This window comes from Balaenoptera acutorostrata, chromosome 11, assembly GCF_949987535.1.
Source record: "Balaenoptera acutorostrata chromosome 11, mBalAcu1.1, whole genome shotgun sequence".
NCBI classification, from domain to species: domain Eukaryota; kingdom Metazoa; phylum Chordata; class Mammalia; order Artiodactyla; family Balaenopteridae; genus Balaenoptera; species Balaenoptera acutorostrata.
Genome location: NC_080074.1, coordinates 63,191,314 through 63,255,695, shown reverse-complemented (window position 1 = coordinate 63,255,695; position 64,382 = coordinate 63,191,314). Strand labels below are relative to the sequence as shown.

General features: G+C 51.4%; 3 protein-coding genes across 4 annotated transcripts; 1 reads left to right on the top strand and 2 right to left on the bottom strand.

The window, feature by feature from the left end:
- The first annotated feature begins 7,719 nt into the window (after positions 1-7,719).
- On the top strand, positions 7,720-14,621 carry LOC102999373 (keratin, type II cuticular Hb6). The gene is made up of 9 exons (XM_007179401.2): positions 7,720-8,088; positions 8,832-9,040; positions 9,844-9,904; positions 10,681-10,776; positions 11,001-11,165; positions 11,431-11,556; positions 11,809-12,029; positions 14,273-14,304; positions 14,440-14,621. Exons 1-9 carry the CDS (start codon positions 7,720-7,722, stop codon positions 14,619-14,621), a joined length of 1,461 nt encoding a protein of 486 aa, XP_007179463.2.
- Positions 14,622-34,333: 19,712 nt separating this feature from the next.
- KRT85 (keratin 85) lies at positions 34,334-40,945 on the bottom strand. The gene is given in 11 exon segments (XM_057557158.1): positions 34,334-34,417; positions 34,419-34,498; positions 34,501-34,527; positions 35,168-35,199; positions 35,956-36,176; positions 36,582-36,707; positions 36,974-37,138; positions 37,794-37,889; positions 38,030-38,090; positions 38,649-38,857; positions 40,526-40,945. Coding segments are annotated over 11 exon segments (1,521 nt in total).
- An 8,777-nt stretch (positions 40,946-49,722) lies between these two features.
- On the bottom strand, positions 49,723-57,154 carry KRT84 (keratin 84). 2 transcript variants are annotated; one of them, XM_057556640.1, is made up of 10 exons: positions 56,952-57,154; positions 56,633-56,846; positions 55,173-55,381; positions 54,498-54,558; positions 53,924-54,019; positions 52,834-52,998; positions 52,580-52,705; positions 51,856-52,076; positions 51,345-51,376; positions 49,723-50,042 (listed from the first exon to the last, which is right to left on the bottom strand). In XM_057556640.1, exons 1-10 carry the CDS (start codon positions 57,152-57,154, stop codon positions 49,723-49,725), a joined length of 1,647 nt encoding a protein of 548 aa, XP_057412623.1. The 2 variants fall into 2 exon arrangements, with proteins under 2 accessions (XP_057412623.1, XP_057412622.1); XM_057556639.1 differs by having other exon boundaries at positions 56,633-57,154.
- Between the last annotated feature and the right edge of the window lie 7,228 nt (positions 57,155-64,382).

The window sequence follows — 64,382 nt, the reverse complement described above, 5'->3', positions numbered from 1 at the left end:
CTTTATAACTCTTACCGTATCACCCCAGGAAGCACAAAATGTCAGGTTGTCCTGTTACTGGTGACGCTAAATCGGATCACTTGAGTACATTTTCCCCTTTACAATTAGAAAGAACTCCATAGGGCAACATAGGTCCTATTTTCTTTTTATTGGCCACCTACTATGTGACCATCATTATATGCCATAAATGATCTCTAATTCTCACATCAACCATATGAAGTATGTATCATTATCCCCATTTTACAGATGAGGAAACTGAGGTTCAGAGAGGTTAAATAACTCAACCAAAGTCTCCCATCTATTTTTTTTTAAATATTTTTTTATGTGGACCATTTTTAAAGTCGTTATTGAATTTGTTACAATATTGCTTCTGTTTTTTAAAAAAATATATTTATCTATTTATTTATTTATCTATTTTTGGCTGTGTTGGGTCCTCGTTGCTGTGCACGGGCTTTCTCTAGTTGCGGCGGGTGGGGGCTACTCTTCGTTGTGGTGCTCGGGCTTCTCATTGCGGTGGCTTCTCTTGTTGCAGAGCACGGGCTCTAGGCACGGGGGCTTCAGTAGTTGTGGCACGCGGGCTCAGTAGTTGTGGCTCGTGGGCTCTAGAGCGCAGGCTCAGTAGTTGCGGCACACGGGCTTAGTTGCTCTGCGGCATGTGGGATCTTCCCGGACCACCCCAAATCGAATCACATCAAAAGGATACAACTCCTGCTAGTGTTAGAGGGTCTTCTGCAGAGGCGGGGAGTGGCTGTGGCTCACCGTGGGAACAAGGACGCTGGCAGCAGAAGTTCTGGGAAGTACTCCATGGCGTGAGCCCTCCCAGAGTCTGCCATTAGCCCCACCAAAGAGCCGGGTAGGCTCCAGTCTCCCATCTATTAAGTAATGAAGCTCAGGAGATGCAATGCCTTCTCACCTATAGGCTATGGCAACCCCTGGATTTTCTAATCCCTGCAAACTTTCAAGAGGGTGGAGAAGTTGTTAGAGAGAGGATATCTGTGGATATAGGATTGGGGAGAGTCAGTCTAAGGAAGGTGGGCAGAGTCAGAGGAGGCTGGAACGGTTGGAACCAGGAGGGCCAGTGGGCATGCATGTGGCACAGGGCAATGAGAGGCTGGGGGGCGGGGTGGAGAGCTGCAGGACCGTGTGGCCGCGAACTGAAGGAAGGGGATGGAGAGCAGCAGTTTTAGTTATTCGTTTACCTCTGGTATATTGTTAAGTACCTAGATAGGTTATACTGTGTTCTATGTACCCGTGAAGCACCCCATTCCAATAGAGCAGGTCTAGAAAAATGATACCATTAAGTACAGGGGTTTGCATTAAATGGAAGAGAAGAAAAGAGAAGTGAAACGCTGCAGCTGGCAGTCTTCCCCCGCCCCCCCGCCCCGCCCCCATAGCTGCTGTGTCTTAGGGGCAAAGGCAGGCAAATCAGCTTAGGGCAGGAGGGAGGGAGGGTTGGTGGGAAAAGAGAATAGTGTGTCTGTGCAAAACATTCAGGAGTGAGGCTTGTGACAGGACTGACATGGGGTCACGGACTGTGTCAGCCATTTTGCCATCCCAGAGGAGGGCGTGGCTCCTGATACTTGATGTGTTTGGGGAGCTGGGCCAGGTCTTCTGAGGTCATTCATGCCCTCATCCGCCACTGTGAGCACTGCCCACAGGGAGCTGTGGTGCTGCCAGCCAGCCAGCCAGCTGGCCGGGTGTCCTGAGGAGAAGCCCTGTGAGTCAGGGTGCAGCTCACACACGCTTTGCCTTTTCTAGCAGTGTAACTCCCTGTAAAAATGACCGCGTAAACATGAGCTAATTACTAATGGCTGTTCTTTGCTAAGCAATTTGAAAGGAGCAGCAAGCAATTTAAAGCAAGATATTAAAAAAAAATTCAAACGTGGCACCATTTCATTTAACTTCAGGTATTATTAATGGCTGCTAATTTTGAAGACCTAAAAAGACATTCAATCTGTAGGTTTTCTTGGAGTAAAAAAGCTTGCGGTGGGGGGTGGGGGGGGGGAAGGGAAGAGGGGAGGGGGGAAGAGTTGGCAGAATGACCACTCCGTGGTCTTGGCTCTGGCAATGGGAGCTTTATGGAAGTTAAAATTGCTTTTATGGTGAAATATACCACCCCCAAAAAAGAAAGTATAGGTGGTGTGCCTACCACCTGTAGGAAGAAATAGAACATATGTGTAACTTAGGAGCTTCCTGTGAGCCTCATTTGCACTGTACCCCTTTCCTTCCTGACCCAGGGATGCCTCCTCTCTGGGATTTTGTGTTGAATCATTCCCTTGCTTTTCTTTACAGTTTAAGGACCAAGGAATGCATCCCTAAACCATGTATGATTTAGTTTTCCAGTTTTTGAACTTCATATAAATGGAATCATATTGTGTGTATTCCATTGTTCAATGTTGCTTCCTGTAGCTGTATTGTGTTCATTTTCACTGTGGACTGTACTCTGTATGAATATGTCACAGTTTATTCATCTTTCCACCCTGGTAGCCTCATGGTTGTCCCCAGAGTTTGTATTATGAACAGAGCTGCCATGAACTTTCTTTTCCATGTCTTCTGGTGTATTTGTGCAAGAGTTTTTCTAGGGTATATGGTTATTTTTAAAAAAAAATTATTCAGGTAGCATATGCTTAGTGTAGAAAACTATTTTATGAATATTCTTCCAAACTTATAACAACATCTTTTGATGTTCATCTTACTTCATAGTAGATGCTATACTGATTGCCCAACTTTCGTTAATGCATTTAATTTTTACAATTACCCTCTGAGGCAGGTGTTATTATTCTAGTTTTACAGATGAGGACACTGAGGCCTAGAGGGTTAAGAGATTGCTCAGGTTGTGTAGTTAGAGGCAGAGCTGGCACTCAGAGCTTGGTGTGTTTGATCCCAGTGGAAGGGATGAGTTTATCTCACTGCACTCCTATCCATCCACCATCTGTCATCACTAAAGTATCACATGGTAGATGGTGTTTGTATAGGACACATTCATACGCACTCACTAATCTCTCCCTCCAGTACCTCTTCAGGGTCCTTCAGTGTGCTCCCAGGGTTCAGGGCCAGAGGATGAACTCACCCTTATTTGATGTGAGCTTCCAGTTCTAAGAGAAAAGCTGGACATATACCTAGATCATGAACAAAAATGCAAACCCTGCAGCACACCAATGGGTACAAATGTTTGGTTCATGGCTATATTCCAAGGGCTTGGCACATAGTAGGTGCTCAATAAATATTTGTCAAGTGAATGAAATGAATACCAGCTACATATTAAGTGCTGAGTAATGGAGCCATCAAAGCTTGATGGTTAATTATGCAAAGCTTTTTGGTAAGATGGGGTGGGGACCAGATGAAGCAGACCAGAGGGCAGCGATTCCTGGGGCTAGGGATGGGGTGGGGAGAGATCCTAGCTGGGGCCTGAAGGAAAGACACAGTCAGTAGATGTGTTCTTTACCTGAGTCCTTGACCTGAGTGATGATGGGGTGGTAGGGAAAAGCAACCAACAAGGGTAAGAATTCTGAATGCCATGGGTCAGAGTAGAGATGGGGTAGGGTTGGGGAAAGAAAGAGAGAAGTGGATGGAAGGTAGATTTCTAGATAAAAGGAGGAAGAAGATGCTTGGTGTTAGACTATTACTCTCCAGGGCCACTTGGAAGAAGGATGGAGACTGGCTGGGGGGTGAGGAGAATGGGAGGGAGGGGAGATTGGGGGAGACAGAGAGGAGAGGAGGGAAGTGGAGGACAGTGGAGGAAAAGAGGGAGAAGACCCATGGGAGAAAGATGGGGCGACACTCCAGGGGTGGAAGAGCAGAGGAGGAGGAGGTTGATGGGGGAAGGGACACAGCACTGAGGAAAAGGTGTAGACCTACCTGAAGGGGTGGGCAACCTCATCTCCAGCTCTAAAGAAATGAACCCTCATGGGACAGGGACGTGGGCTGCGGGAGGTTCAGGGGCTCAGCCTGGTTAGTGGGAATGGACCTCACCAAGGGTGGAGCTCCTCAGTCAGTCTTCATCCACTGCCAGACTCTCCAGGATGGCCTTTGACCCTCCCTCCTCTGGTGAGTTCTCATGGATAATTGGCCACTGTCTCAGGCTGTCTTGGTGAGGAGACAGAGCTCTGGCACGACCTCTTGGATACCTGCAAGCCTAGAGTGCAGTTTTGGTATCTTCCAGATGTAGAGTCCACAGCCTGCTTCCCAGCCTCTAGCCGTGGAGCAGAATGACATGGGCCCTGCTTCTGAGGTCTCTGTCTCAACTGGCTCTCTACTGTCACAGCATCTCATGATCCCTTCCTCTTCTGCAAGGGCCCTCAGGTGCCCCTACCGTCCACTCTCTGAAATATCTCCATGTACATCTTTTGAGCAACACTGTCCCTCCTGCTGCCTTACTGAAGCCTGTCCTCACCCTTTCCAGGGAGCCTTTCTTGCCTTTCTCATCAGATCAGCTGTATTTCACATTGCCTCAGAATGGGCACTATCAGTAGGCATTGTGTTCCTGAGCATCTGATTGTATAGCCAGAAACCAGCCCTCTTCAGACTTCTGGACTTTCTCATGAACTTCTGAACTTCTGGGTCTGTCTTCCTCATCAGATCAGGAGCTCCAGAATCCCTGTCTCCTTCCTCTTCTTAGTGTTTTCCTCCCTCCCTCCAAAATTAAGACAGGGTTCAGCATATTGCAGGGACACATCAATCGCAGAATCCCTGAATCCCACAACAAGATGTTATCTTGTTTAACCCGTCATCCATTTTGGGGAATCTGCCTTATAACATCCTCCAGAGGAGCAGGATGGACTGAAGGGAGTCTTGAACAAGAACTTCTCAATGTCAAAACCACCTGATTTACCCCTTCTTTCCAGGCAACCCTTGAAACAAGATCTACTTGGGCTAAAAGAAGAGGCTGTGAGCTCCAGATAAGAAGGTCTTTTGGTTTGCCCTGTCTCCACAAACATGACAGCCACTCCAGAATAAACAGTGTTTCTCTTTTACATAAAGCTTCCCTAAATGGGAGACATAATGCCAGCTCCTTAGGAAACCATGACTACTTGACCTCCTCTGGCAAATTTTTCCTCAAATCCAACTTCTATCTTTCCAGTCGCAGTGAAAGCCTGACTTCTCTTGCTCTCTTTGGAGTTCCATTATACTTGGATGGATTATCAATGGCAAATCCCCCACTCTCAACCCCATGGTATCCCTGGGCTACTGACCAATCAGGAGTTTTCAGAATCAGGCAAAAAAGCAAGATGAATGAGCATGTCATTGATTTATGGCTGAGGACTTCCAATAAGGCCAAATAAGACATACAAATTGATCAGTTACTACAGAGAACAGACTTTCTGGACTGTCCAAGCTTTTATTTTCATTCAGTAGTGTGGTTGCCCAAGGATTGGTGACATTTTCCCTTTGCCTAAGAGGAGAGATTCTCATTGGGCCTTCCCTGGGGCAGTTGGGCTTGAGGATGGACATTTGATTTTGGGTTCTTTTCCAGGATAAAGGAAGTGATGACGGTCAAAGGTCTCCAGTCCTCCCTGCCCCTTGGACTGACCTCCATGGTAGAATAATAGTTGATAACATTTATTGAGCACTTGCTATGTGCCAGGTGTTGAGTTAAGCATTGTCCATGTATTTTTAAATTTAATCCTTCTATTAGTCCTTTCAGATAGGTACCATTAGTGGGAATTTTACATAGGTGGTTTAGGAATGTGGGTAGGTATATTCCATCAAACCTGCTGATACATCCACAGCAGCAGCAACAATAACACGTATCTCTAGCTCCCCATCCAACCTGCCACTATAACTACAGCAGCACTGATACCTACCACTAATATGATTACATACTTAGAGTGTGTCAGGCTCTGTTCTAAGTGCTTGACATTGATTAATTCTTTTAATCCTTATAAAAACTTTATGAGGTGGGCACGATTATCCCTATTTTACAAATCATGAAATGAGATATGGAGAGGTTAAGTAATTGCCTGAGGTTACACAGCTAGAAAGTGGCAGAGCTGGACTTTGAAACTAGGCAGTTTGGAATCTGGGTCTGTGTTCTTAACTGATAGACCATGTACTTAAACTTTTTAGTTTCAATTATATTAAGAAATAACTTTGCATAATGACTAAGTACACACATACATACATATCACATGCTATTGAAACAAAAGATCCTGAAATGTTACTTTTACTACATATGTTACACTTTAATATTTTCTACTATAGTCTACTCTACTTGATTTTGCCCTAATCTGTCTCATTGAAATTCTGGTTGTTCCTATTGGTGGGTCACAATGTGAACGCTGAAAAAAAAATGCAGTCCCAGAGCCTGCTGTTTCTTAATGATTACAGTAAAGCACATCTGCACTGTGCTCTGGAGTTTACTGAGCATATGCGCATTTCTGTAATACTCCAAGGCAGCACTAGGAAGAAGAGGCTTAATCCATTTCCCAGAGGAGTGAGCTGCTTTGCCCGTAGATCACACAGAGCTATTCCTGGCAGAGCCTTGGTTCCTACCCAGCCTTTTACGGTTCAAGGCCCAACCTATCCACACTGGATGGATGGCACGCACCAGAATGGATGTGTTCTGACATCTTCCAAGGCTACTGACAAACTGCTGTAAAGGGAAGGGGGTTGCAGGTTTGGTAGAGCATGGAAAGCAGTACGGGCTAAGGGGGGTGATGGCAGCAGGCTGGATGCTCTCCTTATACGTCCCTATCTAGAATGACTCTCTGGTATTCTGAGCCAAATGCTATAAAGATTTATAACAGCTGTGTCTACTCCAGTCCTTCTGGGCCCTGGAGAAAACATGGAGACTGGAGATGAACTCTAGACAGGCTATCCTTGGTTGGGGCCTTGTTGGAAATGTCTGGGCATTCCTGAGGCCACTGAGCCCGTGTGTGCCCCCTTAGGCCTCATGGAAGACTCTGAGGGAGGGATTGCCTTCTCTCAGCATAGGTTGACAAGGAAGGTCTAATAAGTGGCCTAGGGACTGGTCTGTGTGCAACTGAAGGTAGGCGAGTGTGTATGTGAGCACGTGTGAGTATGTGTGAGATGGTGTATGGGAAGGCCAGCATGTGAGTGCACAGTGTGTACGTGTGTGTGTGAGAGAGAGAGAATATGTTGATGGGTGTAGGTGAGGGATTTGGGAGCAGGTGTGCTTGTGTGTGTGATTAAGTGAGAGATTGTGTAAGTGCGGGGCTTTGGTGGTGCAGAAAGAGGCCGTCAGTGTGAGGGAAATCACCAAGCGCGCCTCAAGTTCCACACCTTCTGTTGATCTCACACTTCCCCAGTGTTCCGGGGCACCACGGACAGCGGCATGATTCCATCAAATGGGGCGGGACAGGAGGAACCGCAGCCCCGCCTCTCCCCGCCCTCCATTCTAACCTGAGTCACTGCTCCCCCATCCTCCAAACCCTGAGCTTTGCCAACTGTGTATAGGGAGGTTGGGGGTGGGTGGGGGAGGTGAGCTGGCTCTTTGAAGTCAAAATTGTGCATTTTAGGGTAAAGGCCAGAAACATCTGGTCGCATCTGGCCCCCAATTAAGCACATCAAGGAAGAAGCAACAGCAGCTAAACAGCCCAAGCCTATAAACGCCTCTAACTGCTCGTAACCCGTGGATGCGTCAGGTTCCCCACATATATAAAAGGTCCAACGATGTCCAAGAAGTAAACACCTTCTTCCACTGTGCCCTCCGTTAGGACGTCTTCCTCCTCAGAGCCTCCCGTGCCCCAAAGAAGCATCATGACCTGCGGATCAGGATTCGGCGGCCGCTCCTTCAGCTGCGCCTCAGCCTGCGGGCCCCGGCCCGGCCGCTGCTGCGTCACGGCCGCCCCCTACCGCGGCATCTCCTGCTACCGCGGCATCACCGGGGGCTTCGGCAGCCGCAGCCTCTGCGGGGGCTTCCGCGCCGGCTCCTGCGGCCGCAGCTTCGGGTACCGCTCTGGCGGCGTGTGTGGCCCCAGCCCGCCCTGCATCACCACCGTGTCGGTCAACGAGAGCCTCCTCGCGCCCCTCAACCTGGAGATCGACACCAACGCGCAGTGTGTGAAGCACGAGGAGAAGGAGCAGATCAAGTGTCTCAACAGCAGGTTCGCTGCCTTCATCGACAAGGTGGGTGTCCTTGATCACACCCTTCCTGAACCTTCCCTTCCTGGGTAGGCACTGAAGGGGTAGTCGGGGGGCAGGAGAGATGTGGTGCCCATGAGCTCCCAGTCTAATGGAGGAGGTGGACACATATCCAGGGCACAGAAAGATCAGAGAGATGAGTCTAGAGCAGGGGCTCCTGATTAGGCAATTGTTATTATATACAACCTCTGTCCAGACAGGCAGGGTCCCCACAGACAGACAAGGACAAGGTTTGGAACCGCATGTCAGAGGAAGAAGGCCATACATGCAAACAAGACACAAGAAATGCACATAAGATATAGGAAGAGGACCACAGGTCAGGTCAGCCTTTGGGTGGGTGTCCTTGATCACACCTTTCCTGAACCCACCCATGCTCAGTTCAGGCTGGGCACTGATGGGGGAGTCGGAGGCAAAAAGACCTCTACTTGGCTCCTGACCACATGCCACCTAGGCTCAGCACGTCAGGATAACTCAGTCCACCTGAGCAGGGACTGATCTTTCCCAGCCCCTTGCTCTCACCACTAAGTTGGAAAATCCAAACATAGATCCCAATCCCGAAATCCAGAAGTTGGCTTGTCTTCCACAGCGCCCTCTGTGTAATCTCTGCTGAGCTCCTGGTTTGGGAGTTTACCTTAAAGCAATTGGCGCCCTCCCCCATCCCCCCATGCCCCAAGTAGGCTTTGGGGCAGTGGGAGCCATCTGACCCGTCCTCCCACCCCAAATGGCAGGTGCGCTTCCTGGAGCAGCAGAACAAGCTGCTGGAGACCAAGTGGCAGTTCTACCAGAACCGCCAGTGCTGCGAGAGCAACCTGGAGCCCCTGTTCAACGGCTACATCGAGACGCTGAGGCGGGAGGCTGAGCGTGTGGAGGCCGACAATGGAAGGCTGGCCTCCGAGCTCAACCACGTGCAGGAGGTGCTGGAGGGCTACAAGAAGAAGTGAGTGCGGTCAGGGATGATATTGGGCACAGGAATGGACTTGAGTTAAAGCCTATTGGATGAGACTGGAGAAGAATTTCCGAGAAGGGGCAGTGACCTTGCAAGGCAGGTGGGCAGTGTGCAGCAGGATCTTCACATCAGGCAGTCATTGATCAGACGCCTAAGAGTAGGGCCGTGATTCCCCAGGAGGTCTCTCTCTGCTCCTTCAGCCTTCTCTTCTTGGAGCCTGATCACCCAGCAGCTATGCCCTGCGGGCTGTGGGGAGGGGGCTTCTGCAGTCTCCCAAGCCATCTCCTCCCGGTCTCTCAGGCTCCCGCCTGTAGCACCTGGATGTGATATGAGTCCCAGTGTCGCTCAGGGCTGCCAGGTCCTGGGGCTGCTGGTGTCCCATCGTCTAGGGTGCGGAGTGCTGAGGGCCTCTGGGACTCATAGGCCCCCCCACAGGTGAGCTAGGATGGACACCCAGGTGAGGGGAGGCTGCAGTGCCCCACAGGTGCTGCCGTCCACTCCTAGCATGGGGCTGGTGCTGAGTCCTTATTCTCCTCCAGATGTGACCTCAGAGCAGCTTTGGGAACAGGGCTGTGAGGTCCCAGAAGAGTAGCCCCCTGGACCCCTCAATTCAAAGTGGAGAGAGAATCACAAACACATCCCAAATCCAACCACAGGGTACCCCAGTAGGGCTGGCAGGGGGCGGGCTGTGTTGGCAGGTCCCTAACATTGCCTCCTTCACTGGTATGAAGTGGAGGGGGTTCTGGGGAGACCTGCCCTGCCATGACCTCCCTTTCTGCCCTCTTCTGCCTCAGGTATGAGGGGGAAGTCGCTCTGAGAGCGACAGCAGAGAATGAGTTTGTGGCTCTGAAGAAGGTGAGTAACATGGGATCAGGAAGCAGAGACACGAGGGATCTCAGGATGTCAGGCTCTTGTTGGGGAGACCCATGGTCTCAACCTCAGTGCGGGGTGCAGTGACCTTGCCAAGTCAGGATGGGAAATTCCCAGAGATTAGGTCATGAAAGGCACATGTAGGGCTTTGAGAAGGGCAATAACTTTGGAATATCCACTAGCACCCTGCCCTGAAGCAGGGGGATGGCTGAGTTGACCTCTGGATGCTCTGTGCTGCTTCAGAGCTGGTGGTCTGTGGCTGGGGTGCCATGGAGGCGTGGCAGCTTCGGTCTCTCTGTTGAGGGACGGTGTCCTGTCTAGTGCTGCAGGAAGTCTGGTTAAGCAGAGGGGCACAGTCTCAGGATCCGGGGGAGGATGGAGCAGAGCCAGGAGAGGCCAGGTGGAGTGTTGGAGGACTGCTGGGGGACAGGGAAGTGTCACGGTGGCTGAGTGAGGGAGCCAGTCTGGCAGGCTTCCTGGTACAGGGGAGGGTAAGAAGGAGAGCTGGGAGGGAAGGGGTCTGAAGTGGGAGGAGTGAAAGGCTGGTGACCCATCTCCAAGGCACGAGGGGTTTGCTCTTAGAAGGGGAGGAGGTTGTGAGGTGCCTCTGGGGAAGGGCAGAGGGTATGGAGATGGGACGGGAATAGGAGCTCTGGGAATACTTTTCGCCTCACCTCCATGTAATGGGTGGAGAGAGAGGGGAATTTGGGGGTGGTGATCACCAGAGGTCCTCTGAACTCAAAGACTCCCCACCTTCCCAGGATGTGGACTGCGCCTACCTCTGCAAGTCAGACCTGGAGGCCAACTCAGAGGCCCTGATTCAGGAGATCGACTTCCTGCGGCAACTGTATGAGGAGGTGAGGGGTTGTGGTCCAGGCAGAAAACCAGCAGCGGGCCTGGAGGAGAGGGCGTTGGTCTGGGATCAGAGTGGGACAGGGATTTGGGCAGGAGCTGCAGTCCGTGAGGCTGTCAGGGAGGGCAGGGGCTAGACACCAAGGAGGGCTGAGAAGGTTGGGTACACACTGTGGTGGCGGAGGGGGTGGTGTAAACCACACGCATCCTCCCGCCCCACCATCTGCAGGAGATCCGAGTTCTCCACGCCCACATCTCAGACACCTCGGTCATCGTCAAGATGGACAACAGCCGGGACCTGAACATGGACAGCATTGTGGCCGAGATCAAGGCGAACTATGACGACGTTGCCAGCCGCAGTCGGGCTGAGGCCGAGAGCTGGTACCGCAGCAAGGTGAGTGTGTCAGGGCACCTGCCTCCTAGACATGGTGGCACGGATGTGTGGTATATATTAACAAGGCTTCTTTTGTCTGGGGATTCTGATTCCTAGAGGTGGTGAAAGAAGTGCAGACCCCTCTCAGGTTGTAGTAGTAGTAGGACATGGCTGCCACGTATGGTTGCACAGGCTGAGTACTGTACAATTTGAAAATCATCTGTGGTGTCCTGAGTGGGTGGGATGTCCCATCCTGAGTTTCATGAGCCTCCCTGCTTCCCTCCAGTGTGAGGAGATCAAGGCCACGGTGATCCAGCATGGGGAGACCCTGCGCCGCACCAAGGAGGAGATCAACGAGCTGAACCGCATGATCCAGAGGTTGACGGCCGAGGTCGAGAATGCCAAGTGCCAGGTAGGGGTCGTTTGAGGCCCACCCGGGGTCCCACAGGCAGTGTGTGCACCCAACTGGATCTCACCATTCATTCTCCAGCCCATTTCCATGACTCAAGTCCCAGGTTGTGGCCACTCAGGGAGACCCAGGTGATGAAGAGCAGAGACCTGTTCCTGGGGTGATCCCAGCTGGGTGGAGAGACTGGACACATCCAGGAATTGGACACAGTGACCCAGGGACCATAACCCACCTTGTTCTCTTCTGGGCCCTTAGAACTCCAAACTGGAGGCCGCAGTGACCCAGGCTGAGCAGCAGGGCGAGGCGGCCCTCAACGACGCCAAGTGCAAGCTGGCCGGGCTGGAGGAGGCCCTGCAGAAGGCCAAGCAGGACATGGCCTGCCTGCTCAAGGAGTACCAGGAGGTGATGAACTCCAAGCTGGGCCTGGACATTGAGATCGCCACCTACAGGCGCCTGCTGGAGGGCGAGGAGCACAGGTGGGTACTGCAGCCATATTTCTCTCTCAGCCCTGCCTGGGTGCTCAGTGTGCTGTCCTTCACATTCCTACTTGACTTCTGTTTCCAAACCTCCCCATCCTGCAACGGGACAGGTAATTTGAGTTATTCATTAGGTATGTTTCTAGCCCCATTTGAGTCTCTCATGCCCACTTAGGTGCTGATCTGGGATAGGTGCCTTTTGCAAATCTGTTTCTCAGAGCCCGGAGTCAAGGCCTTAGTAATTGCTGTTCCTGAGAAGCCCTGTCTGGGCTGGGCCACCTTCCCTCTATAGTGCTTCTTCCCTCCCGGGCCCTCATTGCACATGCCCCTTGGAGTTCCAGCTCTCTTTTCAAGCCTGGTCCTGGCCCCAGCCCTGGGAGTTCAGATTTCTCCCCAAATGACAGCTTCAATAGGGTTTTGTCTTTTTAAAAAATTAATTTATTTTATTTATTTATTTTTGGCTGCGTTGGGTCTTCGTTGCTTCGTGTGGGCTTCTCTAGTTGCGGCGAGCGGGGGCTACTCTTCGTTGTGCTGCGTGGGCTTCTCATTGCAGTGGCTTCTCTTGTTGCGGAGCACGGGCTCTAGGCACATGGGATTCAGTAGTTGTGGCACGTGGGCTCAGTACTTGTGGCGCACGGGTTTAGTTACTCTGCGGCATGTGGGATCTTCCCGAACCAGGGCTTGAACAGGGAAGAATCCGCCTGCCGTGTTGGCAGGTGGGTTCTTAACCACTGCGCCACCAGGGAAGGCCTACCTGTGCCAATAGGGGGTTTTATCAACACACACTTATATATTCTAACTACAGTGAGCATCCCTAAGTGGTCGTCCATTGCAGCAAGTGGGACTAAGGATAGACAGACAGCAGGGACTGGTCCCTTGAAGCAGTTGCCCTGGTCTGGGCATTTTTGCTTGTTGCTTGTTTTGAGGGCGTGGGGAGACCCATTGGTCATCAGCCTTCTATGTTCAGCTGGAGGGGGGCGGCTGAACAGCTCCTATGAGGACAACAGCCCCGGGCTGTTGCCCTTTGGTTCTTTCCCTAGGTTAGTCAGGTGCTCTTACCCTGAGCCTTCCTCTTCTCGTGTCCAGCCCGGCCCTTGGCCCTGGGCAGAGCAGAGTGAGGATGCAGAGGGAGCACCCTGTGTATTGGGGAAATGGGGACAAAGGTTTGGTAGCTGGAATCAAAGTGATCACATGTGAGACTCACAACAAACTCAAGTAATTGCATTGGAGAGTTCAGAGGCACTGGGGCTCTCTGGGCCTGGGTAGTTTCATTGGGGCAGAATTCTGGGAGAGAGACTTTTTCAAGACTGAGTTTGAACGCTGGAGAGACACAGAGGTAGCACTGGAAACAGAGAGGTCCACCCCTTTGCCACAAAGCGCTCTTGGAATGAACTCCGAAGCTTTGGTGTGGGTTCCCTAGGAAACCTGGGCATGGGACGGTAGATGGTAGGCTGCGGATTCTCCACATTTCTGAAGCTGATTTTGACAACCCTTTGCCACCGTCTCTCAGAGGGACTCTGTGTGTTTTCCTTAAGGAGAGAGCGTTGTGTGGGAAGGAAACACGGGCTGGGTGGAGTTAGGTGGCAGGAGTGATATCCCTGCCTCCGGCACTGGTTATTTCCTCTCTCTGGGCCTCAGTTTCTCCATCTGTTAAGTGAGGGAATTGGTGTAGCTAGTCTCTGAGCCTGCTCTCAATGGGTTCTAACATCCCATTCATTCATGCAAGTTATTTACTGAGCCAGGCATCGTTTGGGGCACTGTCTGCAATGGGGAAAAGAATAGACAAAAAATTCTGTCCTCCCGAAACTCACATTTTAGTGACACCAATCAGACCAGATTCAGGAATTTAAATCTGCTGCGCCTCAGTTGCATTTACAAGTCCATAAGAACCGAAGTAAATAGTAGCAGCTACCATTTTTGAAGTGCTTACTGTGTGGCAGGCATTATGCACTTGTAGGCGTATTCTGAGTTCATTCTCACAACAGATCAGGGAGTAGATTTTCCCCAGGAAGAGGCAGGCTGAGGGAGGGCATTTCTGAGGTTGCTCAGCTAAGAAGGGGTGGAGAGCCGGCGCACCAGGTGATCTGTCTCCAGAACCCATACAGTGACCCGGCTACCACTAAATCGCCCCTTCCCCTGGGCAAGTGCGCAGAAGGAAGGTGGGGGGACCTCACCATTCACCTTGGCTGTGTGGTCCAGCGGCTTTTCAGGGCACTGACCTTTCTCTTTTCCTTTCCCCGCAGGCTGTGCGAGGGCGTCGGGGCTGTGAATGTCTGTAAGTAGCCCGCCCCGCCCCCTTCTCCAGCTGGGTGGTCACAGTGCCTTTGGGGAGGGGCCATTTTCGCTGCCCCAAGCCGCCTGGCTGTGGCAGTGCCTGACCCGAGTCTCTGCCTGTTCTCCCCCCATCCAGGCGTCAGCAGCTGCCGCGGTGGCGTCGTCTGTGGCGATCTCTGCGCCTCCGGCGCTGCCCCTGCTGTCACCACCAGCGTCTGCAGCGCCCCCTGCAGCGGCAACGTGGTGGTGGGCACCGCCGACGCCTGCGGCCCCTGCTCCGGGCTGGGCTACAGCATCGTGGGCTCTAAGAGGTGCTAGGGTCGCCCTCCGCCCAGCCAGGACCTCTCGTAACCGGAACGCCCCTTCCGTTGCCCCACGCACCGCTGGCTGCTGGCCTCCCGAGAACAGTCTCCAGATGTGTACCTTTTGCCCATCCTGCTCCCTACCTACTACTCCCTCTGTGCGCCATCCCCCAGCACCTGAGCCCCAGTGAGGCTGGGGCGCACCTTGGCTTCTTTCTGTAGCCTTTCCTAGTAGTCGTTTTGTTGTTCTGAGGATTCATCCTTTCTTCCGCCTTCTGTTTTTTGCTGGATTCATTGGTCTTGCCTGATCCCTTCACCTAAGCTTGGAGGAACAGGACAGGCCCCAGAATCTCCCCATCTGCGCATACTGGGGAATCTGCCAGTGTGCTTGTACCTATGGAATGGAGATAAAAAACACTGATGGTGGTTTTCCTGTAACTCTGTGAGGGATGTGACCCATTGGAGGGGAGACCATCACCTTCCAGGGATGCCTGCAGAGGCTTCTATAAAAGCCATGAGTCAACTGCCTGCAAGTTTGTTTGCCTTTATTTCACTCTTTGTTTCCAATAAACTAATTGTAGCTAATCCAACCTGGTGCCTCAGAGTCTTGCAAATGCCAGGGCCCTCCTGTGATAGGTGCTCCCTGCCGGAGATTTCCTCAGGACCTCTCATGCACTTAGTTATTTTTCAGTAGGTGAAAATGACTGCAGTAGAAGCTGCCCATCTGGCCTTGAGCGACCTGAAGCTTGGAAAAACAAGAGAAGACCCATGGAGGCAGGGAATCCCTCCCTGCCTTGTGTGGTTATGGGTTTCTCTAGACCAAGGTTTCTCAACTTCAACACTATTGACATTCTGGGCTGGAGACTTCTTTGTTGGGGGGTGAATGTCCTGTGCATTGTAGGATGTTTAGCAGTAGCTCTGGCCTCTACCCACTAGATGCCAGAAGTACTCCTCACCTCCAATTGTGACAACCAAAGATGTCCCTAGACATGGCCAGATGTGCCCTAGGGCTTCTCAACCAGGGTGATCGTCCCCTCCACCCTGCTGGGGACATTCCTGGAGGGGGAAAGTACATGAGGAAATGGGTGAAGGAAGGCATGTGGGATGACAGTGTGAGGGAGAGGAAGAGCTTTGGGTCAGGAGAACCAGGCTTCTAATTCAGAGTCCCGATTCTGCCATTTCTTAAGTGGGTGACTTTGGGCAAATTGCTTCCACCTTCTGAGCTTCAGTTTCTTTGGCTATAAAATGAGGGATGTTGGACATTATTCCTAAGGTCCCTTCTGGCTCCCTAAGTGAGATTATGTATTAAAAAGAGTTTGGTTAATACAAACCTATGTTTGAATGTTGGTTCAGCCATTTACTATTTCTGTAATTGTGGGCAAGTCATTAATCCTCACTGAGCTTTACCTTCTTCATCTGTAAAATAGAATAATGATACCTCCTGGGTTGTAGGGAGGTTTCAGATATCTACTGCACATAAAGAATCACTCCAAAATTTAGAGGCTTGAAACAATAATGCTTTATTATTTCTCATGATTTGATGGGCTTACTGGGCAGTTCTTCTACTTTATGTGATGTTGTTTGGGACGCTAGGATGTCTGGAAGGTCCAAAATGACCTCATTCTATGTGGCTGGATTTGGTACTAACCACCAGCTATGAGTTCAGTTGGAGCTATTGGCCAGGACGTGTCAGTCAGGGCATAATCAGGAGACAATAATTTGAACAGATGAAGTTTAATATAAAGAATTATTAACTATAACAGGGGATTGAGTAATGAGAGATTGGCTAGTAAGAAGCAAAAATCTAAAGCATACAGGAGCTGCTGGACTTCCCTGATGGTGCAGTGGTTAAGAATCCGCCTGCCAATGCAGGGGACACGGGTTCGAGCCCTGGTCTGGCAAGATCCCACATGCCGCGGAGCAACTAAGCCCGTGTGCCACAACTACTGAGCCTGCGCTCTAGAGCCCGCGAGCCATAACTACTGAAGCCCGCGTGCCTAGAGCCCGTGCTCCGCAACAAGAGAAGCCACAGCAATGAGAAGCCTGCGCACTGCAACGAAGAGTAGCCCCCGCTCACCACAACTAGAGAAAGCCCGCGCACAGCAACAAAGACCCAACGCAGCCAAAAATAAATAGATAAAATAAATAAATTTATTAAAAAAAAATAAAGCATACAAGAGCTGCAGATATAAGGAGCAGCCCCTACCCCTAGGCCTGAGAGAATGCACCCAAGGAAGTGGACCCCCTGTGGCCAAGATCTGGACCTCAGATGCAGGGAAAGCTAGGGAAACCTGTTCAAGAAGACATGTCTCCACCTCAAAACCACCTGAGAAGGATATTGGAAGCTGCTGGCCACACGATACTGCTGACTACCGTGCACTGCAGCAGTGAAGTTACTGCACGGCAGGAGCAGTTCTGGAGAAACTGTGGGTGCTGCCAGAGTCTGCCAGGAGGAACCTGGAACCAGGAAGGAAAGCCCCTTCCTCTTGCAATATCTCTCCAGCATCCTCTACTGACAAAGCTTAATATTGTGCCAGCAAACAAAGGAAAATATTTAAAGAGCCCCTCTAAATTTTCACAGAGCAGACAATGATGGGTGAATCTGGAGCTGAGAGAAAATACATTGATAATTGGCATCCAGGGACTTGGTTCTCCTCCATATGAGCCTTTCTCATGTAGCTGCTTGGGCTTCCTCACAGCCTGGTGGCTGGGTTCCAAGAAGAAGGAAGGTAGGAAGCAGAAGCAGCCAGTCCTCTTTAGGCCTGAGCTCAGAAGTTCACTTCCACCATATTCTATTGGGCAGAGCAGTCACAGGGCCAGCTCAGATTCAAGGGGAGAGGAAATAGGCTCCTCCTTGTGATGGCTTATATGTGCAGAGAGGGAAGGAATTGTTGGGGCCACTTGTGGAGACTAGATCCCACAGTGCACTCTCTGGTCACAACAATTCATGTCCCTCCCACAAACAACATATGCTCACCTCTCCAGAGATCCCCCCATATTTCTCCCCATTATTATACCAGCTTGAATTTCAGGATCTTGCTATTTGGATTCAATCCAGTTACATGTGAAGCTCTTGGGATATGGTTCTTTTGTGGCAGCTCCCCCATTATGGTCTACCTCAGTCTGAAGTCCTGTGAATTAAATGGCAATTATTTATGTCCACCACACCTATCATGCAATGGTGAGATGGGATAGGATAGCCATAGTCTGCACTCTCATTTATTTTTGTAATTTTTACTTTTATTTTGGCTGCGCCACATGGCTTGTGGGATCTTAGTTCCCTGACCAGGGATTGAACCCCGACCCACGGCAGTGAAAGTGCTGAGTCCTAACCACTGGACAGCCAGGGAATTCCCGCACTCCCATTTAGAAAGAGGAAAAGCTGGAGGCACTTGGAAGTCCCTGATTCATAACAACTCTAAGTACAGTCGGGGACCCATTGCAAACTCCTCCTGTTGTAGTGGCAGGGAGTAAGTATATCTGATTCATGCCTAGTTTTGCTCCCTGGAAGTGGTTCTCTGCTCTTGGCTCTATCCTTTGGGATCTTGGCTCCGCCTTCTGTATCATCCTTTTTTTTCCATGATAAACAGCCCATGTGTTCTTAGCCTGCTTCCTGTCTGTAGGAGGTTAGGAGCCCAGAGGCCTCTTTTCATTTTGAATGGTCTCTGTTCCTTGTAGTTAGAACTGCTATAATTCTTTAAAAATTTTTGTAAGGTGTGAGGTAGGGCTCAGGGACTCAGGACAGGAGGTTCTAACAGAAGGCGAGTATGCAAAGTCAGTCCTGCTTGGTCCCTTGAGTTGGTAGGTGAAAGGCAGGTGCATCACCTCCAGAAATGTGGAGCCTCCCTGGGCTTCCCCAGGTGGCACCTGGATGACCTCCCAAGGCTGGCAGTTATTACAGAATCCTCCTTAAGTCCCTGGGAAGGAGGTGTTACAATCCCAGAGCAGAGCTCAGAGTCACTTCCCCAGAAGGTCAGAACTGAAAAAGCCCTTGTAGGGCCCCTGTCCAGCCCTCATGTGACAAGTGTTCAGGGCCCCTGAGTCAGAGCAGGGGAGGAAGGAGCGGGGCAGTGGGGAGTGATGAGAGACACTGAGAGATGGGTCACAGCCAGATACACAGGACTGGCATGCCATGGTGAAGAGTCTGGACTTCATCCACTGAAAGGTCAGATCTGTGTTTTGTAAAGATCTCTCTGGCTGCTGCGTAGTGTGAATTGGAAGGGGAGATGAGCAGGACTCCAACCAAGGTGGTGGTGGCTGGAATGTGGGTGGTAGCAGCAGAGAGAGAGGAAAGGGATGGATGAGAGGGGTACTTAGGAGGTAGAAAAGGAAAGCACTTGGGGGTTAATTGATTTTGAGGGTGAGGGTGAAGGCCTGGATAGATCATCTAGGTTCAGGTTTGGGCAACTGTGTTGATGATCTTGACAGGGGAGAGGCAGCAGGAGACACCGGTGGAGAGAGTGGGAAATAGTGAGTACAGCTTGAAGGTCTGCTGTGTTGGAAGAGTCTCCAGGACAGCCAAGTGGAGAGGTCTTGGAGGAACTGGCGCAAGTGGGTCTGAAGCTGAGGAGTGAGGTCAGGGCAGCAGGAGAGCCATTGGGACTTGAGCACAGCTGAAGGATTTGAACCAGGGAGGACGTTAACCATGGTGGGAACTGAAGGCAAGAGGCCGATGTGATTGCCCAGGGAGTGTGTGTGGAGGAGCGGGAGAAGGACGCCGAGGCACTTTCTTGCTTGAGGGTGAGGTTGTCTGGGTGAGGAAAGTGAGTCAGGGAAGAACTGAGAGCCTGGCCTGCAGAACAAGGAAGCGAAAGGCTGGAGACTCAGGGCTCCAGAGGGGGAGGGAGCAAGGGCAATGGGGAGCAGAGAGGGCTTGGATGAGGAGTTGAGGGGACCCTAGAGACACCAGGAGGGAGTGAGGGAAGATGCTGGGTCCTCCTGGGACAGTGTGGTGAGATGCGTAGAAAGTTCAGGGTCTGAGGAGGGACCAGCACTGGGGCTGGGGTGGGGCTGGGTGAAGGGAGACAAGGAGAGGGCCAGTGAGAAGGAAATGACAGCACAGGAGTGGGGCTATTCCAGGCCTGGTGCTTCCAGAATGGGGTTAAGGGCTCCTCAAGGTCTTCCTCCCGAGACCTCCCAGACTCTCCCTGAACAGAGGACAGGTGAGGTCAGGCCATGTTGGAGGCAGAGGAGCCAGCTTAGCCTCGGAATTGAAGCTCTGACGTACCTGGGGCTGAGGGCAGTGAGTGGGGCGAGAGAGCGAGTAGACGGTCTCCCCTCACCGGCTACAGGGCTTTGGGGGGAGGCTGCTCCAGGTGCCGAAGAGGCGTGTATGGGCGGAGGGGTGGGTGTCAAGGGTCTCATCTCCCCTTGATTGATGGGCAGCAGTGGGAATGGGTGGGGTGGGGTCCAGACTGACACAGGTAGCCCCCTGGTGGTGGTTGCTGTGGTGCGTGTGTGTGGCGGTGATGGCGGGGGAGCAGAGTGAATGTGTGCCCAGAAAGGCAGGTGGCGTGCCCAGAAAGCGCACACACGCACATGCGCCCACTTGCACGTGCGCGCACTTGCACGCGCGCGCACACACAGCCTTCCAGCAGATCCCATGCCCTCCTCTGGTTCCCTTCAAAACCAGTCAGAAGAATAAGTCCCTAACTACCCCAGACCCAGAGGCGTGACGGAGGTGGCAGGTTGGCACTGCCTGTCCAGGGGAGGCTGGAACCGTTTGGGGACATGCCCTGCAGGTGCACAGGTTGAGAGCAGGCCAGAAGCACCCCAGTCCTCAGGCCATCTCCATGGGCTGAGGTGCTCACCCGTCGGTGGACAGGGGCTCACTCCCAGAAAGCAACACATCACAGCACAGAAAGTGGGGCCCTCAGTTTATTGGAAAAACGGGGGACAAGAGGCCAGAGAGCTGGGGGAGGCGGTCCAGCAGTGCTCCTTCCTGGGAAGGAGAGCCCTTCTTCCTGGGCAGGGCCAGAGGCCCGGACAGTGGAAGGGAGGGGTCCCTTCCCATGCAGAATCCCCTTCCAGTGGGAAAAGAGGATCAGAGAAGTGGCTGATGGGAAGGAGAGTGTGGTGTATTCTCAGAACGAGGGGGACAGCTACCGAGGCGCCGCTGTTCTCAGCTGGCAGTGGGGGCAGTGGAACGTCTGGCAGGCAGAAGGGGCCTCTCTGGCTCTCCCTGGGGGCCACCTAGCACCTCCCCAGGTCGAAGGAACCCCCTCCGCAGGTGTTGCTGAGCTGGCCGCAGGGTGCTCACAGGTCGGTGCTCACTGCCAGGTTCCCGCTGTAGGGGCGCTGCAGGTGTTGCCCGTCACCGGCCGGGAGCCCGACATGGAGAGGTCCCCGCAGACGACCCCGCCCCGGGAGCTGCTGACACCTGCGGGGACAAGGGCAGCGTCAGGAGGCCTGGCTGGTGGCCACCCCATCTGGCCACCTTCCTTTGGCCTCTCTGATCTGTCCAACCCTCCGGGGAAGGACACAAGGGCCTTCAGTTCTAGTTCTGAAGGTGTGGAAGGAACCTTAGTCTAGGAGTCAGGAGCCCTGGGTCCTGGTCCTGGTCCTCGCGCTCTGTGGGCAGGCCAGCTCAGAGCTGGAGGCAAGGAGCACGGTGGCCTGGGAAATCCACAGCTGAGAGCGAAACTGAAGGAAGGTGGCCAGCCCTCGAAGCTGGAACTGGTGAGCATCTGGACGGTTCTCAATGCACATGCAATGGTTATGTGAGATTAGGTCTCGGTCAGATGCCAAGGGATGCAAGATGGCGGGTCTTCCACGAAGCATTTCTCTATCACCACGTTGGTAATTGTGCCTCTGTCCTCTGATCCTGCACATCTGCCCCAACCCAGCAAGCTCAGTATCAGATTGGACCCTTCACTGAGGGTCTTTGTGTAGACACACCCACCTCTTTGGGTTGGGGGAGCTGTGAGCATACCCAGGCCCCTGTCCTGATGGGAGATGACGGTAGCACGGACTCCAGAGATAACAAGCATGGTTGGAAGCTCAGCTCTGCCACTTACTAGCTTTGTGACCCGTGACAAGTGATGTTTCCCCAGGTTCCTTACCTGTAAACTATGAACGGCAATCCAGGCCTCGCTGGGATGCTGGGAGGATGAGGCGAGCGCTGAGAGGCAGGAGGTGCTCCCCCACCCTGAGTACTTCAACACGGTGACTGGTCTGGGTTGCACGCGGCCAGCAGGACCTTGCAAAGGGACGGTGAGCATCGGCCGTGAAGTGTCATCCTTGCGTGAGCAGAAAACAGCCCACAGCCCTGCAGCTCTACGAGGCAATCATGGCCACCTTAGAGAGCTTGAATTAGAGCACCTATTTGTAAATGGCCTGGAACAGAGAGAATTGAGACAGGGTGAGCCCCTTGAAAACAGCCGTAGACAGGAAGCTGACAAGGGGACAGCAGCAGCCTGACAGGCTGCTCTCTTCCACCTGGGCTCCAGGCTGGATCGGGTCCCGCCCTCACCACGGGCTATAAAGGCTCTGGCCGAATCCCAGGCTGGTTCAGTCGCCAAGGCCTGTGCCTGCCCTTCACACGGCTGGCCTGAGTTGGCCTGGGGGCTGACCTGGCCCCGCTGCCTGGAATGACAGCTTGCCCTGTAGCTCTGGTCCTCTGATGCCTGCCTACCTCCCTGGGTTTGCGAGCACCACCGGGCCTTATTCATAACTGTGTGGCTTTCTGGTGGTAACCTGCCTGTCTGCCTGGCTTGTGACCTGTGGATGCCCTGACTTTTGTCATTTCTTCTTGTCTTAATATCCATGAGCCTTTTACTTTTTGGTCCCTTCTTCATGGGTTTTTGATAAACAACTCTGTGATGAGCATTCACAGATATATCTTTGTGCACATCTCTAATAATTTCTTTAAAATAAATTACTGGAGGTAGAATCACTGGGCTCAAGAGGACTATCCTGGCCCTGGCTGTTCCTGTCTGCTGTCTGGCCGTGGAAGCGAGGAGGCTGCTGCAGTGAAGTAGAGGACTTGAGAGTCAGGAGGTGTGGATGCAAATCCCATTTCTGACTCTGACTAGCTGCGTGACAAGCTAGTCCCTCTCTGTGTGCCTTGCTTCTTCGTCTGAAAAGTGAGGATTGGAAGATTGGCCTCCTGGGCCTCAATAAGGATGAAACGAGATGGTCTTTGTGAAAGCACCCGAGGCTGAGCCTGCATCGCCTGTGACCCAGGATGGGGACTGCCTCCCCTTTGCCTGCTTTGTTCTCCAATCTTGCCGCCTCCAGTTTTGCCTTCTTGACCTTGAACTTGCAACACACTGAGGCCTATGGCCTGGAGCTGATAAATCGTGGCACCTTCACATACTCCACCACTGTTTATTCTGTCCTCCAGGAGCTGACTGCTTAGTCGGGTAGATTCAGAAATAGGTACAAGTTAAACGGGTAATAGACACCTATTTTTCAAGGCAGTTTGTGATTGATTGTCAATTACCTGACAAAGTGCCTCTCTCGTCTGTTTCAGGGGCTGAGCTCACCTTGAGCTGGTGTAATCAGGGAGGCTCTGTGGGAAAGGTCAGGCTTGGGCTGGGTTTTGAAGGGTGGAAAAGGCTTGGAAAAGTCGGAAGGGTGGAGGCACGGCCAGGCGAAGAAAGGCAGAAAAGCACAGAACTATTCAAAGGGCAGTAGATGAGCACTGGTGGAGCTGAGAGGGTGTCAGACCTAAAGGATGAACTTCGGGCTCATTCCAATGAAGACTGGGAGCAAGACAAGGACATCCTCTCAATGCCATGCTTGACATACTGGCCAAGTGCCTGGCCAAGAAAATAAATATGCGCAAGTATTAGAAGAGATAGGACTGGCATTATTTGTAGACAATGGGATCAGCTACATAGAAAACCCAACAAAAATCAACCAATAAACTCTAGAAATAATAGGATGAGTTGAGCAGTGCTAGTTACAAGGTCAACTTACAAAAATTAAAAGTGTTTTTCTGTATCAGTGGCAACCAATTGGGAAATAAATAGAAAAATAAAGATACCATTCCTAAGAGTGATAAAAACAGTGAAGTAGTTGTGATATAGCAACAAAGTATTCATAGTCATTATGAAAAACAGTGTAAGCCTTTATTATAAAAAATACAAGAAAATCTGATTAAGTAGAATTATATCATATTCAGACATAATTTGGCCTGATATTCTAAAGATATCAATTCCCTCTAATTTATAAGTATAATGCAATAAAATTCCATCTGAATTTCTTTTGAGGGACTTGATAAGATCAATATAGTTTTTATGCAAAAAAACAAAGTCCATTTATAGTAAAGTCAGTTATGAAAAAGGAAAGCAATATTCAATATCCTGTAATAAACCATAATGGAAAAGAATATGAAAAAAAAAAAAAAGAAAAGGAAAAGGAAAGCAAAGAGAAAGTCTGAGGATTCGAGAGCCACAGTAATAAAAATGTCTAGTACCTGTGTAGGAGCAGGTAAATGGACCATTGGACCACTGGAACGGAAGAGAGAGCTCAAAACAGGCCCTTTGATGTAAGGTAAACTTAGTATTTGATGAAGGTAGCAACAAGCAAAGGGCTGTTTATTCAGCTGGTGAGAGTAGTAAAAATAGACCCACTGTATGGAAAGCCTATGTAGAGCCGGAGTCCAGTTTGTACTATATACCATGGGGGACCTCAGATGAATGCAAGGCCTGGGCATGAAAGATGAAAGTATAAAGCAAACAGAAGAAAATGTAAGAGAATATCCTTGTAACTTAAGGGTGGGAAAAGACTTCTCAAGCAAACCTTACAAATCAAAACCACACAAAAAATTTTAAAAATCAAAACCACAAGATAACAAAATAGATTGTCATGATCACATCAAAATTAAGAATTCTACTTCAATGAAAGACTATAAAGTTAACAGACAGTTGATAGCCTGGGAAATTGTGGATTTGGTTTGCATTTCCTTGATGATTAGTGATGCTGAACTTTTTTTTCATATCTCTGTTAGCCATTTATATGTCTTGTCTGGAGAAATGTCTATTCAAGTGCTTAGACCATTTAAAAAATTGGGTTAATTTTTTTTGTCTTTATTTTATTTTTTTGCTATTGAGTCGTAGGAGTGCCTTACACTTTCTTAAGCTGGGCAAAAGGAAGGAGCTATAGTTAGTGTGTGGGGAACTTGTTCCAGCATGCTGACCTCAGTGGGCCAAGGAATGAGACCCCATACAGTGGCCTCTGAGAATCTGGATTTAGCACTAACTAATTGGGTAGCTCAGGGCAAGTCACAACGTCTCTGACTCTCAACTTCTTCATCTCCATAAAGGAAATAACGATGCCTGTTCTGACAAGCTCAGGGGTAACTTCATGGTCAAATAAGATACCATCTGCGAAAGTGCCTTGTAAACAGCAACAGTATAAAAATGTAAGATAATTATCTTATATTAGTGTTAGTCCGATTCTAGTGCTAACATTTCCTTCCCCTAATGGCTCACCATGGACTTGAGTTTTACAATAAGGTGGTTTAAGAAATGAAGGAAAAAGCTCTAAATGGCTGTGATTTCCCTGCCTAGGTAATTCAAAAGTTGACCATTTTGACTGGAGGTGAACTGGGATGACCAAGGTCTCCCATGGCCTTACCAGGGTTCCCACAGCCTGCACTCTTCTCAAGCCCCTTCCCTCCTCTCCTTCCCTGCAGCGCGGCAAGCTGGAGGCTGCCGTGGCCGAGGCGGAGCAACAGGGCGAGGAGGCCCTTAATGATGCCCGCTGCAAGCTGGCAGGGCTGGAGGAGGCCCTGCAGAAGGCCAAGCAGGACATGGCCTGCCTGCTCAAGGAGTACCAGGAGGTGATGAACTCCAAGTTGGGCCTGGGCGTGGAGATCGCCACTTATCGTAAACTGCTGGAGGGCGAGGAGAGCCGGTGAGGACGGGTGCAGGGTCACTTCACATCCCCACTCCATGCTAGAAGAGTGCCTCACTGACTCGTCTCCAGGGAGAGAGCATTCAAACTGGCAAAGTCTCTAGAGATCTAGAGAGTCCCGCCATTTCCCCATTCTCAGATAGGGAAACTGAGGCTCAGAGAGGGGAGGGGCTCGTCCAAGATCGCAGCTAGCTAGTGGCTAAGCTAGAACTGCATCAGCCTCCTGGCTAGCACTCCAGCGATCTCTCTCCCTTCCCGCATTGCCCCTCCAGCTGCACCTAAAGCTCGTTCCCAGGTAACTATGCTACCCTGTTGGCTGAAAGGGTGTTTCTGCAGTCACGTCTCAGTGGGTTGTGAAAGCTGCAATCATTCAGAAGGTTTGTTAAAGGCCATTCGATTTAAGATGCACAGGCAAGGAATCCTATCAGCCTGGATAGTCTGGGGTTCAGGACCAGCGAATAGACAGGAGCAGTGCAGTATCCTTGCCCAGGAGGGAAGACAGGGGCAGACACAAATCCATCCATCCTCCAGGTGACTGGGCTTAGTGTCCCAGGGAGGATGTCAGAGGCTTCTCAGGGGAGGAGGTAGAGGAGCTAAGGGGGCAGGAAAGGGACAGGACACTTCAGGCTGTGCTGACAGTTTGAGCCAAGAATCAGGGTCAGGTGAAATCAGCATGGGAGGGAGCAACGTGGATTTACACATCGGATGGTACATGGGCCTCTAGCCTTGGGTGGCCATGTCATTATTGCCTCTGAGTTGGATCCCATCCCAGGGAGCAGGCTAGACCAGGGAGTAGAGTATAGAGGTTAAGATCACAGGCTGTGAGCCAGATCACCTGGGTTCAGATCCCAGCTCTACACTTACTAGCTTCGAACCTTTATGCCTCAGTGTCCTAATAGTGTCTGTAAAACAGATAATCATAAAATCCACAGCTTCAGGCTGTTGCAGGGATTCAAAGGGTTAACGGAACATAGTAAGTGTATGTAGAAACAGATTATTATCAGAATTAGAATATCTTTATCCAGGGTGGCCGGGCAGGGCTGCACCCATGGAGAGACTCTTTATTAACCTGGGTAGTGTTAGAAATCTGACAAGAGTGGCACCCAAAGCAGCTGACCATGACTGACCAAAGCAGGGGAACTTTTCTGTCCATTTCCTCAGGCCTTTGAGTGAAGCCACCAGCACAGTCTCCCCCTTTGCACCCGTAAGTCCCTAATCCACCTGCCAGCACTCAGTGTGGCTCTCGGCATTTGCACCGTGAAACTTACTTTCATTACGGAAATCATCATTAGTGTGTTGATAACTCGATCATATAATGAATGATGCATCGTTCCCTACACATGAGATTTTAAAAGGCGGTTTAGTATATTTGCGCATGGTGGCCACTGCCCTTTTAATAGACCTTCTCCTTTTGCATATAACGTGTGTAATTAGATTATACAAATAATGCTCACTGCGGAAAACACAGAAAATAAAAGCAGGCATAATCACTCAACTTGGAGATAGCTGCTGCCAGTATTGTGGCCCAACAGGCACCGTGATGGGCATTTGCTAGAATAGAATCTTCTGGAAGGGCACAGTTCCGAGGCTGTGGCAAAGCCAGGTTCACGTAGGAGGAAGGTGAGCTGGAAGCATGTATCCCCTGAGAAGCTGTGGAGTGGAGAAGTGTTCTGAGTCAGGCAGAATGAATCAGAGCAGAGCTTTCCTGGAGGAAAAGTTTTGAAGCTGGGAGTTTTTTAAAAGACAGAGAAGAGATAGAACAGAAAGTACAGATGTTTATGAAGAGTGCAAGGTCCTGGTATAATGTCTCATCATAACGAAATGTTTATAGTGCTCACAGCAAACCCTTACATCAGATTTACTGCATGCCAGGCTCTGTCTGCAGGCACTTTACACATAGAGCTTATAACAATCCTATGAGGTTGTATTATCATCCCCATTTTAGAGTTGAGGAAACTGAGGCACAGAAAGGTTAGGTGACTTGGGCAAGATCACCCAGCTAGTAAGTGGCTCAGCCAGATTTGAGCCCAGGCAGCCTGGTTCTAGGGTCCAGGCTCTTAACTACCACACTCTCCAGCCTCCCTCCCTCCCTCTGAATTTATCAAGTCAGGTGCGTGTCTGGGGTAACATTTAAAAGCGTGAGATAAAAATGGATCCATGTGGATGCTAGGAAGCTTTTTCCTACCCAGAGCTGTCCAGTTCGGCAGTAGCTGCTCCCATCATCTTTGTCCCTAGCACAGGGACAAGGAGGGTGACTCCACCCCACCCCACCCCTACTTTTCAGCACCCCGAGTTTCCATGGCCTAGAAGCAAACAGGGCATAAAGTGGCCTTTTGGATCCTGCAAACTAACATTCCCCTGTCCTTTGGGGATCCCCAGGAGCAGTGCTAGCCCTGATCCTTGTGCAGCAGGCCCCACCCCTCCTGTCTCCCCCTCCCCGCTTCAGGATGGAGGAGAACAGGCCTGCTTCAAGAACAGAGGAGCCAGGTGCTAACCGCTCACTCTCCTCTCCCCTGCAGGGTGTGGGAAGGCATGGGTTCCATCAATACCTGTAAGTTTGGGGATGTGGGTGGGCATGGTTCTTTGGGGGTCAGTGGCCTTAATATCGGGTTTCCTCTAACTGGTGATGGAACCTCTGTCCACAGGGCACTGGGTGAGGGAGCTGATAGAAATGGATGGTCCAAAATATCTGGCCCCTACATGGATCCATCTGGAGCATCTATGAAGCCTAAACTTATGTATGTGGCGAATTTGGACCCGCTAATTGGTTCTGCAAAAGTCACCCAAGTCTTTCAGCCACACAGAATACTCCTCAACTGGTACAATGTTTTATGAGAAAACAACATGAGCTGTGTATTCTGATCAGCTGGGGCTACTGAAAGTATCTCTTAAATCTGTATCTTTAATAACTCAGTGTGGATGCAGCCCCTAGCCTAGGTGTCTATCTGTTCCCCTCACCTTTCCAGCAACCATATTTCTAGATGATTCCTGTCCTGTGATTAGTCAGTTTTTGCCTAAAGATTTCAACATTGCAACATTAGTCAAGTAGATTTAGGTGTCCAACTTGCTAATCGTACTCCTTCAAGAAGATGGCAATGGGTTTAGCTTTTCCTGTAATTTAAAAAGATTCATGTCACTGGTCCATTAGCATGTGAAGAGAGTTAATCATTGGTTCCAGAAAAATTCTGGGTCACACCATGTCTGGAAGGGAAGAGAATTCAGACCCGCTGTCTCCTTACAGGTGTGAACCGTTCCCAGGGTGGCATGGTCTGCGGGGACCTCAGTTCCACCGTCCCTCGCGGCCTGGGAGGCATGGCCATCGGCAGCAGTGCCCTCTGCTCCCCCTCTGTAGTGGGGGCCTGTGCCAGTGTGAGATCTATGCGGTTTGCATAGTGCTGGGTGGGACTCTGGACAGATGGGGTCTGACGGGGCGAGGGTGGAAAGTGGAGGAACGGGGAAATCTTTTCTCTCTCAGGCCCAAATGTCAGTTTAGAGATTGCCCCTCGCTGGGAAGACAGAACTAACTCTCCAGTTTCCTTCTCACTGGAGTTATGATTTACTCTTTGACTGTCAACCCTGGGTTTGGCATTCTTGCCACCTCCATTGATTCTCCCCTCGCTGTGGTCCAGGAAAGGATGTAAAGGCTTTTTGATATAAATTGCTTAGTCATTTTCTTCCCCAACTAACTTCAGGTTAGTAGACATTTACTAAGAACTGAGTGTGTACCAGGCCCTCTGGGCAGGGACCCAGGTAGGGACGTCAGTGCACCCTTGTGCTTTGCCCTTGGACGAGAGGCTCTGTATAGCCCCTCAGTGTTGAGGGGGCAGCAGGGGAAGTGGGGCTGGGGCTCTGGGAGCCCCTTCGCTTGATCTGAGAGATTGTATGTTCCCAGGGCATCCCCCAGCTATGCGTATGTCAGGATGGAAAGACTGAGGCTAATCTTCCCAGGTTTTTATTATTGGTGATCTGGAGTTTTATTGTATTTGGGTGATTCCTGTACGGCTCCTTCTCTCTTTTGGTGTGTGTGATTAAATGTCATGGCAGAGATTTTCTCTTAGCAACCAGGTCAGTGCCTGCGCCCTTCCTTGTTTTCCCTGATTGTTTCAGTGCTTCTCCAAGTGTGGTCCGTGGACCACCAGGATCCCCGAGGGGCCGGGGGTGAGGGGACTTGCTAAATATGCAGATGCTGGGCTCCGCCCAGAACTACTGAATCAGAGGTTCTGGGGATGAGCCCAGGAATCTGCATTTAGACAAGCTCCCAGGTGACTCCTATAAGAACTAAAGTTTGAGAGTCACTGGTTTGTGAGGGTGGCTCAGATAATTTGGCCGTTGAGGTGACTTTCCCTCTGATTCTCACAGGATCAGATTCATCTCTTTGCCATTCTCCTCTGGCTTTGCCAAAAGGTCAGAGCCAGTGTGGGCCACCCACGCCGGGTGAGGTGGGGACAAAGGCAGAAGAGAGGAGGAGAATGGAGTCTGTGCTCACAAGTACCAGCTAAGTGTCTGGCGCATTATGCATGTATTTCATCCACTGCTCACAGCAACAGTATTATCTTCATTTCACAGACAAGGAAATTAAGGTCCCGAGAAGTTGATAACTTTATTAAGGTCACACAGCTAGTCCAGGATCCAAACTGAGGTCTAGGGAATGTCAATGTTCACATACTTTCCACTGCCTTGCCTTGGTTGTTCCTTGAGAATAACATCATGGTGCATCAGAATGCTTCCGGATGAGGGGTTCCAACTGATCCTACCTTACGACACTCCAGAGATAAGGGGTGGACGGTGACATAAAAGAACCTCCTGGAAATGTTTGTAGAAACATCTCCCCACAGCTTCTGCTCTCCAAGAATCACCTTATTATGGGGCAGCTCACACATGCCTCTTATGTGGGGATCCAGAATTAAAACTCAGACTTCTGGTGGGAGGACATTTGCCCTGATGGCCTGGACACAGACAGTTGACTGGGGACCTCTGTCTCCGGCCTATTCCTGAATTGACAGTCCCCAAGAAGTCCCACCAGGGAAGTCTGTTCAGAGTCCCCTCAGATGCAAAGGGTGTCCCTCCTGGATGTGATAAGATGGAGAGAGGGGTTTCTGGTGGACAACCTTCTTTCACTTGTTTTATAGGAAAAACTCTTACTTCTCTCACCTTATGTTATTTGGGATTTATAAAAAGGGATTTAAAAAAAGACCTGATTGGGTAGAAGATATTTTGTCACAAGAATACATATTTGATCTCAAGATATAGAAAAACCTTTGAGTAGTTCTCCCTGGCAATGCCAGGGATGACTTCAGAAGGTGTCCCCAAGGGGCACATTGGTCCCCTGGGACTCTGGGATCTTTCTCCAGATCTTTCTTCATGTGGTATCCCCCTAGTCTCTGCCTCCTGGGCTTAGAGGGTCCTGCAGGAGCGCATCTTGGGCACAGCATGGTCTGGATTCCACCAAGTTTGAGCTGGGGAGAAAATCAGGTTCAAAAGGCCACTAGATCTGCTCTGCGGAGGGAAAGGCGTTGTACCAGGATGGGGCTGGGGAAGGGGAGGTGGCAGAAATGGGGGAGGGTCTACCTCTCCTTTCTGATGGTGGTGGTGGAGGGTGTGTATATGCATATTTGTGCCTCTAGTGTTTCCTCCATATTTAATGCAAAAGCTCATCTTCTGAGTGCTGCCTTGACCCACTCCCTTCCCTGGCTACTTGCCTCTCACCACCACTCTTCAGTAGCACCAAGGGTATAAGAGCGGGGTATCCAGACAAGAGGTGATTCCCAGATGGTCATTTCCAATGTCCCTGTCCATTCCAAAGAGGGTTACACTTTGTGATTTCCTTGATCATGTGGTTACCCTGCATTTCTCACCATGCTTGGTTCGGGTGGGTAACGGCTCCAGTTTGTACTTCTCGAGATCCCAAGGACTGAAGCAGGGAACAGTTGGCAACACCAGGACCGGGAGAAGGAGCAGCCTGGGTGTGGGTGTTTGTGAGGATGGTCCAAAGCAGAGGGGATTTGAGACTTGGTGGAAGAGCGCTTGTGGCCTCCGAAAGGAACGAAGAAGACCCCAAAGCCCAAGCTTACCTGATTTTTTGAAAGCACTATATTCCATACTTCCTTATCCTTTGGAGATCCTGTGTATTTTGGGGAGGGGCATTGAATGCTTGCATAGGAGTAGAATATGGATAGAAGGTCTGATTTTCTCTTGATGGGGGTCTCAGCTTGGTTTGTGGAGTTTCAAAAAAAAAAAAAAAAGAGCCCAGGAAAGAGCCCTGGAGCCACTGACATGGGCCTACTTTATTGTCTGGGCCCTTTGCTCTTCTGGCTTGTTCTTGATTGAGAGATTCAGACCACTTGGCTTCTCCTTAAAATTTATTTTTTTCTAATGAAACTTTAATCCTCAGTTACTCTTGGAGTATACCGTTTCTGCAAGGAATAGCTCTTTTCTCAGGAGAGAGCTGTGGGAGACCCAGAATCCTTTGAAAAGAGAAGAGCTTGCTCTGCATTTTTGCTGTTGGCTGCGAGGAGGGTGGTCGGGAGAGGTTTCATCTTCATGCCAATGGCACCTCGGGCTGCCATGCACACAAAATATGGAAACTTATTAAAAAGCTTATCGATATCCCCCAGCTCCTGGTTGTTTGAGTTTTCAATGCACGGTGTCATATTTTTGGGTACCAGGTTTGGCATTTTAGTTACGCTTGGCCCAGACCCAAGGTAACATCAGGGTGTTTTCCCCAAGCACAGACTCACTGCACAGGCCCCCAGGCTGACGCCCAGAGCATGGAGGCCACTTCTTGCCCAGCGTCTCTCTGAGACATGGCAGAGCTGATGCTCAAATTTTGATCTCCTGACGTTTCAGCCCTGGAGATTTAACCTTTCCTGTGGATGAATGATGTACCTTAAACTGAATGTTGGCCTGTTGTGAGTATGACCATGCCCTTGAAGCCCAGAGAGATGGTAGAAAGAAGGAGAGGGGGCCAGAAACTTGGAGGAGGCCTGTCTGGTGTCAGCTGGCAAACCTCAAACAGCAGCAGCCAAAGCCCTCGGGAGAGGCCTCCAGTGGCGTTATAGCTCTTTGGGTCTGAGATGAGGATTCATCAGAATGCACAGGCCCTTAACATCTCCTCCCAGGGACAGGCTGGGGGATGGGGCAGCAGAGGAGGCCGGCAGGGGGACATCTGCCTGGAATAGTGATGGCCAGTCTGTTCTCCTAATGGAGAAATGGAGGTGAGTCCAAGAGGGCTGATGTCTACACCTCCTGCTCTACCAGCTGCCTGAGTTCATCCAACCATCTCAGGCCTGACATGTTCTGGAGCCCCATCCTGGGACTTGGTTGGGGGTCAAAGCCAGGAGGAGACACTTCCTACTCTCCAGGAACTTCCAGCTTGATCCAGTGTCCAGACACACCCAGTGACATCCCTGGACACGAGCCACAAAGAAAGAACCAGAGATCCTCAGGGTTTGAGACACTGTGGGGCAGGAAGCGGGGGATGTGTGTGTGTGTGGGGAGGGAGGGTAGGGAAGGGGGGCAGAGGGAGTGCTGAGCAAAGGCAAATGGGAGGAGGGGTGTGGGGTAGCCTATACGTCCAGTGGGATAGTGCTGGGAGGCCTCAGGCGGCGGACTTGTCTCCATTGGGTGGAGCCTGCATCTGGGAAGGTGAGCATCTGGGTGGAGGGGTTGCACAGGGCAGAGGAGCAGGTGGGGAAAGGGGAGATGGGGGAGCCCGTGTTTGACATAAGGAGCACATGCATATGCTGGGAAGTGGTGTGAGCCAGGCAGTAGGGGATGAGAGCTATGAGTTTGGCATTCTGGCTGCTGGGGAGGGGAGGGGGGTTTGTGGGGTGCGGATGGGGAGAAAGAGGTCATGTGGGGATCTGGAGCTGTGCTCCAGGCCTGAGGGGTCTGAGCTGGAATCAGGCTATGGAAGTGAATGGGAAGAGGCAGAATCACTGGAGGGCTGGGAGACACTGCACGGGGTTGGAAAGGACGGGCCAGCTGGAGATGGGGCCAGAGGGCTCCGAGGGTCGGACATGTTGCAGGCACATAGACAGTGTCCTTCACAAGATCACATGTCTTTGCATGGCAGCAGCATTTATTAAAACAAGGATTGAGACAACCCAGAAGGCGAGGCACCCACAGACAGTCATAGCGAGAGGGAGACCCAGGCAGTGGCCTCACCTTCTCCATCCCACCCACTCAGCATTGGACAGATCCCTCCTGCACCGGCAGGGGGTGACCTCGGAGCAAACATGGCGTTTTCTTTGAAATGTATAAAGGTGTATTGAATGGCGAAACCTGTCCAAAGTCAAAAGAATTCCCCCCATAATGGGCCTCTCAACTGGGAGGTCACAGGAGGAGTCTGGCTGGAACAGGTTAACCCAGAAGAAGGCAGTCGGTTAGAGAGACAACCAAACACAAACAAAAATAACCAAGGGGCAATTCTTTCCTGCAGAGACCTTCCCGGCCAGGAGAGGGGAGCTGCTGGAAGTGGTGGGGTGCTGCTTCCTCTCTGATTCTCAGGTTGTGGGAGACCAGGCTGGATACTTAGGCTTATTCCTTGTGCCAGGAGAAGGCCAAATTTTCACAATGTCCAGCGGCCCTGGGTGACCGGTAGGGTCCCAGAGAGCCTGGTGAATAATACAAATTGGCCACTGGTATTTAGGAGTCAAATCGGAATTGAGTAAAAGGGCTGGGAATGACTCTCTCTAACTGAAGCCTGTTGGAGAACCAGGAAACAAGTCCCTAAAATGAGAAGGTGGCGGAGAGCAGTGGAGGGTCTTTCCCTTGGAGGAACACGTGGAAGATTCTGGCAGCAAGCACACATTTTCCATTCACACACCATTCCGTGCCCGGGGGACGCAGGCGGGGCCTCGGACTCTAGGCAAAGCAGACGGACCTGCTCCCGCAGTTGAAGCTGGAGATGCGGGGCTGACAGGGGGCGCAGGAGTCGGGCGCCATCAATCACTGTGATGCTGCCCCCAGTGGCCACGGGGCCAGAGGCAATCTGGCGGCTTGGGGTGGTGCTATACATGTGGGCCCCCAGGTGACTCCACCGCGGGAGCTGCTGACACCTGTGGGAAGAGAGGCGACAGGAAGGGCTGAGTGGCCTGTTGTGATGTCACCAACCCCAGGACAGGCCCTAAGGGGCTTCTGCACCGCAGGACCTCCCTCCTCCTCAAAGGGGTTTAGTGGTTCATAACTCAGACCCTGTTCTCCTCAGCATCTCAGCCTTCTAGGACAGGGGTCCCCACCCCCTAGGAAGTGGGCCACATAGCAGGAGGTGAGCCGTGCGTGAGCAAGCGAAGTGTCATCTGCTGCTCCCCATCACTCCACCACCATCCCCCCGCACCCCGCCTCCATGGAAAAATTGTCTTCCACGAAACTGGTCCCTGGTGCCAAAAAGGTTGGGGACCGCTGTTCTTGGGCACCTGGGCGAGAAGGAATCGAGGACCCCTACACTCAGAGGGGCAAAGCTACTGTGTCCTTATTACCCTGGCCTGCAGTTCACATCTCCACCAGTGGATGGCGCTCAACCATGCCTTCGTTTAGTGCCTCCAGGGAAGAGTGGCGGGGGGAGGAGGAGAGGGGGGCATGAAAGGCCCCCTCCCTCCCAGGCCTGGAACTTTCTGGGTTTAGTGGGTTAGGCTGTCAGGTTCAGATTTGCCCATCAACAAAGCCATTTTTCTAGGGGTGTTTCAAGCGGGTACTTACAGACTTTCACAGAGCCCACACCTTCGCACAGCCTAAGGGGAAAGAAAACTCCGTTAACTCTGGGCGGTGAGCTGGATTCCCTGAGGCAGATGGTTGCTTGGGCACAGAGAGGGCCTTCCTGTGTACAGATCCAACCCCCAAGAGGCAGGAAGTGCTCCCCCAAAGTCTGTATTAAATGCTCACTCTCTAACTATTCTCTGACCACAGAGACAAGGCCTTCTGATTTTCAGCAGAGGTGAGTGAGTTTATGAACTCCACCCCTTGCCTCCAATCTGAATGACTTGGCCCACCCTGGATAGTGCCGATCGGGCTCACAGAAAGGAGAGTCGAACTGAATGCAGCAGCGTGTGTGAAAGGACTTGATGCCAAGGAAGAGCTACAGCCATAGGGTGCATCATCCTTACAATGCACCCGCCTCCGGGGCAGGCCAAGCTTCAGTCTCCTTTAGGAAGCTACTGGAAGACAATGGATTTTAGAGCCACATGTCTTGGGTGCAGGTCCTGGCTCTTGTGCTTGTTAACTGTGTGGCCACGAGAAAGTCACTGAACGCTGGGCCTTATTTCCTTATCTTTGGATGGGAAAAATGATACCTACCTTGCTGGACTGTGAGGGTTAAAATGAGCACCTAGCACAGGCCTAATAAGCATTCAGTAAATTATCATTATTATTGAAGCTTGAGCTGTACTAGCAGTGGGCAGAGATACAGCTCACATTTGGGCTCAGCGAAATTCACCGCCAGAGGGCCAGGGCCTCCTCCTTCTAGACCCCGAGGTCTTCCTTAACCCCACCTGTGCTCCTCGCCCTCCAGCAGGCGCCTGTAGGTGGCGATCTCGATGTCCAGGCCCAGCTTGGAGTTCATCACCTCCTGGTACTCCTTGAGCAGGCAGGCCATGTCCTGCTTGGCCTTCTGCAGGGCCTCCTCCAGCCCGGCCAGCTTGCAGCGGGCATCATTAAGGGCCGCCTCGCCCTGCTGCTCCGCCTCGGCCACGGCGGCCTCCAGCTTGGCCCGCTGTGGGGAAGGAGACGTGAGGACGAGCATGAGAGAGAGAGAAGGTGCATCTTGGCTCCCCTGAGCTGAGGGAGCTGGGGCAAGGGTCCCAGAGAAAAGGTAGGTTAACTACCTATAAACAGGTAGTTAATGGGACTATGAACACGAGGGAGGGATGGGCACTTTTCACCATCTCTCCTTGGTGGCGTTGCAGGGTGGCCAGGGAGGGGGACGTCAGCGACACGGCTCATCCCAGCTCCAGTGCAGCGTGATGTGTCAGGGGCCCTGCCCTCTCTCTGGACCCCTGCTTCCGCACGGGCACACTCTGAGGCCTGATTAGGGCCAGACCTTTGCTCTCCTGCTGGCAAAGGGCCTGGTGCTGCAGTCTGCCTGGGCTGGGTATTCAAGCTCTCCCGGAACCCATACCTGGCACTTGGCATTTTCAATCTCGGCCGTCAGCCTCTGGATCATGCGGTTCAGCTCGTTGATCTCCTCCTTGGTGCGGCGCAGGGTCTCCCCGTGCCGGATCACCGTGGCCTTCATCTCCTCACACTTGGGGGAAGCAGAGATGTTCCTGAGGCTCAGGATGGGACATCCCATCCATTCAGGACCACACGGATGATCGTGCAGGTTGTGCAGTGCTCAGCCTGTGCAGCCAGACATGGCAGCCCCACCCTGACGCCCAAACTGAGATCTGTCAGTCCTTTTCTTACCATCCCTAAAGATCAAAATCCCCAGACAAAAGAAGCCTTTTCTAATATACACCTCGCATCCTTCCCAGTGCCATGTCTAGGAGGCAGGTGCCCTGGGCCACTCACCTTGCTGCGGTACCAGGACTCAGCCTCGGCCCGGCTGCGGCTGGCAACATCATCGTACTGAGCCTTGATCTCGGCGACGAAACAGTCCATGTTCAGGTCCCGGCTGTTGTTCATCTTGACTAAGACTGAGGTGTCTGAGATGTGGGCGTGGAGGACCTGGAGCTCCTGGGGGGCCGACAGCCAATGCATTTGGTTCTGGTGCCTTGTCTGGGCCACGGGCTCCAGCCCTGGGGGCCGTGTCCACTCCCTGGAGGGGGCACTGGTCATGTATGATACATGACTCCCATTCCCTTTCATTCACACACAGGTACATCATAAGACAGTAAAGCTGGGAGGGGCTTTGGAGGTCAGCTGGGGACAGCCCACGACTTAACAAAGGGGGAAACTGAGGCCCAGCATGTGAAAAAGGCCTGACTCAAAGTCATTCAGCAAGGGAGCTGGGGTCTGAATGCCGGGACTAGTGATCTGTCCAGGGATTAAGACCCTCTCTCTAACTGGAAACCCACCCTACCCCCCTCCCACATACACTCTTTCATATCCATATAGAGACCAACACGCACAAAGGCCAGCACACAGGCACACTCGCTGCAACACCCCGGGGCTCGCCGGCACAGAGAAGCCCAAGCACGCTTGAGCGCCACCGTCCTTGGGGCTTACCTGCACGTGTCTGTGACAGCTACACGACAGGCCCCTCTTGCATGTGCGTGCATGTTCTTCACATGCTTCCATCACTCAGGGGGCAAACGTGCACACAACACCTCCCCCCAGTCCTCACGCCTTCCCTCCCCCCTTCCTGGCTGGTTGGCAGGGCCCTCCTCACCTCGTCATAGAGGCGCTTCAGGAAGCTACACTCCTCCACCAGGGCCTCCACGTTGGCCTCCAGGTCTGACTTCTGCAGGTAGGCGCAATCCACGTCCTGGCAGTGGGGCGAAGAGGAGGGGGCATGCATGTGGGAAGAGGCCCCCGGAAGGTGCCTCTGGGTCGGTGTGGTGACCCACCACGGTGGAGGCCACCAGAGGGTGCCCCTCCCTCCCTGCCCTGTGACCAGCCCCTCACCTTCTTTAGAACCACGAACTCGTTCTCTGCTGTGGCCCTGAGAGCCACTTCCTCTTCATACCTGGGGGTGGGGGAGACAGGGGCCGGGGCTTGGCAACCATCTCAGCTCCTGGGCAAGCTCTTCCGGGGCTCAGAAGGGATGAAATCTGCAAATGTCATCTTGTCCTCTCCTTGGTCTATTTTGTGCATTGTTCGTGGGCCAGCCCTGTCCCAGCCTGGCTTATTCCACCCCACTCCTGCTGCCTCTGGATGGGTAACGCTCCATCCCCCAAGTCTAAAGTCATCTTTGCATCCTAGATCCAAAGAGAGGTGGTGCCACGGGCAGGAAGGGCACGGAGCCCGTGTCATGAAGGTGAGCGGGAGTGGGAGGAACAAGAAAGCTCTAGAACCCCATTGGGTTTCCTTACTCCCCCGAAAACAGCTCTAAGACTCAACGGGCCTCCACGGGGTTGAGGTGGAGCCAAAGAATCTGAAAAAACCTAGGCCCCTACTGAGCATCCCCCTGGGTCCCAGGCAGCCCCTGTTGATAGACAGGCAGGAATCTTAATGAAGCTGCTTCAAGAGGCTTGTGGGAGGAGCTTTCCCACTGCCCCTGTTATTCTGGGTCGGGCGCACTCACTTCTTCCTGTAGCCCTCCAGCACCTCCTGCATGTGGTTGAGCTCCGAGGCCAGCCTCCCATTGTCGGCCTCCACACGCTCAGCCTCCCGCCTCAGCGTCTCGATGTAGCCGTTGAACAGGGGCTCCAGGTTGCTCTCGGAGCACTGGCGGTTCTGGTAGAACTGCCACTTGGTCTCCAGCAGCTTGTTCTGCTGCTCCAGGAAGCGCACCTGCCGCCCAGGGTGGGAGAAAGAGACTCAGGAGGAGGCTGGGGAGGTGCCTGCCTCCCCAGAGCTCTCTCTCCCTCTGCTCTGATGTTCTCTGAACAGCCAGGGCCAGGCGAGGGCTGAGCCATGGAGTGTCTGCGACTCAGCGGGCCTTGCTCCCAATCCGCAAGGGAGGCACTGTGGGTGTGAGTGCCCCCGGCTTGAGGCCAAGGGTCTGATTCAGCTCCCAGGTCTGCCACTGTAACAGCAAGTTGTCTAACCTCTGGGTGCTTGGTTTTCTCATTTCCAAAACAGAGATGATAATAGTACCTTCCTTAAAGTTGTGAAAACTGACCAAGTTACTACATGTAAAGTGCTTAGAACAGTTTCGGACACACAGTAAGTGCTCAATCAGTTGAACTATGACTTGTTCATTACCAGTCATTCTTCATTTATTCCTTTATGCAACAAACATTTATTGAATATTTACTATGTGGTGCCAGGACTTGTGCTAAGATACACACACACACACACACACACACACACACGCACATCTTTGTCTATGTCTGTACCTATCAATCAATTTTATTCAATTCTCACAACCCTTTGGGGGGAGATCTTATTTCTCCTATAGTACAGAAACGGAAACAGAGACCCCAAGGTATGAAATGACTAATTTACTGTCTCATAGTTAGTAAGGAGTCAGGATCTCATGTCCCTTGAGTCCCCTTCACTTGCCTGTCACCATAGTCTGTCTAAGCTGCTCACTGAACCCTCAGCTTCAATCTGTTATTCAAAAAATAAAGATGATATTTTACTCTATTGAGTCATGTTGAGGATTAACTGAGATCACTAAAGAGAAAGGGATAATAAGAAGGTACCCCTGTTGCCCCCGATCCCAGACCCCAGAGCCTGGTCCTACTTCCTGAGCTGGAGTAAGGCCTCACCGACACAGTAGGAGCCGACGTGAGGGGTGACGCAGAGGTGGCCTTTCTGAGAGGCAGCCTCTGGGCAGTTCCGGGTTTCTCAGGCTCTGCACTGGTGGGCCTCCTCCCGCCAGCCTGGCGGCCCTGCCTTCCCCATCCCCAGCACTGCATCCATGAAGGAGGCTGCCAAGCCTGCTTGGTTAAGTGTCACACCTCCTTGCCCACTACTGTCCTTGGAAAAGAACGCTAACAGCTAACGTTTATCAAGCACTCACTGTGTGCCAGCACTGTCCCTGCATGAACCCCGTGAATCCTCACACCAAGCATGTGAGGCCGGTTCTGTTAGGCGGACAAGCAGCCCGCCTGAGGACTCGCACGGCGGAGGGGCAGAGCGAGGGTGGGGAGGCGGCGTGGCTCTGAGCAGCAGCCTAAGCGCTTCCGGAGCTGCCCCAGCGCAGGAGTCGCCTCTCCCCACTGTCTCCCGCTCCTCCAGTACCCAGAGCCCTGTGTTTCAGCGGCAGCTCTGATATTCCCACGCTGTCTTGTGTCGGGAAACACACACACTTTAGACTATAGACTCGATTTCTGGACCGCAGTGGGTGTCCGATATACTTTTGCAGGAATTAAACGAGAAGACGGATCCTTCCGCGCACATTGGTCTGCATTTCTCTCCCGCTGCTGGCTGTCGTGCTGGCTCCCCTACAGATCCTCCCGAGGGGGAGGGCAGGGCTGGGGCCGTCTCTAGACCATCCCAGGCCTCACTGACCTTGTCGATGAAGGCAGCGAACCTGCTGTTGAGACACTTGATCTGCTCCTTCTCCTCATGCTTCACACACTGCGCGTTGGGGTCGATCTCCAGGTTGAGGGGCACGAGGAGGCTCTCGTTGACCGACACGGTGGTGATGCAGGGCGGGCTGGGGCCGCACACGCCGCCGGAGCGGTACCCGAAGCTGCGGCCGCAGGAGCCGGCGCGGAAGCCGCCCACCGCTACGCGGGGCGCACAGGAGCCCAGGGCTGAGACGCTGCGGCTGCCGAAGCCCGTCGGCCCCCGGTAGCAGGACACCCCTCGGTAGGGGGCAGCGCTGATGCAGCAGCGGCTGCCAGTTTTGGGGGCCACAGCTGAGCACGAGCTGAAGGTCCTGGTGACCCCACATCCTGGGCTGATCCTGTAGGAGCGGCAGGTCATGGTGTGGGTCTGATCGGATGGAGGCTGAGAGCGCTGGGGTGTCGAGGGCGGCAGGTGCGCTGCTTAGGATGCTTCTGGTTCCTCTGATCCTCCCTGGTCCTTTTATTGGTGGAGAGAGCTGGGGTTGGCTGCATGAAAGGAGTGAAAAGTCATTTTATGTTGTTTATTGGCTTGGGGAGTTTGCCAGCAACTCCCCAAGGACTCGTCTTAAAGGTGAGCTCAGCAGCGACTCTGGGCCTCCCTAAAAGTATTGAAGATGTTATTAGGGATACTGTGCGTTTGCACTTTTCATCTTCAAAGCTCATTTATGTACATTAGGTAATTAATTTTCTCACAGTCTCCCTGTGAGATGGTCTCCACCCACACCTGGAGGCGGGTTTGAACTCCACAACAGTCTGAGGTGGCTGGGCATGGGGTAGGGGCTGGGGCCACTGTCTCCAGGGAGAAGTTCTAGGGTCCCAGGTTGGGTGAGACCACCAGCGGTCCTCACCTCTGTCCTCTTGGCTCCACACTGAACACATTCTCAAGTACATCGATGTGTTTCAGAGGCTGATAGATCAGGTGAGTCCAAACCCACTCAGGCAGCATTGCTTGGAGGTGGTTCAGGTCCAGAGGGGCCATTTTGACCATGCTCCCTGCAGAACAGAGGGCTGGAGCACGTGGTCTCTTAGAACCTTCTGGATTCCACCCTAGAAGGTTCTGTTCCAGAGCTCTCATTTCTCACCCGCAAAATTGCAACTCTCAGTGGCCACAGTGGCGGCCCCTTGTGGATAAGGGGGGCGCCTCCCTTTAGCCACTTTCTCCCACTTGGCTGAAAGGATGGCAGAAGCCGGGATAACCTCGCTGCTACGGACTTGCTCTGGACACCGTCCCTGGGCTCTTTAAGAAGAAACAGGTCCTGTGAGTCTCACTTCCTTCCAAGACCACCAGCCAGGGCACAGGCTCATCCTGTTTGTCAGCCCCAGAATTGTCACCCCTAGAAGAACATTCAGAGACTGCTCTGCAGAGACGGGGGTGGGAAGGTGGCTTTTTTCTATCCAAGGACACTGTGATTTCTGGCTCCTGGGGGCTCTGAACTCTTGGTTCCTTCTAACATCTCTGCATCCCTGTGTGTCCTGGGGCCATTTATTAGGATAATGATGGATAGTCTTTAATGTTCATTGAGCACAGACCTGGGGATGCGGTCGGTGCTGAGGGAGGATAGCCAGGCCCCTGAGGGGTCAGGAACTTCATGAAGAAGGGCTGAGGAACTTCTTCTGAGGGTGACAACCCCTGCAGGGAGCCTCCCAGAACCGAATGCTGTCCCTGTGCCACGGTTCCCTGAATCCTCCCTCAGATGCCCCACGTTCCGTCCTGGGTCTGCCCTTGTCTTCACAGCCAGGTCCACTGCAGGTCTTTGCCCAGCGCCAAGCTGACTGGTTTCTATCTCCACATCCCACACCTGTCCTTCCACGTAGGGCAGAGACCTTGGGTAGGCAAGGAGCAGGAGGCCTCACTAGCTGGCCCCAAATAGTCTTCAGATCATAGTCACCCATGGTGAAGCAGCTGGCATTTAGCAATCTGGGCAATGGAATCCAAATTGGAGGACCTGGTCTAAGTGTCAGCTTGGACACTACCTAGCTGTGTGGCTTTGGGGAAGCTCTTAACCTCTCTGAGCTTCTGATTCCTTGGCCATAATGTGGGATTCATTCTTATCTTCCGGGGTTGTTGGGGGGATTAAGTGGATAATACACAAGAATATGCTTTGGGGACCAAAAGGGTCTGTATAAAGGAAAGGGACTCTTGTTTCCTATCAGAAACTCCCCTGCCACCCCATGCATCCCCTCACCCAGCAGAGAGTGGGCCTGCTCCTTGCCCCGTCCACAGGCTTCACCTCCTCTGCACATTTATGATTTCATTATCCTTTCAAGGCTGCTTTTAATGTTTTCTTTAACCTGATTTCACTAGTGTACAGATTTCGGGTGGAGTCTGGGGTGGAGAGAGGAGGCTATACTGGGGAGCACGGGGGATGGTTTCCCAGCCCCCACCCCTCAAGTGGGGCCCTGCTGGCCTGGATCCAGGGATGTATCCTTGAGCCTCGGACAGTGAGCTCACTGACTGATGGTGGTGTAGACCTGGATGGTGTGGTGTGGCCAAGAGGGATTCGGACCCTTTGAAAGTGAGGAGGGTGGGGCCTGAGCACGGGAGGTGGAGGAGGGACGGGCCCTCCGCTCTGCCAGCCTGGAGAGCCCATAAAACCCCATCTGCTTCTCAACTTCCATGAGCCTCTGCTCTCCTTCAGCTGATTGAAGAGGATGGAAAACCCATTTCTGCCTCTTGGTAGCAGGAGGGAGCGGAGGCTTAGCCCCAGAGGGAGGCTCTTGTGTCAGCTGTTCCCTCAGGCCCCCAACACACACACACACACACACACACACACACACACACACACCCCGCAAGCCTCCACCTCAAATTGGGCCTAGGCACTGAGGATGGGGAAGGAGAGCCAGGGGACTCAGGAGACCTGCAGATACCCCACTGCCTTCAGAAATAAAAGACCCATCCAGGACCAGCAGGACTATTCAGAACCAGGGTGTGAGCCCCTGGGCGGGTATGCCGGGAGTGAGGGCGGGCCCCGCCCAGCACAGGGATGTGCTCGTGGGCGCTGGGTGAAGTTTGCCTCACTGCAGGTGGCAGCAGAGCCCAGGGCCTGTGGGGAATGCTCAGGAAGACCGTCCACATGGTGGTTTGGATTGAAGGGGCTGGGCTGGAGGGGGAGGCTGAGTCCTTATGGGGCTATTCCCAGGTCATCCTGGGCAAGTGAGAAACTCACAGATCAGGCCAATCTGGCACAACGCCCTGGGGGGTTTGTGAAGACCTATGGGACCTGGGTCTTTGCCATCTGGTTCTACCCAAGGGAGGCACAGAGAACCCATAGAACCATGCCCATCTCTACCCATCACCCAAGCACACTACTTAGTGAGACCAGATCCTTGTCTGGGTGCTGGGGTGGGAGCTGGATCTCTCTTTACTGGCCTTCTCCTCATTTACTGCCCACATGTGCCCTGTGGGTTCTCCGGCCCCCTCTCCCTATCCCCAAGCCCTCTCCCTGGTCACACCTTTGCCTGGAATGTCCCAGAACAGACGGCCACCTCTTCCAGGAAGCCTTTTTGGACTAGTCAGAGCAAGGCTGTGATTTCTCCTCTGGCTCAGCAGGCAGCTCACTAAACGCCCTTTCCAGGGCTGCCCGGCTAACTCCAATTAGCCTCCTCCACACCCTCTTGTCCTGGGTGCTGGCATTCATCATGCTCTTTGGTCCTGTCCCATTGTGCTCCCCCCACCTTTTGAAAGCCACACCCAGTGTCAGAATGTCCCCCCGAAAACCCATGGCCCTCCCATAATTTAAAATGCTCCCGAGAGGCCACTTTTTCCAGGAAGTCTTCAAGCGCTAATTGGCTGAGAGAGGTTTCCTACTCCACCCTGGGGTTCCTGGCAGCTTCCCCCTCCCTTCCCCCTCCCTTCCCCCTCCCTCGTTTTCTTCTCTTCCTTCTCCTCCTTCTCTTCTTCTTTAGCAGTAGAACCATTTCCCTAAATCTTAGGAGGAAAACAGCTATATAAACCTGCCTGTCTGTCTATCTATCATCTATCTATCTATCTATCTATCTATCTATCTATCTATCTATCTATCTATCATCTATCTATCTATCTATATCTGTCTGTCTGTCTGTCTATCTGTCTATCTATCTATGCAGCTATACAAACAGATAAGATGGACATGCTGGTCTCTGCTTGCCCTGCCCCCCCCCCCACTCCAGTGATCCCCTTAAGACACTGAGCTGTGTCACTCCTCTGCTCAAATGCCCCGATAATTCTCCATTTCACTCAAAGTAAAAAAAGAAAGAAAGAAAAAAGTCCTAATGATGCACCGCCTGTCCCTCTTGTTACAGTTCTCACCTCATCCCCTTGCTCTCGTCACCCACACCGGCCTCCCTCTGCTCCTCAGACACACCTGGCCCACTCCTGACTCAGGGCCTTTGCACTGACTGGCCCTTCTGCCCTGAATGCTGTTCCCTCCGCCACATGGCTTGCTCCGTTGCCACCTGTGGCTCTTTGCCCAAACGTCACCTCTCAAACAGGCTTCCCTGGCATTTCTTTTAAAAATGGCAACCTGCCTTCTTCCTCCCAGAGCGTTCTCCATCCAGCTTATCCTGCTCTGATCTATTTCTTTGTTCCATAGCACTTAACACCTTCTAACACACCCTATAATTGACCTGTTTATTCTATTTCTTGATGATTATCAGTCTTTCCTCTCACCCTAAAATAAACTCCATGGAAGCAGGATTTTTGTCCATCTTGTTCATTGATGGTTCCCAAGCACTTGGAACAGTGTTGGGGATAGAGTAAGTGTCCAGTAAATACTTGCTGATTGAATGACTGTGTAAATGAATGGATGTCTTGGATACTTTAAATATTTTATGTGTGTCATTAAATGCCACTGATGGGAAACTCTGGCCCTTGAGCCCTGAGGAGCACACTTAGTTTGAAAACCATGGGGCACAGAGCCCTCCATGGCTCTTTCCTGATTCAAGGCTGTGGTTTTCTGAGCATCTGTGGGAACACAGACTGACAGAGACACAGTATGGTGAAAACAGTGCTGTGCTGGGCTGGTGAGTGAGGGGGTGGATTTCTTTTCTTAAAGTTGCTATTCAGTGTTTCAATGTTTGTGTCCTAAACACAGTTTTGGAGAAAACAATTTGTTTTTAAAAGACTCCCCTCTCATAGCACAGGGAACTGTACTCAATATTTTGTAATAAACTATAAGGGAAAATACTCTGAAAAGGAATATTTATATACATATTTGTATATGTATATAGAAATGAGTCTCTGTGCTGTACACCTGAAACTAACACGATATTGTAAATCAACTATACAAAAATTAAAAAAAAACTTAGGGAAATTGATTAAAAAAAACAAAAGAAAAAAAAAAAAAAACCTCCCCTCTCCCTCCACAAAATCCTATTGCGGGAGTGCTTTGAAAATGCCCTGGTGCGGTGTCTCCAGGGAAGTTGGTGGCCAGCAGAGGGCAGCAAAGCCCCACAGGCAGCCGCGCAGAAGCTCAGTCCTGGTTGCCGGAACGGAAAGGCTAGGGAGCTGCCTGCCTGCGGATCAGAGCTGGGGCTTCGGTGCAGTCGCTGGAAACAGTCCGCTGACACTTCGGTGTCCACACTTGTTTGGTCCTGGAGTGGCTGAGCTGCTGAACACAGCTCTTCTCCATTAGTAGTAAAACTAGAAGCACCACCACCATCACCATCAAAACAGTAGCAACCGTTTATTGTGCATCCCTGTGTGCCAGGCTATGTGCTAATAATCTTTGAAATAGGAACTATTTTCTGTTTCACAGATGAGGCAAGAGGCTTAGTGAGATTGTGACAGACAGAACAGCATGGTGGTGATGAGTCTGAGTTCTTGAGTCAGAATGCCTCTGCTTTGACCCTTGGGCCTTGATTTTGTCATCTGTCAAAAGGGAAATTATTAAAGTGCCTACTGCCTAAGATTGTTGAAAAAATCAAGTTAAAACACAAAACACACTTGAAACTCTGCTCAGTTCAATCTATAAGTATTATTCTTGCCTATTATTACTTTTGGTCACACAGCTATTTTAAGTGGAGAGCCTGGGATTTGAACCGGGGTCTGTCAGTCCACAGGTTTGAACCTTATGTCATCTTTGGGGGAGAATCAATGTCTTAGCAATATTGAGTCTTCCAATTCATGAACATAGTATATATCTCCATTTATTTAAGTCTTCTTTGAGTTCTTTCATTATCGTTTTGTAGTTTTTAGCATACAGATCCTTTTTAAAGGCTGATACTTAGGTATTTCACTTTTTTGGGTTCTATTGTGAATGTTAAAAATACTTTAAAATGTTTTAATTTCCAACTGTTCTTTGCTTTTATAGAAATGCAATTCATTTTTGTATATTGAACTCACATCCCATAATCTTACTAAACTCACTTATTAGTTCTAGTAGGTTTTAGAAAAAAGATTCCTTGGGGTTTTCTAAATAGAAAATTATGTCTTCTGAAAATAGAAAGAGTTTTATTTCTTCCTTTCCAAACCATATGACATTTATTTCTTCTTCTTGCCTTAGTTCACTGGCTAGGCCAGCTTGTGTAATACTGACTAAGGGTGGTGTGAACAGATACCATTATCTTTTCCCAGTCTTACGGCAGAAATCATTCAGACTTTCACCATTAAGTATGTTGTTAGCTGTAGGATGTTACTTTGTTATTTACTTATTTATTTATTTATTAGATGCCATTTAGGTCAAGGAAGTTCTCATCTATTCCTAGTTTGCTGAGAGTTTTTATCATGACTGGAGGTTGAATTTTGTCAAATCCTTTAGTGTATCTATTAAGATAATCATATGATTTTTCCTTTTCAGTCTGTTGATGTCATGAATTACATTAATAGGTTTTTGAAAGTTGAACCAGCCTTGCATTCTTAGGATAAACTCATTGTCATGATGTGTTATCTTTTATTTGTTGTTGTATTCAATTTACTAATATTTTGTTGAAGATTTGTATATTTAGGTTCATGACAGATATTGGTTTGTAGTTTTTCTTTTCTTATTATTTCTTTGCTTGGTTTTGGTATCAGGGTAATGCTGGTCTCATAAAAGGAGTTGGAAAGTTTTCCCTCCTCTTATGTTTTCTGGAAGAATCTGGGTTGAATTTTTCCTTAAATATTTGGTAGAATGCACCAGGAAAGGTATTTCAGCCCGAAGTTTTCTTTGTTGGAAGATTTTAAACTACATGTTCAATTCTTTTAGTAGAAATGCAGCTATTCAGGTAGGACTGGCTACACAGTTTGTGGGGCTTAATGTAAAATAAAAATGCAGAGCCCCTTGTTAAAAATTATTAAGGATTTCAAGATGATGACAAGAGTCATTAAACCATGTGTGGGGACTTTCTATGGTGTGGGGTCCTCTGTGGTTGCACAAGACACACGTTAAGAGTTCTGGTCACAGTTCTGATGTGTGTGTGTGTGTGTGTGTGTGTGTGTGTGTGTGTGTTCATGGGGTTTCTTGTACCAATAAGCAGCTGGTGTCCCACAGTTCAATGCAATTCTGACACTATCTACCTGGAGATAGCATCAGATTCCACAGGTCAAGGGTTCAGTCCTACAAGACTGCCCACCCCCAACCCTGCTTTAGATGCAAACCCAGGCTGTCACCTGGACTTTTGACCAACCGGCTATAGATTGAAAGTTTCAAAGACTTCTCCTTGGCTTTGATTAATTTGCTAGAGTGGCTCACAGAACTCAGAGAAACATTTTACTTACTAGATTACCAGTTTATTATAAAAGGATATAACTCAGGAACAGCCAGATGGAAGAGATGTATAGGGCAACGTATGGGGGAAGGGTGCAGAGCGTTCTCTCCACGTGTGCCACTCCTCCCACATCTCCGCATGTTCACCAACTCAGAAACTCTCTGAATCCCCCAGTCCTTATGGGTTTTTTATGGAGGCTTCATTACATAGTCAGGATTGAATGATTGATTCAACCTCCAACCCTGCTTCCCTCCCTGGAGGTTGGGGAGGGTGGACTAAAAGTTCCAACCCGCTAAACACATGGTTGGGTCTCTTGGCCCCTGCAATGATCCCAGAGGAACTGACGGCGGGGTGGGACCTGGGGAACAAGTGAAAGATTTCGCCCTGGTAGGGAGGAGGCTGGAGGGCAATGCGTGGAGAGAAGCGGGCTGCTTGGCATTCGTTTTCAGAGCTTTTGCTATATGTCTCATCTCCCTTGCTGAGCTGTGAGCCCCTCCAGGGAGGGGCCTGAGCGCTCTTTCCTCAGTACCTCCTCTGTCCCAGGACACCAGCCTCTGCCCTTGGCAAGTCCCCAGGGGGGTGGGCTAGTGGAGTCTAGGAGGCAAGCTCCCCCATCCCCAGTGTGATTGGGAAGGAAAGGCCAGAGTCCTAGTGATGCTAGTTTGGCAAGTTTATTGAAATCCCAGCCACACAAAGAGCAGTACAGACAGGCACCCACCCCAGCCCAGGCCTCCCTGGAGCATGCAGACATAAACCCCCCTGCAGTGAACAGAGCTGGGCCTCCCTCACACCGCCAGCAGCGGCGTGGAGTGTTGCAGGGTCCGCCTCTCTACCAGCACCCACCCACCTCGTGGACTAGCATGCCAGGGTTACCCCAACACCCCAGGAAGAGAAGCAGCTAGGACCTATGCCACTCGGAGAAGAACCATCTCTGGGGACTCAGGGATCCCGTGGCCCACCGAAAACGGTGGATCCTTCTGGGTCAGGAAGAGAAGGAAAGAACTTTCTCCTGCCAGGGAAAGGAAGGGGAGGAAAGCAGAGGACGGCGGCTGAGGACATCTGCCGTGTGGACAGCCAGCTCTCCATTCTCTAAGTTAATCCAAAGCTAGGACGGCGATGGTGCCCAGACACACCATCGCTTTGAACTGGCCTGTTTCTCCCCAACATGCTGATTTTTGTAATTGTATTGAATCTGCATTTCTTGAGGTCTTTGGGCTGGGTGGTGAGGAGTGACCCAAAGGAAGGAAATTGGGAGTCAGGGACAGGCCAGTCCGCTGGGGCTGTGGATGGAGCGTCTAGGTGGTGAAAAAAATCCCCCCAGAGGACACAGGCCAGGCAGAGCAGCCCTTAGCTTCTTGGCAGGAGGGGTACCTAGAGCGCCCTCGGCCCAGAATCTGGGCACGTTGGGGACAGAATAAGAAGACGTGGAGATGGTTCTTCCCGGTCGGTGGCTGGCCCGGCGCTCGGCTCTCAGTACTTGGTCCGTCGGGAGGTGGTGGTGGACACGAGGCGGACGCTGGAACCGCGGCTGCTGAAGCCGCCCTCGGTGGGCAGCGGGCAAGGGACGCTGGGGGCGCAGGTCTCGCCCACCAGCACCGAGCCCCCCCGGGAGCCCGCGCTCAGCACGTCCCCGCCGCCCACGACCTGGGCCCCGCCCACGCTCGAGCCGCAGAAGCCGCTGGACCGGATGCTGCTGCGGCCCGAGATGGTGACCCCGCCGCGGGAGAGGCTGCAGGTGGTGACCGGAGGCTCGGGCCCGCACACCAGGCCGCCCCGGGACCTGCTCACCGCTGTGGGAGGATGAAACCCTCAGTGAGGCTGCCTCGTCCTCCGCCTCCCGCTGGGGGTGGGGGGAGGGACGGGCGGCGGCATCAGGGGAAGTGGTCTGGGTCCAAGTAGTTCCTACTGTCTACATAGTCAGTACCCACTTTTCCCTTCTCTTGTCTGGGTGTCTCAAAGGCTGTGACTCCACTCAAGTCAAACATTCGGACTTAAATGGAAGAGTTCAGCCAGTTCCCCAGGTGTTGGCATATAGCCGTAAGTCCACCATCATTTATATACGGCCAAAGTCAGGTTGGGCTGAGTGAGGCGGGTAGTGACCTGGATTACCCAGCACCTGCGTCAGTAGCTTCCACGAAGCCACAGGGCTTCTCTCGATATCATGCTCCTTGGCGGTCCCCACACTGCCCATCAAAAAGGTAGTCCTTCGTTCCTCCTGACCCACGGATGGCTCCGTCCTCTAGCCCTCTGGTCTTCACTGGGCACACCCCCATGACCCAGGACCCTAATCTGATTAAACCTTGCTTAGACCAGCCCCCAGGGTGGACGGCCCCCCATCTTCCTTCTCCTCTCACCAGGATCCTTCCTGCCATCTGTGACCCACCCGGTTTAGCATACACAGCTGTGTATATTTGCACTTTTGGATCAGAAATCTGGGTTTGAATTCTGGCCGTGCCACTGACTAACTTTGTGATTTCTGGCGAGTCCTGTATTTTCTCTGATCGAGTAAAAGGGGGATTCCCGTGCCTATTCCTCCCCCCGGGGTTTTGAGAATTAGGTTGACAGTGGATAGGACCCATCTCAAGAAGATTATAATTCTGGAGAGGAGGGGCTGGGTCTCACCTTCTTTGTGTCCCTATCCTGCAGAGCCCAGCACAGGCCCTGAGCGCTTTGTTTGGCGGCAGTAGCTGCAGCAGCAGCAAGGGGACTTGCGTTTAGCCTTGCCATCCTCTGCCATCAGGAGGGGAGGGAACTCCCTGGCACAGGCCTTTCCATTCCTCCTCCGGTCTTTGCCCTTGAGGGACAAGACCACCCAAAGCAAAAAGGCTGACTCTCTTCTGGAACCCTCTCCCACCTACCAGGCCCTGCAAACCTTTGTGATTGCTTAGCTCCGGGGAGGAAGGCTCTGGGGATGTCTCAGACCTCAGCTAAAGGGATGCTCTCAGTTTAGGGGCCAGATGGTCCCTGCTCCCCTGGCTGTCATGGCCAATCTGGCCATGGGCTCCTGACCCCAATGTGGGCTTGAGTTTAAAGGAAATTTGACGGGCCCCAGGAGAGAAATGTGTGAAGAGAAAAAGACTGAAAGTTCTTACATATGTCTACTGGTCCAACACCTTCATAGATCCTGGAGAGAGAAAGAAACAAGTTCACAAGGCGTCATTCCCTGAAAACCTAGGTGTTATCAGAGGGCTTTCTTGGCTCAGTGGACCAGTGGACCAGTGGTTCTCACCCTTGGCTGCACAAGCATCAGGGATCTTTGAAAAACGACGCATTCCTAATCCCTGCCCCAAAACTACTGAATCAAAATATTTGAGGGAATATCTTCTTCTTTTCTTTCTTTCTTATTTTAAAACAAGCTAACCAATCAAGCAGAACTCCCTGATTCTGGTGCATCCCATCTACAGGCTTGCACTGAGAAGCACAGATCTAGAGCCATCTTCTAAACCCCTGCCAAGGGCAACCCGCCTAAGGCTTGCAGAAAAAATAGTTACCTCTAGAGAGTGCCCATTTCAGCAATTCTTCACATAGTTCCCTCCCCCACTTAGTCTTTCTAGAAGCCAGAAGTCTGACCCCACTCCCACCTGCTGCCCTGAGAGCACTTACCGGATCTCCTCGCCCTCCAGCAGGCGCTTATAGGTGGCGATCTCGATGTCCAGGGCCAGCTTGACGTTCATCAGCTCCTGGTACTCCTTCAGCTGCCATGCCATGTCCTGCTTGGCCTTCTGCAGGGCGGCCTCCAGCTCCGCCAGCTTGCACTTGGCGTCGCTGAGGGCTGCCTCGCCCCGCTGCTCTGCCTCGGCCACAGCGGCCTCCAGCTTGCAGCGCTGGGGGGAGGGCAGTTTGCAGGTGGGCTTTGGCAGGGACTAGGGGATCCTCAGGTCAGGCTAGAAACTCTGCCCCCTGTGAGTGGGCACATAGCCTGGTGCTAAGCCAGGGATGGAGCCCGTGGAGGCTGCTTTCCCAGGGATTGTCATCCTGTAGTTTGATGTCACCAGGGAGCGGAACATTGCTTATCTTCCATTTCTATCCTCACTGATTTTGCACTTACTGATTTCTGCTGCTCTAAGACCAATGGGGTCCAGAGAGTAAAGCCATTCTTTCTGCTTCACCTGCCCCTTTAAGTCAGCCCCAGGTCTTTCCTGCTACATGGGAGACTCTTTCCCTGGTTCCACATTTTCCTCCCCCAGGAAGTCTTCCTGGACTAATTCCTATATTCCTCTGTTTCTGGGTCCTGGTGGCCTCCCCCACATCTTCCGACTTGGGCTCCCCAAAGCTTGGGGCCCTGCCTGTCCTCCCTGTGGGGATTTCTCTCCTTTCTTTCGCCCACCTGAGCCTTGGCGTGCTCGATCTCTGCCTTCAGCCTCTGGATCAGGCGGGTCAGCTCATTGATCTCATTCCGAGTGTTACGCAGGTTGTCACAGTGTTGGCCAGCTGTCACCCACATCTTCTCATACTGGGGGGTGGGGGAGAAAGGGGTATTCCGAGGGCTTGAAGATTGGGTTAAGATCACAGCCCACTTTGTCATCCATGAGTCTGACCCCAGGGCTGCCTACACCCTTTCCCCAGCGCCCTCCTGCCTACCTTGGTCTGGTACCAGGCCTCTGCATCAGCCCGACTGCGCCTGGCGATCTCTTCAAACTGGGCCTTGATATCGGCGATGATCCCATCAAAGTTCAGGTCCCGGCTGTTGTCCATCTTCACGATGACTGATGTCTCAGAGATGTGTGACTGCAGCAACTGGATTTCCTGTGTTGTAGGATCAGCGAGACAGATGGGCTCAGCATCCCGTCAGTGGCCGGGGCTCTGCCACAGGGTCCCCAGGATGCGGAGTCAGGAGAGAGAGCATTGCTTGTTTGTTCAGAGCAAAGCAATGGGGCAGATCATCCAAACCAAAAGCAAAGAAAAAGAGGTGGCCCAGAACCGTTTCAGTTTGACTTAAACCCTTGTTATATACTAGGAGACATCCCTTTAACACCTTAACTTCTTAGGTGACTATTAAAACCCTGGGGGCCTAGGGACTTGATGGAGAGGAGTGAGACCATGCTAAAGCTTAAACTTTCTTTGGTTTATCCACACAGTGGCTGTGCCGGTCTGGATCGTTGAGAGCTGACAATATCCTAGAACATGGTGGTCTAGGAATTCCTATATCCCAAGTCCTTAATAGAACCCGGGGTGGGGCTGGGGGAGGGCTGGGAACTGGCCTCCAAGGTGAGGGCCCCAGAGGGAGCTTTCTTCAGCCTTTCCACTCAGAGCCAGCCATTTAGCTCTGATTGGGTCTGTCCCAGACCAAACAGAAGCAAAAGATAGCTAGTTCATTTGACTAATTAGGTAACACAATTTTTCTTGCATCTCCTAGCAAATCAGTTTTCCAGGGTCTTCTCATCAGTAGATAGGAAGTGACATTCCTAGACCCCTGTCTTTTGATTGGTCCACAAGGAGTTGGCTCATAGATCCAAGGAGTTGATTCATAGACCTGAGTCAGGCTGCTAAGAAGCCTGCTCCCCTTACCTTCTCCACTGGTACATACATCAACATATAGAGGATATAGATTGGATGGGAGGAAAGATGTATGATACCAAATGTTAGAAAATACGCTAGTCCAGTGAATCCCCCAGGGAGTCCAGACCATGCATTGAGCTCCTTGGATGGCTCAGAGGGGATGAGCCCTTACCGCCATGTATAGGGTTTTCAGGAAGTCGATATCCTGAGTTAAGGTATCCACGTTGGCCTCTAGATCAGACTTATTTAAGAAAACTGTATCCACATCCTGTATCAAAGAGAGAAGGATAAAATACTCATTAGTTGTGCACTGTTTCACCTCCCCACCTTGGCAGGCTCTGGAGGTGGGTGGGAAGACCAGGCCAATTCCCACAGGGCCAGGCCAAGTGGGACAGATGGGAAAGTCATTGGGTGGAAATACAGCTTAGTGACTCTTGTTCTTCTCCCTTATACAGCATGAAACCCCCAGGGATGCTGGACATTTTCTGATGCTTATTTAGAGGCAAGAAGAGTCTGGATAATCCAAGACTCTTCAAATGTCATCCCTTCAGACCTCTGCTCTCATGAAGACCCAATCCTAAGTCACTGGAGGCCAAATCAGAACTTCGAAGGGAAGCTGTTGTGACCACAACAGTGGGGTCCCCTGTGTATGAGTATTCACAGGGCTGCCCGGGCAGTGTCCTGGAGTTGCGAGAACATTTGCCTGCCTGGAGGAGAAGTTTGCCTGGGCCTGTTGCTCTCCTTACCTTCTTCAGAGCCACAAACTCATTCTCAGCATTGGCCCGGAGTCCCACCTCCTCTTCATACCTGGATGATAAGGATGAAGAGGGTGAGTTCTCACTCTGAACTGAGAGCCGGTTACTCCCAGCTCCCCAGTTATCACCTCTTGTGACCTCTCTGCTCCTTCCAGGAGCCTGGCTCCCTGTTGCCATCTGCATGTTTTCAACTACTCTGTCCCATCTTTAAGACCTTTTATGAGTCCACGGCCCTTGGTTTCTCCAAATCCCTTTTATTTTCTCAAATTGGATGCGGGGTCTAAAAATCTGGACCTTTGCTGTGCTCCTCTGCTGGAAAAGCCTTAGGGTCATTGCACTTGACCTTAGAGGAAGTAGGACCCTATTTGTGGCTGGACTTGGGCACTGTTTTCAAAACCAGAGAGTTTCCTTTTCTGGGGTCAACTCACCCATGCTCACAGGCAGGATTAGGGACAACCATGCCCAATTCCAAGTCCCCTTTTTCCTCAGGACCCATGGAGGGCCTCCTCCTCCCATACATATCACGTCCCCACCCCTGTCTTCAGGCTGGGAATTGAAACCAGCATTCAACCCTGATCCTTCCAGCAGCTCTCATCCAAGCTTGGCTGCTGCTTTGGGGACCAGCCCATGCCCATCCTAGGTCAGTGCAGTCCAGCAGCTACTCACTTCTTCTTGAAACCCTCAAGGACATCCTGCGTGCTGTTCCTCTCAGCCTCCAGCCGGGCCCGTTCGCTGTTCACTACGTCCAGCTGCCTCTGCAGGTTGGTGATGTAGTTCTCAAAGAGGGGCTCCAGGTTGCTCCTGGCACATTTCTGCTCTTGGAGGAAGTTCCACTTGGTCTCTAGGAGCTTATTCTGCTGTTCCAGGAACTGCACCTAAATCCACAGGGGCAAAGACATGGCAATTGAAGTGCTTGATATAGTTACCTATATGTCAACGTTGCTCAGATGGCCAGAGGTGACTTAAACTTGTGGTGACATCGTTCCCTCCTCTGTTGACTTCAGCTCCTCCTCTAACTCAGTAGAATCTGGCGGAGCGGGTCTGCGACTCCTCCTCATGCTCAACCAGGCTTAGCTACAAACAGAAGCTTTGGAACCAAAGCTCTTCAACCATTTCCCTTTCAACCCTCTGAGAAAGGTGAGGGCTGGTTCACTGGGAAGTTGGAGATCGATTCTACCTGAGCTGGGGTTTGCCTACATCTGAAAACTGATTTCAGCCATCCCTAGCAGGGAATGAGGAGCAGAGTAAAGTACATTGGGCTGGGATGTGGTATTAGGAGGTGGGAATTCTCAGGTCATAAGTCATACCCATCACCCCAGAAATTCCATCAGCTGAGACTTATAGAGCTGGAGGAGAACATAGAGACCATTTGCTCCAACCCCTCATTTCAGAGTGAAATGAAGCTCACAGAGGTGAGTTTCCAATCTCAGACAGAACAGAGCATCCCGTGTCTTCATGGACATGGGTTTGGGGCTGTGTCAGTTCCACCTCTCTGTCAGTTCCACCTCTCTGTTCCTCTCATCAGCCTGAAGACCAGTGACCACCAGTGGTCATTCCCTACTGTTTCCCTCAATCTAGGCGACTCGGCTGAATCTGGATATCCCAGGTGGGGGAGGGGTATGAATTCTTTGCTTTGTACAAAAATTACTCAACTCCATTCTCCATTTCTTTAAGCCTGAACAGGTGTGGCCACTCAGCCTCAGAAACCGTGAAAACTTCAAAGAAAGCATGAGGATCTCAAAGGATAACACCTCTTAAACCTGTACCAGCCAACACCTGGTGTAGGGGTTCGTGTTTCTAGCCTGTCTGGGAGATATTTCTAAGTGGCTAGGTGGTAGGTCTTAGCTTGTTCAGATGCCTTCAGATTTGGCTGGATGTTCCTCCTTCCCCCAGAAGACACCACCACTGTCTTAATCTATCCCTCCATGCAGTGTTTCCTCAGGCTAGTCCTTGCTCTGCAGCAGAGTGACCCAGAAATCATACTGCCATGCCTTTGGCTGATGCCTGAAGAATCTGGGGTCAAGGTCGATGCCCTAGGTCTGGACCAGTTCTTCTGAAGGGAAAGAACATCTCAGTGCATTTAGGTTTCATCATCCCAGACCCAGAGGTTGAGCTGTCACAAGTACCTTGTCAATGAAGGAGGCAAATTTGTTGTTGAGGGTCTTGATTTGCTCCTTCTCATGCTTCTTCACTCTCTGGACATTAGGGTCAATCTCCAGGCTGAGGGGGGTCAGCAGGCTCTCGTTAACAGTCACTGCTGTGATGGATGGGGCTGCTGGCACTCCAGCTCCTCCAACTCGGTAGCCAAAGCCAGGGCCGCTGAAGCCGTAGCCAAGGCCACTGCCGGCTCCAAACCCCAGACCAGCACCACTACCATCACCAAAGCCAAAGGCCATCCCACTGCCCAAACCAAAGCCAACTCCGTAGCGGATGGGCCGAGGGCACACAGCTGCTATCCTGGGTGAGCACGATCCAAACCTGATGACACTCCGACTGCCAAAGCCGCTAAGACCCTGGAAGCTGCGCCCACTCCTGCAGGAGACAGAGCTGGCCCGGAAGTGGTTCAGGTTCTGGGGGGTCATTGCTGAGCAAGAGCTGAAGCTGCCCACACGGCGACCAGAGCTGACTGTGTAGGATCGGCAAGACATGATGGTGTCCTGGCTGAGAGCCAAGCAGCGACGGCAGAGCAGGGTGAGCTGGAGCTGGGAGTCCCTCTGAGGCCAGTGGATCCCTCTCAGCTCTTTTATGTGTGTGGGGACCTGAGGATTGGCCCCATAAAAATGGAAAAAGCCATTCGGAAGCATTTATGAGCTTGGGTAGTTAGCAGAAACTCTTCCAGCCTGTAACCTCCTTCACAATGAGCTAATCTCAGACACACCTATAATCCTCAGAATCAGGGCCATAACATCAAACCTATAAACATTAAAAACGTATAAAAACATAAACGTTATGGTCCTACTTTTTCCACAAGTCGACCACAATTGCCATTATGGGGACCTTAATTTGCTTTGGCCATAAATCCAATAGACTTTCCACAGCAAGTGTGGCTAACTGCCAGAAAGTTAGAATGGCAACTGCTCCAGCCAGAGGCTGCTAGGGATGTAGCTACGCAGAAAACCCCCTCGATAGATGGGGGTGTGCAGAAGACAGGCAGGGTCTTCATAGCTCTAAGTAAGAAATGATACGGTGAGAATACAGTTTGTTGCATCCCTGTAGATGGATTAAACAGTCCAAAAACATTTTGCAGTGTTTTATCTGACCTCTATGATCTGATTTCACTGTTTACATAAAAATTGAATCGTCACTAAAGCTCACTTGAGGTAGTGTAGATACATGTCTGATTTGAGACACTCAAAGGAGATCCATTCATTCATACATTCATTTATTCATTTGACAATTACCAGTTACTCTCTCTCAGGTAATGTGCTTGGTGCCGAGGGTACAGAGATAAAAAGATGGTCTCTATCCTCATGGTGGTGGGGGGAGATTAATCTTGAGGACTTACACCAACCAATACTTTTGTGGCATAATTTGAGGCCAAAATTCTGTATGATTTGGCCATGTATCTGTGTGGAAAGTTAACCACATGATTTTGAGCCCCCAAAATACACATTAGGGCTGATCTATAATCCTGCCTATGCAGGTTTCTTGCATTACTGATGAATCTTTGGTTAGGAGGGAGAGACACCAAGCAATAAGAATCTGGGTAGGAGATGAAAAGTTTTAAGTCACTGGATATCATTATCATTGTTAATCAATATCACAGGTATTTCAGGACCCAGAGACAGATGTTTGCATTTTCTATTCTAGAGAGTGACATGATTTGTCCTACTTGTCTGTGCCTGGGGGAACTTGTGCTTGACTGGATGCTCACTTGGGATTCTACTTGGAAGGGGATATGTGCTTTTCTCTGGAGCTATCCAGCTCAGGTCTTCACTATTTTCTTCCTTCCCAATCTCTATAGCTTTGATTTCTTTTTCTTGTCTTACTGCATGTGATGTTGAAAAGCAGTGGTGAGAGGGGACATCTTTGCCTTATTCCTGATTTTTGGTGGGAAATCTTCAAGTTTCTTACCATTAAGTACAATGTTAGCTGTAGTTTTTTTGTAGATATATATATTTTTTATCAAGTTGAGGAAGTTTTCCTCTGTTCCGAGTTTACTACTCTTTTATACAGACCCAGCTATCAGGTGTATGTCTAAAGGGAGAAGCAGAAAAATAATAATAACACAATACTTCTTGTGAAGATTGCAAGTGACCTCCAGGTTGCTAAATTCACTGGTCTGTTCTCAGCTCTCATTTAACTTAGCAGGATTTGACATAGTTGATCATTCCCTTTTCCTTAAAACAATTTCTTCTTTTGGTTTCCAGACACCACATTCTCCTGATTTTCTTTACATATTACTGACTGCTTCTTTTCAGTTTTCTCAACCAGTTTATCCTCATATCCCCAACCTGTACACACCACAGCATCATTAGGCTCAGCCCTTGTACCTGTTCATGTCTTTATCTATACTTGTTCCCTTCATGACATCATGCAGCCTCATGACTTAAATACCATCTTTCCACTGATGACTGCCAAGGTGCATCTCTATCCCAGACATCCCTTCTGTGCCCCACATGTATATTTTGATCAACATCTCTACTTGGATATCGATTAGGTATCTCAACCTTCATCTATCCAAAGCTGTTCTCCCGATTGATTGTTCCTATGAAATATGTTCCACTTGCCAGGCTCACTATCCCTGTAGTGACTCAGGCCAAAAATCTGGGAGTCATCCTGTATTCCTCAGCTTTTTCCATATCGCACATTCAATCCATTGGCAAGTCCTACCTTCAAAATATACCTGGACTCCTACTACTTCTCATCACCCCACTGCTACCATATTGGTCCAAGCCCATCACTCCTCACAGGGTCTATTGAAGTATCCTTCCAGCTGGTCACCCTGCTTCCTCCTTTGCCCCCTCTGATTTTCCTTAACACCATAGTCAGAATGGTCCTTTAAAAACATGTCAGATCATGCCATTTCTAAGCTCATAGGCCTCTAGTGGTTTCCCATCCCGCTCAGAGTAAATGCCATACAGGACTCTACATGGTCTGCCCTCCTCTTTCACTGACCTCACTTCCCTCTATCCGTCCTACTGCTCACCCAGCTCCAGCCACCCTGGCCTCCTGTGTGTCAATCAGACAGGCAGGAAAACTCCTACTCAGACGCTTTCCCATTTGCTGGTTTTTTTTTGTTTTTTTTTTTTCTGCTGGGAACTCTTTTCCTGCAAATGGCTACCTGGCCAGGTCCCTCAACTCTCCCAGTTCTTTGCTCATGGGTCGCCCCCTCTTTAAAGCCCCCTCCCCCATGTACTCTCTATTCCCCCTCCCCGCTTCCTCTTCTCCTTAACTGTGCTTACAGTCTGAGGTCCTTTCCTGCATGGATTTGCCTGTTTATCATCTGTCTTCCCAGGCTGGAATATAAGCTTCAGGAGGCAGGCACTGCTGTGTGTTTTTTTCCTCCTCTGTGTCTCCTGCTTAGGATAGTGGGGACATGTGGGAGGCATGCTATATGGTTTTGTTGAATGAATGAAGATACCGCCAAGATTAAAAGCAGGAGGAAAAAGGGAGAGAGGACAGGGGGTGAAAGAAGAGGAATTTGGGCATTTGGCTTTGTAAGTATCTCAGGAAGAGGAGACTCTAGTCTCCAAAATGAACAGGAATGACCCTGAGGAGGATGGTGCCGAAATCCAAGAGCTCAGAGAGGGTCAACCCAGTTTGCCCTCCAGCTCCAGCCTCTCAGGGTGCGAGCCTGGCTGCTTGGAGGAAAGGGCATCCCCCTCTGCTGAGGCCAGGCAAGGGGATCCAGGTGACTGGGAAGGGGATGGGGGACCCCTGTGGAGGAGAAAAGGGGAGGGGAGCAGGAGGGATGGCATAGAGGACACCAGTGAGTGTGCCAGGCCGGGAACGGAAGACTTGACACAGCCCTTGGTGTCAAATGGAACTGGGTTCAATCCCCATTTTGCCGTCAGTCAGCAGTGTGACCTTGGGCAGTGGCATGGGAAGGGCACGGTAGGGGCACACCCTGGATGCAGGCAGTCAGGGGCGCTTGTCTGTAGAGAACTTAAAAACAACAATACACCCAACTAAAAGTCTGCTTGCCTTTTATTATCACTGTGCAACATTCGCCCTCCATGGTATACAAATGACCTGGGGAAATTGTTTAACCTCTCTAAGCCTCAGGTTCTTCATCTGTAAGATGGAATTATACCTACTGCACAGTATGTGCGGGTTACACGTGAAAATGTTTGGGGTGTGTGCTGTGCGGAGCCTGGTGTGGTCATTGTCATCCATTTCTTTCCCCCCTCCGTCCCCCTCTTTTTCTCTCTGCCCCCTTCCCCTCTCTTTTGCACAATCCTCCTTTCACTGGTAAGCCGTCATCTCTGTTCCCATCCAGCACCCCACCTGCTTCCCGCTCCAGTGGCTGCGGCATCATTTCCCCACCAGTCATTCCCGGGGCTGTCCCGTGGCTCAGCTTCCTTCAACCTTAACAGCCCAGGCGGGGTGGGGGTAATTGAGACCAGTCACACATGACCGCTTTTCGGAGATGGGCTGTCGCCATCAGCAGTTTATAGTTCTGAGGCATTATCTCACCAGACAATGCAAAACACAATCCTCAGCCATTTTTTAAAGGGTGGCAGGTGGGGAGAGGGGTGGAGTTGCCCTGGAAACTCTGGGCTGGGGCTTTTGCTGCTCTGACAGTTTCTGCTTCCTGTTGAGAGTTGGTCTGGATGTAATCCTGAGATCTGCTGGCTGAGCTAGTGTAGACAGATTGCTGGCTCATCTCGATGCTAACTGCCTGGGGCGGAGGGGGCACTGCTGATGAGGGCAAGGCGGGGAGGAGGGGATGTGAGGGGAGGGGGCCATCCTGGTTGGCTGAGCAGAGCCTGCGAATCCTGGGCGCACCGTGGCTGCACTGTGTGTGTGATTGTGTGTGTGTGTGTGTGTGTGCGCGCGTGCCTGTGGGAGGGGAGGAGGGTGACAGGGAAATCCAGATGGTGAGAAGGCTTTGCTAAAGCCGCCTTCTTCAGAGTGTTTCCGTTTTGCCTAGGGACAAGTTTGTGCAGGAGAGAGGCACTCACTGGGAGGTGTTCACGCTGAGACCTGCCCTGGTGGGAAGGGAAGCTCAGCAGTCCCCCAGCAGAAGGAGGGGGGCGATGAGGAGAGAGCCCTCTGCCCTGACAGACTAGTGATGCTTGGATAGAATCTAAACACCTCCCAGGAGAGTCAAAGCACCCCTCTTGCTTGAGCCCATCCCTACCCTTTCAGGCAGGATGAGGTTTTTCAGGTTTAGCCCAAATTCTTCACTTGCCCACACAGTTATCCCCTGTTGGGGTGAAATGTGACAGGTGACCTGCTCGCAGGCGTGCAGGTCAGTTTGCTTCAACAAACCTTTATTGAGTGCTGATGTGAGCCCGACATCAAGATTAGGTGCTGGGATGCCTGCTGGGTGCAGCCCTCTTCCTTTTACCAGACTCAGTGATCCTAAGAAGTTCCCCTCCTCTGCCCACAGTTCCATTTCTGCAGCCATTTCCCCCAATCCGAGCCCCAAGGGGAGAGTGGCGGTAGTGGGTCCACCTGGGGCCACTGATGGGACTGGGATGAGGAAGGGATCCTGGGGGACCCAGGGGAAGGGCAGAGGGCATCTGAGAGAGGAGGCAGTGGGGCAAGGAAGGCTCTCCTAGGGAGAAGAGGGACAAGAAATGGGAGACATTCGGGGGAGACAGACACAAAAACAAGGGGCTTCATTCAGGGTCCTCCCACCCGCCCAAGGCCTCTTTGGGCTGTTCCCCACCTGTCCTCATGGGGGCGCTCTAGGAAGGGCTGGGATTTGGATTCCCGAGGCCGAGTGGAATGCAGGGAGGCTCTGGCTTCCAGGAGTCAGTTGTCCCTTCCTTCCGAGGGCAGGGCGGGCCCTGATCCTCCCTGTAGGTGCAGGGCAGGTCCTGGGAGAAGCTCAGATGTTTGCCCAGGTGATGGAGGTGAACTGCCCAGGGAACCACCAGGAAGCACTTTTGTCCTGTCTGCCTAGAGTCACCTCCTCCCTGGAGGGAGGGGGAGAATGGGGGCACGGCTGCACAGCCCTGAGGGGGATCCCCGGGGGGAGGCTCTAGAAGGGCGTGTGGGGCCTGTAGCTCACGTCCAGGACCGAGCTGGGGTGCCCTCACTACTGGGATGAGTCTGCCTAGTGGATGGTTCCAGACAAGTCTCCCTTCCCCTGGGGCCTGGGCCACTCTGGGATGGGAATTCCCAAAGGGATGGTCGCCAGGCTCAAGCCCACCTCATGGTGAGGGTGGGGGACTCTTCTCTCCTTCTCCTCCTTTACTCCACTGGGGTGCCTCCTGGGCCTTGGGTAGACATCTTTGGGACAGAGGTGGGTGGCCTACTGTCATCTCTGTTTTTGTGGACTGCAGGCCAGAGCATTCCTGTAGTTTTCAGAGCTTTGAGTGCTTAATCAGCAAGGAGCTTAGCTGGCTCTAGGGCCAGGTCCAGAGTGACAGGGCTTCAAGTGGGAATGGAGGCCATGAGGTCCCTGTTGTCCTGTCCCCTCCTTCCCTGGGTGTGGATGTGCATCCCTGAAGTCACCGGCCCTCTCCCGTCTGACGCTGCGTGCTCTGGCTCACGGTTGCTGATCCCTCAGCCTGGAGCCCCCGCTGGGCTTCCTTGCTTCCCCTCAGTCCTGCTGGCCTTTGGGATCCAGCTTGCCTGCCCCCTCCTCTGGGGACCTTCCCAAGGCCTGTGACCAGGGTGGGACCCTCAGTTATGTCCTCCTTCACAACAAGCCTGACATCTGTAATTTCCTGTTCCAGGTCTGTACCCTCAGGTAGGCTGTAAGCCCCAGGGGCATGGATTGGGGTCAGGGCCCCATTTTTTAAAAACAGCTTTATTAAGATATAATTCACATATCATATAATTCGCTCATTTAAAATGTACAATTCAGTGGTTTTAGTATATTCCCAGATAAGTGCAACCATCACCCCAGTCCCTTTTAGAATGTTCTCATTGCCTCAAAAGAAACCTTTGGCTGTCCCCCCCACCCCATCTTCTCTTCCCTCCAGCCCACTAGGCAACCACGGATCTGCTTTCTGTCTCTATAGATTTCCCTAATCTGGAATTTCATATGAATGGGATCATAGAATTTGTGGTCTCTGTGTCTGGCTTCTTTTATCTCCCTCATGTTTTCAAGATTCATCCATGTTGGAGCACGTATTAGTACTTCACTCCTTTTTATGGCCAAATAATATTTCATTGTATGGATAGACCAAATTTTGATTATCCATTCATCCACTGATGGACATTTGGTTGTTTCCACTTCTTGGAATAGTGATGCTATGAACATTCACGTATGAGTTTTTGTGTGGACATGTTTTCATTTCTCTTGGGTATCTACCTAGGAGTGGAATTGCTGGGTCACATGGTAACTCTATGTTTAACATTCTGAGGAACTGCCAGACTGTTTTCCAAAGTGGCTGCACCAGCTTATGGTCCCTACCATGGGCTCTAGGAACTGTGTCTACTGTCCCTACTGGTAGGTCAACCCTGACTGGGGCTGCCTTGTTCACCACAGAGACACCAGCCCCTGGGTGGTCTGACCCATAACAGGTGCTTGATAAATATTATATTGAATGAATGAAAAAGCAAGTGGATGGGTTCTTTTGAATATGCTGCCCATAAATCGGTAACCCTTGTCCGTTCAGACCCTACCCTTGTAATCTTCTTTGTGAACTTCTCTCTGATCTCCTTGCCTGGCATAATCACAAGTTGCTTTTTCTTGTTGTTTCCATTCTCTCTGGCTGTCACTGCTTATGACTCCTCTGTGAGGCTGAGAGT

Coding starts and splice junctions, on each gene's coding strand:
- KRT84 (XM_057556639.1), bottom strand. CDS start 57,154: ATGTCTTGCCGATCCTACACAGTCAGCTCTGGTCGCCGTGTGGGCAGC. Junction 54,559..55,172: donor CTTGAGGGTTTCAAGAAGAA/GTGAGTAGCTGC, acceptor CTTATCATCCAG/GTATGAAGAGGAGGTGGGAC. Junction 54,020..54,497: donor AGTTTGTGGCTCTGAAGAAG/GTAAGGAGAGCA, acceptor TCTTTGATACAG/GATGTGGATACAGTTTTCTT.
- LOC102999373 (XM_007179401.2), top strand. CDS start 7,720: ATGACCTGCGGATCAGGATTCGGCGGCCGCTCCTTCAGCTGCGCCTCA. Junction 8,089..8,831: donor TCGCTGCCTTCATCGACAAG/GTGGGTGTCCTT, acceptor CCCAAATGGCAG/GTGCGCTTCCTGGAGCAGCA. Junction 14,305..14,439: donor CGTCGGGGCTGTGAATGTCT/GTAAGTAGCCCG, acceptor CCCCCCATCCAG/GCGTCAGCAGCTGCCGCGGT.